This window comes from Chamaea fasciata, unplaced genomic scaffold (genome assembly GCF_029207755.1).
Source record: "Chamaea fasciata isolate MVZ Bird 193981 ecotype frontalis unplaced genomic scaffold, bChaFas1.0.hap1 SCAF_12, whole genome shotgun sequence".
NCBI lineage: Eukaryota > Metazoa > Chordata > Aves > Passeriformes > Sylviidae > Chamaea > Chamaea fasciata.
Window position 1 is genome coordinate 5410869 of NW_027094097.1, and position 72089 is coordinate 5482957.

The following is a 72089-nucleotide window of genomic DNA, read 5'->3' on the forward strand; positions in this document are numbered from 1 at the left end:
GCACTTAGCACTGCACTGCAAACAACTTGCTGCGCAGCATATTCAATATGAATTAAAATGTTTGTGTTTCTGGATTTTCACATTTAGAAATTTTCCTTCAAATTGGGATTTATTGGTATTCCAGTTCCAAACCAACAAACAATATCAACATTCTCACAGGATGTGTGAGTAAGAGTAATCACTAATAACACCGAGAGAATATCAGTAACTGTCATTCAGGAAAGTTCTTGCCCTTCCCCCTTGCATCCAGATTGAAATTCATCATCCTCCTTAAAGTGGGATTTAAAGCCCATCAATACATCTTTCATCTTAAGGACAGGCCTATGCTGCATGGTGGCATTGTATCTCCCACTGCTTAATATTGCTGCAGTGTCACAGCACCTGGTGATTGGCAAGAAGAAAGTTTAAGGATGCTCTCTCATTTCACTATGCAATAATTGAATTAACACATCATAATAAGCTCCTTGTGGAACCTCGTCTTTCTCAAATATTCACGATACTCAAACCCAAAATATTCACAAGGTCCTTGTCTGATGTTATACCCTCCCCTTCATTTTGAAATATCCTGCCTCATGCAAGGCTTAGGACCCTTTTACCTCCCAAATGGGGAAAATATGGTAGAGACAGTGAACAAGGCAGTTCTGCAAAAAGTAGCGTTTCATCTAAAAAATGAGCTGTACGAGAAACAGCCTACTGTATAGCAAATTCAGCCTTTACTGAGAAAATCTGGGTTTCGGATTTTAGACTCCATTACTATCCATCTGTTGCACTCAGTTATCATTAACTTAGCGTTTGTCAGGATCCATTAAGGCCAATTAGCATGTCAACAAGCATAGATAATGCAGTTAAATATCCATCTAAAGCCCCTTCATACTCGGTGTTCTTGAGCGTGTACTGAAGGCAGCAGCAGGGACGGGCATGAGTACCTCCACATAGGTACCTGCTTTATTAATGCTGACCTGGAAGTGACATTTATACAAGACACTATTTGAAATCTGGGTTATCAATCACTGGAGTAATTCTTAGCTTCTGTGGATACTTATGAAGACAAATGACATAATATAAAACCATGGATGGCAAGATAGAAGTGCTTCAGTGTTGTTTCAACCATTATATTGAGGGATGTAAGCCAGATGAAACTGGTGAATTAATTAATACCTTTTATTAGAGTGGCCAGTATAGATGGGAAGAAGCAAGGGAGGACCTCTGGAAACTGAAGTTATAAAAAAAGACCTCAAACCACCAACAAGCCAAAAATACTCCCAACTACCCAAACACCTCCCAAGCTCCCCAGTCTAAAAGACTGAGAGATTTCACATATGCAGAAAGCAGTAATTTCAGTAATATTTTGTGAATCCGGCTAAGTGAGCCACTAAGATCATCCACAAACATGCAACAATACAGTTTAAAGTATGTGAACAAACTTAACAGAGATGACAGCTGCTTCTTTTGGATGGCTTCCAGCTAAATGAATTAATACTTTGCTTAGTAGGAATGCATTCTCCTTAAATTTTCTTTAAACACCTCATATCAATCATGTACCTCCAGTTTTCTTATTTACAAGGAATAGAGCATATCAGCTAAATCCTGAGTATTTGAATGGATCAGCACAACTTCAGCTGTGATTTTTTTCATTTGTAAAGAAAACATGTTTCTGCAATTTCAAAAATTGTATTTTAATACATTCCTGCACTTCCTTGGATCCATTTGAAAAGTATCCCTTTATTCTTTCTAAGATAAAGATAGCATGATGGAAGGCCCTATAGATCAATCAAACCTCTGAATGATTTGAATTTTGTTTCAGTTTTGGTTTTCTCTCCATGTTAGCTGTACAATTCCCAGCTTGGAGGACAGTTACAAGTGGAAAAAAGAGAAAAGATAACAAAGTCCCCATAGCTGCTCTTCTTGAACATGCTGGACCTCAAATGCTTAATACTTTATAAAGCACATTTTTACAGTAACAGACCTTGTGGGGGAATGTAAAAATTCCAGTATACATACCACAACAGTTGCAAATCTCAAAACCATTCCATAATGCTGAACAATTTTTATATTTACTCTTTTTTTTTTTAAGAGTGATTTTTACCTGAATCCAATGACCCATCCATGCAGACTTTATTTCCAAGTAGGAAAAAATATGCCAAGAACAGGAAGAAAACCTTCAAGAAGGCACTTGAGTACTTAGAAATGTAACTGTATGGGCTAAAATTTCATCAGAGTAATTCCTGAGATTTTGGTATTTATACCCTAAGCTAAATCAAATTTTACCTATGATATATCTTCAAATCCAAATATCTGATTTTTGCTAAAACTTAAATTTGTATTAAAACACTTTTAGACTGGGAACCTCTCTTCTATTTCTGTGCCATTAAATTGCTTAAAAAACCTTTTGTTAAAATGGTCTGCAACAGTATAAAAGCTTAAATTAATTATTTCATTAACCTAGCTGTAGTTTAATTTGCTTGTTACACAGAAAATCTAATGGAAAATTCGTTTTCTTCATTCAGTGTTTGCATGTTATCTGCTCTAGAAGGAGACTTTAAAACTAGTGGAAATGCAACCAAGATAGGAAACACACAGACTACAAATCTGCCATTTTCCAGAGCACGAATGACACTTGAGGAGTATTGTATGCAGTTATAACACTATGACTGAAAGTAGGAAAGCATATTTTAATTCAGCCTGGATTTAACTGAGAAAAAAGAAAATCAGTTATGACATGAAAGGACCAGCAAGAGTTACAGGAGGAAAATATATTTAGAGCCTCACAAAGTATCACCGCAAAAGCAATAACCCCAGGTCACACTTGTGGTAGAGAACCCTTTTTTTTTTTTTTTTTTTTTTTTTTCCTTTTTTTTTCCCCTTAAAAGCATTTGTCTCCTTTTTTATTTATTTTTTTAATGGGGACTTCAGAGGCAGTTGTTAAACTAAAAACATCCCTTTGGGTTTGGGATGAAACTATCAAAATCTTCCTCACTGTAGAGCAATGTTACATTTCCCCCCTTGCAGACTTATTTAATAAAAATGTCAGCTATTAAGTTAACATTATTTAAAGGGGTTTAGTTTGTAGTTACTGAATGCAACCTAAGCTATATCCATAAAGGTCTGACATTGATCCCTGGTTGTATAAAACATGATACAGAGAGGCACTAAATAAATAATCTGTATACTGCTTCCAAAGAATCTCTATTTATCACTGCATTAATGATAAGGATCTGATTTAAAGTGAACCCCAGCGAGGGTCAAATCCGAGCACAAGCTGTAATATGATCTGCAAGAGTGCTGATAACCTGAAACAATATGAAGAAACCCTGTCAGATAAATAAAACAAACCAGTTGTCCATTAAACAGCTCAGAAAGATGCCAACAAACCTAAAGATGGACTGAACTATTTCTTTTTTTTCTTTTAAAATTTATTTTATTTTAAAGAAGCACAGAAAAGCTACACCTGAAGATTGAGTCAGTTGAAGGCTAAAGAAACAACACTGGAGAGACTAGCAAAGACTGGTCTTTAAAAAAGCATGCAGTCACCCATGAGAAAGTTTAGATGTGCCCCTTGCATCTCTCAGAGACCTCAAGAATTACTATTAACCTCTAAAAAATCAAAGGCAATTGTTTCCAAGGCATCATCAAACGTCTGACATGAACAGTCCAGATTATGGAAGAAAACTGTATTTTTTAGGCTTAAGGACATGCATTCTTTAAAATCTTATAACGCAGATAAAATTTTCTCATGACTTACTAAAGAAAATTCTCATTAATCCTTTTTAACAATGCCAAAGGTCACAAACTCTTGTGGAAAAACAGAGAAAAATTGTATTTGACCAGTGTCCATTAGAAATACATGAAAAAAGCCTAAAGTGTAAAGAGGCAGGCAGCCCTTTGTTAATCTGCAGGCTCACATGGACCCTCTGCTCAGCATCCTCCTACCTGGGGGTTCATTCAGGCTGTTTTTTAATGTCATTTGGGCCATCAAAGATTTGACCAGCTCAGGCCTGAAATTGGGGCAATTCCTATTCCAGGCCATTCTGCTGTCCTCAAATTCCATTATGCTCAAGCATGTGAAACTAAACAGATCCATTCTGATCTTTCGATCGTTTATGTCATTTTTGTTGTTTGCATTTCAGTAAACAAGCAACATCCCACCACTTCAGGCACGGATTGAACAAACAAAATTCTCTTTGGCCTGAGGACCACACAGATGACACGTCAGGGAGGGAAACCAAAGCACTGATAATTTATCCAGACCTCATACCCATCTTTACCCTTAGAAAGGCTCCCAACTAACAGTTAATAGCTTTTACTGACATTAGAACTACTTTCTGTAGCTTATTAAAAGCAGTTAATTTAAACAGAAGAAATAGCAGAAAAAAACCTTGCATTAGTGGCACTGTGTGAGGTTTTGTTCTACCGGAGACAACATATTGTGCTTTGGTAGGTGCAGAAGACACTCCTCAAATTTCATTCACTTTCTGCACACCACAGTCTCACCTATTTTGCTTTGAGTAAGATTTCTTTCCCCTTCAATTCTATGAGGCTTTACACAAATAAATGGAATAAACATATTCCAATTTTTCTGAAAGATGGTGGAGGGAGGCTACAAATATAGAAGAGTATATATTTGCTAAGCAAAGGTGCAAAGTTCATCCCTGTGAATTTTTTTCCACTCTTCCTACCTCTCCTAATGATAATGAAAGCAATAATCAGTATAAAAAGAAAACAGGTACCTACATAAAAGAAAATAGGTGACTGTTAGAAGTTATAAAGTCAGTAGTGAAGAAAGAACTAGGGAAACAGGAAGGTCGTGGGCAATCAAAGCTATTTAGAAGTCAAAGCACAAGAGCGTGATACAGAAATCAGAAGGGATCAGAGCAAAGCCAAGATGCACGAAATTAATCCTTCGAGAAACAAATGTGTTTACATCTGTGCCTTCCTCTAAGTGTAGTGTACATGGTTTTGGTGGTTTTTAAAATACGTTTATTGCATTCTTGCCCAGATATTTAAGCACAGTGTGTTGGTCATGTATGAAGACATGTCCATAACTAAGGTATGAAAATGTTTCTGAAAAGTTGAATGAAGAAATCGGAATCTGGATTCCAAGATTCTCATTGCCCAGCTTCAGCTATAGCATAAAGAAAATTACATTTCATCAGCACAGTGGCACTGGTAGAAGCAGCATTTTTAAACTGTACTGCCATGACCCAGACAATCCCCACTGAGACAAACAAGCAGATGGATTATTTAATCAGGTGGGTTTGCTCTTAGGTTTCAAGTAGTTTCAGAATCTTAATAATAAATAAATAAATAAATAAATAAATAAATAAATAAATAAATAAATTCCTATAGGGCATATGTATGAGGGAACAGGATTAAAATATGCTAATAAATGAATTGCCAACTAAAACTCTCTAATGAGATCCTATACCAAAAAGGCTGGATGGGAGAAGCTGGATTCTTTTTTGCTACCCAAAATTCTTGGTAAATATAGGAACTCAGTCACAGAAAGGTGAAAAAGAAATTCAAAGCAATCTAAGAAGGAAAGATGCAAGCTAACCTCATAATTCTGATCTTTATCATAATTATTAAAAATATCACAGAAGCCAAGTTTTCATCAATATAACAATTTTGCTAAAACTATTGACAAAATTTTCAAGATTGAATCTCTGACACTATTTCAAATTACTTAAATTGAAATATTTGACCTTGAACTTTCCTGTAACTTTGCTTTACCCAGCTTATGCATTTGCTTAAAATATAAATGTAATATTTTTGTTAATGGTTCCAATTCACTTTGATCTCTAACTCTTTTTTGAAACAGTCCCTCCAGGTTTTGCCACCAAGACGTGTGGGCTGGGTATACTGCACATTTAAAGCAGTGATGAAGGAACAGCTACTATGGAACTGGAGGGAACTGGGCTTTCTCAAGTGTATGTGCCTAACAGAATACTCTCATTTTTATAACAATGTATGTTTTCAATATAAAAGGAAAGAGCAGTTCCTAAAACAATTTTTCTGACAGTCAAATGCAATATGACAGCTCCCTAGCAACAAATTTTCTGGTGAGAAAGGAGTTAAGTTTGGTCCTTCTGCTGCATTATTCAGGTACCAAACAATTCACTCCATTCAAAAGAGATAAAAAAAATGGGGGGTTGTATTATTGGAGCAGACAATTCTGTGTTTGCACCATAAAATGTACCAGGAAATTTTACATTCAGGTTCTGCCCAGATTTACGCTCTGAGAAATGTGATTTAGGGAAAAAAAAAACTCTGTGTGAATGTTTCAGGCACATAACTTTTATGAAACCAGTGTTCTGCTGCCTGGAGTTGTGGCCTGGCTGTGTGAGACAAGTGCAGTGGGGCAAAGACAAACGGAAGCTTTTCCTCCAAGGTCACTATTAATTACCCTTCTGTTCTGCCCACTCCCCATTTATCTTAAGTAAAACCATGTTAACAAGATGATTATACACCTATTTAAAGGAATAAAAATATTTATTGTCTGAAACTCCATTAGAATTGCCTGCCCAGGACTCTGGCATGCTCTGCAGACACATGCAGTCAGCTATGAGCAGCAGCTTCACAAACATCTGGTTTTCCAGGCTTTGCACTGAAGCGTCTGACTACTACACTCACAAATTGTATGTAGTTCATTGTATTTCTATGAAACAGGAATAATTTCATTGTTTACTCTTTTTAAAGCAAATTTAATGAAAAGACAGTCTCATTTTAAAAACCTGAGAAAGTATTAGAAATAGAGCATTTTTAAGGCAGCTAGCATAGAAATTAATATTTGTACATTATCCATGACCTTTTGGGTGTAGTGGTTTTTTGCATTTTAGAAGACTGCATCTCTAGGCAATTGCCTAGCTCTGATTTTGCAAATTGCTTTTAATATGTATTTAGGCAGAACACGCTGAAACTTCTTGATGTCTTGGGAAGCCAAAATGTTGCATATTACAGGCCAATTATGTGATCACTCCCATGCCTAATATTATTACAATATCTGAAACTATCAAGGCTCCACTTAATCCTCAGCAAATGGAGGATACCTTCAGTAATTTATAAGATTTATCTGCCACCTGAGAATTGGAAGCCTGTAGCAGGGTAATGTGAAATTAAGTGGTAATTGTACTGATCCAACATGAGGAGGTTCTCTCTGCCTCCGTGTGTGCTGCTCTGGCCCTGGGAATTGCAACCCTGTGTCCAATACCCCCCAAAGAACTGCCAGGGAGGGACAGGCAGAGCAAAGGCACAAGCCTTTTCCCTCTCTGACACTTTATTTTATTCAATATCTGCTCTCCTTGGAAACCATCTCTGTGGGAACCTAGAGGGCAATTTCCAAAACTTCAGCCAGTTGATGTAGATTAAGTCAGGCTCCTTTTCCTCCACTGGCCATCCATCCACACAAAGGATGCTAAAGAACACTGTGTCCTGTGTACTTTACTGCATTTACAGCCCTGGTTTTCCCCACCAATTATCACACTCCTATGATTTATGTTTATGATCTTTATGCTACTACATCTACAGCTTGCAGCAAAACCTCTGTCTGCAGCTGGATTTTAGGAGTGTGCTGCACCTCAGAGCACTCACCGATCTTGATGTCTACTGATAGAAGTGCCTGCATTTACTCATATCTTCACAAGAGTTTACGTAACCATTACTATGAAAATCAGGCCATAAAAAGCCTTGGGGGATCCGCTGAACTCACACAGAAATATTGGATCAAACATAATTTTTGCAATGATAAAAGATGATAATATTTGATATTAAATTCTATATTTAAGATTAAGAAATGCATTTCATTTTGAGATACTTCTAAGGAAAACAAGGGACAAGATAAAGTGCATCCACAAAAATGGCAAAAAAGAAAGTTCTCATCTTTCCTCTTTATTTTTTTTTTTTTCCTTCTTCCTTGGAGAACACATACCTGAATCCCCCAGTTCCTGGGAATGTCCTAATTATCTGCATGGTATAGCTCCACCTCTTGCAGATTTTAGTGCTTGCTCCAGTAAATGTTTATTTTAATTAAGTAGAAGAGGTTCCCATATCTCCAGCCCAAAATGACTCCTTGGAGGTAAAAGTGCACGCTCAACAAAAGTAACCTGAACTTTCAAATTTTTTAGGGTAATGCAACACACACAGACTGATAATAAGAATTATGGAATATTAATTTTGGATGACCAAACCTATATTTTTCAATTACTGTAACATTCAACAGCTCTGTCACTAAGCCAGCTGAACTCTGCATCTTTCAAAAATGCTGCATACCATTCTTTACTGTTGCAATACTTGTGGTAAAAGGGAATTTAAATCATTAACCACCTAAATTGAATGTTGAATAATTTTACCAAAGACAACGGAGACTTGTTTTCTACACAACCACAAATCTGACCGGCTGGAGTTTACCAAGGAGCTACTTTGTGTTTTCTGCCCTGACAAGAAATCCCGTGTGTTCATACTGTGCCGCGGCACAGAAGTAAGTCAGCCATGGATTAGCTTCCATATGTTCTTTTAATTGATTTAGCAAATATAGATGAGATAAAGATACTTATGTGGCATTGTAAAGAACACAGACTAAGTCCTGGTCACCTCCTGTGTCTTCCTAGCACAGACCGTTGTGGGCATTTCTTGTGAAAGGAGTTGAATTTACAACACATTTACGGGAACTTAAGAAGGATGACACACAGGAGAGAGGGGGTTCAGTTTTAGCTCCTTGATAAAATTAGTATCACAAACTTAGAACTCTCAAAATACTTCCATAATTGCTTTCTTTACAGTTTAAAATAATACTAATGGTATGTTTCCAAGCCTAATTGCTACGATTTCACTTCTATGGGGATTTATAATCCATTTTAATCTCTCAGAGAACACACCCTTTAAAGCAGAAATCAGGTTTCTAGACACCCCAGAGAACTAGAAGCCTTTAAAAGAATATTTTACTGTCCCTTTGCAGACATGATTCCTCCCAGTCTGCCTAGTTTTCAGATCGAGGCTCAGAATGGATGCAGAGGCTTGTTTCTTTTTGGTCATACCACATAACATGCTGAGACAGTGACGATCTGTGGGAATTCACTAACCCGCTCGGAATTCTACATTTTATAAGAGAGAAAATGTCAGATGTGGTCAGCCTCCTACCCTTTTATGGCTGACTTTTATTATTCACTCCTGCCTCTTACTGCCTACACCTCCTGAGCAAATGTTCAAAATTCTATTCAAATTGCAGAAGCCTACTTCCTCTGCAGAGAATAATACAGATTCAAAGGAGGACAAGTGTTGTTTATTAGCAATTATCATGAAAGTCCTTCCTGTAATTAACCTCAGCTTCATGGACACTACTATTTGCACTTCAGCTATCTCATAAACAGGGCCTACATTTCCATTATTGTTAGGGAAGATGAGTCATTGCAGAAGAATGTTTATCTCAAGTCAGTTTTAACGAGTTTTTGTCTGCATGAGATATTAGTCACTGGTACCTACAAGATTACGAGAAAGGCTGGATTTCAGCTTCCTTTTTAAAAACCTCTTTCCTCTTCCCCTTCGTAGATTCAGAATTCATCAGTAACAGCATAAAGGCTGAGAAGTATATAAAATGCTCTTTTCAATTAAACCTACACTTCGTCTGTATGATCACTGAATCATAACCAAGAAGAATTCCAGATTCTGCCCAGCTAATGGGAGGTCTAAGACACTGAAAACCCCAACATTTGCTCTGTAGGCCATAAAGAGACAATGGTGCAGGATTTGTTTTAACATTTTTCAAGCTCTCAAAGAGAGCTGAGCCACAAATCAGTGCAGTGATGTATGCCTTCTGCTTGGTGAAAAAACTCCCAAACAATCCCCACTTTATTCACAAGACACAGTCAAAAATGAAAATACAATGACAATGCAGAATCCTGGATTTTTGCTTTGCATTACTCTTTTTATTTATAGTTGAACAGTCTCGGCATTAGGACATGTTAATAAAAACACTTATCACATAGAACCTGAATGTATATCTCAGTTCTTTAAAGTAAAAAAGCTAAAATTTCCAATAGGCTAAAAATCTCATGACCTAAAAATACATGCAGGCAGAATTTCTGTCACAGAACTACCTGCAAGTATTCACAAGACCTGGGCCCTTCTGAAGGGTATTCAAGAACATCCTTACATGTTTTACATAAACAGAAGTAGAAAGCAAAGTTAAAGCCTTACTAGTTATACGGTATTAAACGGCATAGTTGTGACTCTTGCAATCTGACTGCATCCTAAATTAAACCTGATTCAAAGGGGCATAGCTAAATAACTAAAGTAGTTCAATGCATACAAGCTGGCAAGCAGAACTCCCAGAAAAATAAAAACATTAAGACTAACTGGACTTGAAATTCTTCCCATACTCGCTGCTTTGAGTAATTTAATTTCCCATTCCCAAGTGCTAATTCAGAGAGCTACATCAAAACTTGCAGAAATTTATGTAAACTGTGAGGTCAGAGATGAGAATATTTCTTTACTTCAGATGCAAGTTTACTGGGCATTTGTCATTTTACTGTTATTTTCCTCTTGTGGGAAATGCCAGGTAACAGCAAGTGTGAAGAGCAGACTTGGGTTGCTGCATGCAATAGCATCCATATTTCCACATCCATTTTTCTGCAATGATAAGTTTCAGAAAAAAAAAAAGTTTTTTTCTATTTTTTAGGGGGTTTTGAATGCTGTTGATACACATTAGGTTTGACCCTAATAAGGCTGAATGCCATTCTCTTGACGAGGTTTTTTTCAATGTATACAGTGAAACAACTGCAGACATAAATTGTGTACAAGCTTGTTTTTTTTTCTTTCCCAGTGGGAGTGGCAACTGAAACCTGGACCTTTGCCACATTGGTTGTGCAATTCAGATCACAGTACTTATAGAGACGGGATGGTCAGTGCACCAGCATACTAATGCAGCTGACTGCCAGACTGGCCTTTGTTAGTATTTTATAAATTAAAGTAAAACCACAGTTTAATGTCAGACCATTCCACGTAATTCTAGACATGGAATATAACTTCTAGTCTCACCGCCTATTTCTAATGACCGTTTTCTAAACTCAGTGCAAAAGTTTTCAGCAGTGGCGTTGGAGTTTTCTAATATATTACAGAGAAAACAAATATTATCTATCTTTTTTTTTCTTTCCTTTTTTTCCTCTGAAGCTCACGAATATACAATATGCATGGCTTTCTGTTGTGCATAAGAATTATCTAACAGTTTGCTGCAATCAGTTTCTGGTTAAGACAAGCAAAATTAGCTTTGTAATAACATAACAACAAGCCTAAATAAATAATCACTGGGCTTATATTGTTCATCCAAATATTAAATGTGATTTTTAGTCAGTTCTCTTTCAGGAGTAATACACTGACATATTAAACAATTTTAATGATAATAGCAAATAAATCAAAAACAACTGGACTACAGGATATTATATTCCAATATCACACTGAAAGTTAACAAACCTACTGTATTAAAAAAACCTGTATTCCATTTTCATTTGAAGTATTCTTATATTCATAAATCTTTTAGAATAAAATCATTTTTCATGAAGAAAAGAGAAAAAAAATCACATTAAAAGATACCGACATTTGGAAAAGCTGCTATGATGACCTCTACGTTTTCAGAGAAAAGGGAAATACTTTTAAAAGATGCAGTAATAGTTTTGAAATAGTTTATCCTTTTGCATGTACATTTGCAGTAGGAATAACTTTTTCAGCTTGAAGGTATTGACAGAGATTATACTGAATAAACTCTGTTAGCTTTCCCTTCTGCCCAGCCTTTAAAGCATACTTAATTATAACGAAATGGTACTTTGCTCTGTCAACAAGTTGTGAAGTCACTTGCTCAACCTTTTTCCTTTCATTCCCTCTGCTATTCCTCTTCTCTGGACCTGTTTAATTTTTGCATTTCCTGATTTTTATCTTGGGAAAACAAAAGGCAGCTGCCCTAAGTTACACGAAACAGCAAAGTGACTCTGCTAGTTAGTGATTTGCAGGTTCTAAACAGTGAGTTGTGTGAAATGAAAAGGGGAGTGTCATGTTGCAAAAACTCTTTTCTCTCCCCTTTCTACAGCTGTATTTCTAATCAGCAGAAGATACATCTTGCTTGGAGTCAACCCCCTTTCTCTGCACATTCTTAACCTTCTATCTTATGCATGGATCACTGGTTAGCTTAGAAATGCACAGACACAAAAGGGGGAGCTGACATGTGAGGTTTGATGGCAATAATGGCTGTTTATAAGCCTAATCCATCACATTTAGTGGACACCTCCATTTTTGTCCCTCTGAAAAGGTATAAATAATAAAATGGTATAGCTTCGGCTCAGAGGTGCCTTGGTAAATATTTTAACTATTTACAAGATCACATCAATAACAAAAGAAGCATCTGTACCATCCATACAGAGGCCTCTGAATCATTAGAATAGTACCCAGATGGTTCTTACAATTCATCAACAATAAAATGTCTTCATGACAGAGCTTTTGTGACATCATTGATATTTTTATATGCCTCTGTTCAATACTCCAAACTCTCATTCTTTCGCCTAAGAACATCTCAGTGAATATTCTTTCTTTCTCATGGCAGAGGAGGAAAAAAACAAAACAAAACAAAACAAAACAAAAACAAAACAAAAAAAGAAACCCAACTTAATATAAGGATCCACAAGGTGGATCCTGCTGCAACTTTCTCTCTAAATAATTCTCTCCTTCTCTCCAAATAATCAGGGAACCAGATTCCTAATATCTGGTATACATCAAGGTTACAACTGTGTCAAATCCCTTGATAAACTCAAGCTGCTACCAGCTACTTGGGCAGTAGCAGTTGACAGTTTTTCTTTGGTTTTTCTTTATCCATATCACATCCAAACAGCAGCATGTCAGGAACAGTTACAGAACAGAGGAAAGGAAATACAACAGTTACAAAATTAGTCTGATGCACTTCCTATTTGAGATCTAACAAGTCAGCTCTGGGGATAAAGTGAAGTTTATTCTGTTCCTTCATAAAACAAAGTACTTGGCAGTGGCAACACAGAGGTATAGAGACAGTATTACACATCCTGGTTTATCTAGGCAGAGGTTTTGGGTACCTGGGGTTTAGATGCCAATTCAAAACCAGGAATACACCAGGTGATTTTAGAAAAGTGCTGAACACTCACTTGTTAACCATAAGCTTAAAATGTTTCATACTAAGTCTACTTTCATTGAGTGATTATAGCTGAAATTAATTTAAAAAATTAACAGGATCAGTTTCCAGTTTTTCGTAGTTTTAGTCTTATTCATTCACATTATAAATTGGTCTTAAAAAGTCTTGCATAAAGAATTTACTCAATTCCGTAATATTCCATATAACATTGAAGTCGCTAAGTTAAAAATGTCTCTTAAATGTTACTTCAAACTTCGACTGTTGTTTTACAAGGTCTGTGCTCTGGTACTAAACCTATTGTCATTAACTGATCAGAACCCTGAGAAAATGATTGAATTACACCAACCTAAAATGTACATGAGGACAAACCTACATAAGAAAATGAAGACCAAGTCTAAAGAATATTATTTTATCAAGTTTTTGAGTATCTCTGCACACACAGAGACTTTCTCAGAGAGATGGGAAAATGTGTAAAAGAAGAATTCTAACAAAAAATACCAAAACTACATTTTTTCATATTAGAAATACTTTTCAACAAAGTATGAACCCTTTCTCCTTCCCAAAGATAAGAAAAATGGCATACAAGTAAAGCAATTCAGAAGCATTCCTGAATATCAATGACACCCCAATTCCAAAACTTGGTCAATAAAATTAACAGCCATCCTTTGAATGCAATATCACACCTCTAAATGAGTTCAAGCTGGTGCTGTTATTGTCCAGTGGAATGTGAGATTTACATTTCACAGCTCCTCACCAAAGTAATGAATTAATCTGATCTCATAAACAAACAAGTCCAGTTTCATGTTATTTCAATGGCCCTCCAACAATGTGTGCCTCCACAAAGAAAAATATTTATCGTTTGTGCTCAGCTCCAATTGTAAATGGGGCTGTAATAAAATGACACCATAAAAACCATTTTCACAGCTGAGTTTGCAATTTAATAAACAGATGCAAACAACAGTCTTTGGAGATCAACAGTTAAAAAAAAATTAAGTAGAAGACTCCCCACATCACAATGGGAACAACTGAAATAGCCTCCAGCAACATGCAGGAGAGTCACAAGGTGTGTGTCCTTGGACTTTCCATAGGCACCAGCCTTTGAAGAATATTATCATGACATCAATGTAAATCAGTCAGATGATTTCAAAGAAAGGCCAAAAGCACTTTGCTTTTTTTAGCATGATCCTAAATATTAAATAATTACTCTGCAAGAACCAAATATTTTCAGACCTACTCTATTTTCACTGTGCTCGCCTATATAACATATATTAATCCATTCTCTTCCTTACTCTTCATTACTCTCAAAAAACCCCAAACCACCAGCATGTTTTTGCACTGGAAATATTATAGTTCATTTGAAGAACTTCACATCTCAAAAATAACATTTGAACAATGTGTTGGATTTCATGCAGAGTTCTCAAAAGTGCACAGTTTGTGGAGTTTTCTTGTTTCCAATGGGAACTTCCCCCTGAACATATGTGAGAGTAGTTAATCTGGGTTCTTGGGAGTCGGACCTTTCAAACAATACACTGTCCTAAAGGTGACTGTGCGCAGTACTTGACTGAAAATGTATTTTAATGTGAGTGGTTGAAGACATGCATTAGGATTATTATGAGTGGCCAGAGACTTTACAAGAGCTCAGTGATTCACCAACTAAACCTTCTCTTCTCAGTAAAGGTGAATCTTGGTATTCCCTAGAGCACAATGGCACCACGTTAGATCAAGAGCAATATAGTGGAAGGTATGCAGACAAGGGTCTAAATTTCCAAGGAAATCTTGACAAGCTTCTTGCTCTTTCTGGATTGCAATCTGGCTTCATGATTGCCAGTTTCTCCCTTGAATATGGATATAAGGCATTAATTGCCGCTCAAGGTAATAGACTAACACAACTGCATCTCTACAGTAAAACATTTGCATGGGTAAAGCTGTCAGAAATACACACTGTAACCTGAAGTCCCCAAAGTAAAACATTGGGAAGGGCAGAATTTTTATATATATATATATATATATATGTATAATCTGTCTTCACTTATTTATTCTGTTACTGGCACTGTCTTCCTCATTGCTAATAGCTCCAAATGAGATGATCATGTAGATTTTCATATTCCTTGGGTTAAAGAGTACTTAGAAACCTTCTCACTTCGTAACATCCAGTATGTGATAAAGTTCAGCCTAATATCTAGTTCAGTATTTGGTATCTAATTTATTAATAAGAAATCAAAGTGGTAATATGCTTCCTCTCCCCCACCCCCCCTCAAATAAGCCTCCCAATAAAGTAAGTTTTAATGAAAAACTGTACTTCCAAACTCTGACCTGGCCAATGGCCCACACAAGGGCCCTGCCTAACAACAGACTCTAAATATAGTATTGGGAAAGAAGAAATAGTCAGTGCTAAAATATATTGTTTGTCCTTGGCAGATTCTTTGAATTAATTAAGAACTAATTTGATCTTTTCAGTTGTTATGAGAACCCTCTGATGTATGTACAATTATATTTTGGTAGAAGTAGTGCAATAGCTCAATTGAACACTGATAAGAGGTTTAAGGGAAACATCACCTGCAAAAGTTCTAAAGGTTTGAAGGGGCTCCTGCTCTTCGGGGTAAAACATGAGCATCCCACCAAATTTGTCACAGTAACCTTTGCTGAAAGACAAGGACAGAAAAAGCACATAAAGCATTTTCAAATTACCTGGGTCACAAGCTTTGTACTCTTTTGATTGGGATAAATGAGATGAATTTTCAAAGTCAAGTGCTGAATCCCTCTCCCACTGATCAAGGGGAATCTACTCTGGTAATCAAACCAATGATATGATGCTGAAACCAAATCTTGATTTGAGGATTCTGCACATGCATTTTAGGTCCACATTTAAGCTATGCTTTAGAGAGATCTTAAAACTATAAATATCTTGGAATATAGTAACATTTTGCACACAGTCTTGCTATGCTAACATACCCATTCATTTGAGGGAAGTATTTCTGAAATATGGGCTACTCAAAAAGAGCATGAGTTAAAGGTTATGTAAAGGTGTCACAGAAAATGAGCTAATTGATGCTCCCCCAAAGTGCCAGTTAGAGCAATTTTATCAGGATACTCTAACAATTTATAAACTGCAATTTAAAAAGTGATTTAACAACGTGAACTTCAATGCCTTTGTAATCGAGAATCATCTCAGAAATTAATGGTCACTTTTATGGTAGTGCACATCCTAGAGCTCTAATCCCACCAGATGGCATTTTGAACACTCAAAGTAGTGTCTACACCTCCCAAAACAAAGTTAGTTCACATTCCTTTAAAATTAAGACATAGCTGAAAGAAATGGGTCCTGAACACAAATCTGCAATGCTTGTAAGGATCCCTTCAGTGCACTCAGGCAGTCAGCTGAGCACAGCACACGCTGCATTCTCAACAGTCCTTCCAGGGTACAGAAATAAACAGGTAGCAAATTGCTTCTCAGGTGATTGTGCAGGCTCTGATCCAAAGCTCACTTACATAAACAGGAACATTCCCATTTACTTTAACAGGCTTTGGCTCATGCTCCAAGAAATGCACATTTTGTTTACTTTCCAGGTTAGCACAGCTCCACTTAATTATTAAACATCTGAGAAATGGCTAAACATTTCTGTATAATAAAATTTCCAGTCACTGACAAGAAAATACTGATGTATTTTTTTCTCATATGAAATTAATGCTCATGGCAGATGTGATATTGAAACTCTACATTTTGATGCTGGAGATCTGTACTCCACCTTGCCGGAATTTACGGCTGAATTTCTCTTTAAGACAATGGCAGCATAGAAGGGGACTTGACTTCACACAACTGAGCCCTTCAGAGTTTTCTTTTGTTTGAATTTGCACTGTGCAAGTGCATTATTGTCAAAAAGGGAGATTTTATCAGACAAGTTCAGCCTAGGCTGATGTGTGTTGTATGCCAAATCTACAAAGTATGTGATCTGATACAAGCTCAGTGTCTACTGAAAGATATGGAACATTTACAGATCTGGAAGGTCCTACTTCAATCGTCATCATAGCAATGCATATCTAGGTCAGACAAACAGCAAATGCAAATTGGCACACAAACGTTTAACACCTGATACTATTTTTTATCTTCCATTCACTTTAACAATCACACATTTTAGTATTTCCAACACCTGTTTGCAAAATATCCCACATATGAAGATACAACCTGATTTGGATGCAAAATTATTTTTACTCTAAATTAAATTTGGCCTTCACCAGCTCTTGCAGACTTTCCAAACATTAAAACCGAGATGGAAAGCAAAACAGAAGAAAGATGTCATCAACTACCCCACCACTTCCTTAGTTTAAAAGTCTCTCTCTCTGTAGGACTGATATGAAGCAGTAAAAGAATTTAAACAGGCTGTGGAATACTAGTTGATAATCGTCCTGAAAGTCTGACACCCTGTCCCCTTCCCTTCCTCTCCCCTGTGTGTGCAATCTGTTTTGATGACAAATTGAAGACACCTTTTCACTTCCACTGCATTATCTTCACACTGTGGTGTTTCTGTTTGTCTCATGTTTGTTATATCAGCTCTCCGCTAAGGGTTTGCCAGAAAGCTAACACAAAACACCAGTATCATGTCAAAAGAACTTGTTCTACATGTTTAACAGTTTCTAGGTATTGTTACACTAACTAAAGTCTTTTGCTTGCTGTAGATTGCTGTTGGACACAGACTGACAGCCTACGGCAGTATCAGCACATCCCTTCCAGGGTCAGCAAAATAGGACTCATCAAACTGCAAAATGGACAGACCTTGTTGTGTTCCAAGACATCAGCAATTACTCCCAAAACATTTCCAAAACACAAAATGAACAGATGAGTGATTTATGGCTTTTAACATATGTACAAGACCTGGTTCTCATCTCAGTTGGTATGAAATGTCTAAAGCTTTTAATGACAGAGGATTTGATCACAAGAGAGCTTCAGCCTTCATTCTGCTGTGCAAACCCAGTGCTAATTTTGGGAATGGTGGGGCTGATCCAATAAAAGTTCACTGTATCGACATCACGATAAAACTGAGGTCATAATTTGACCCCTTCCCTGTAATAAGGGTGGTAAACCCCTTACCAAAAAGCCCCATTAAAATAACGTTAGAATGGAGAAATATTCATAGCAACAGACTGAAATAATGCAACTGTTTTAATAAGGATTTTACCACAAGGTGTTCAATTAACAATGTAATAACATCACTGGCTATAATTTTCTTTGAATGATGGACATAAGGCTAAAGGCAGAAGGAAAAAGATCAAATTTCTTAGGGTTCATGGTCTTTTATAACTGCTGGATTCTTCAAATGATGGTCAGGCATATTTCATGCTGCAGTTTATGCCTCAGTTTCCCTATGTGTAATCTGAGAAGAATAACAAATTCTTTCTTAGAAATAGTTCTAAGCCTTCCGTCATCTACATAAATTAAATTTGTATTGTTATTAGTTATCTACAACAAATTATTCTTTTGTCTATTGCCAGCACAGTTCAAATTACACAGCACATGTATCCATGTATGTTTTGTAACTTTAATTTACTGATTTTAGTAAAAAGCATTTTTAAAATTAAATGCTGCTATCCACTTTATTGCTCAGATTTTACTTTGCTTATTGCTGTGTGTCTGCCAAATTCATCTAATCAACCCCACAATCTAACTACAATCAAAGACAGTGGGAGTATTTATAAATCCAATCTGTTGTCACAAAGAGGAAAGAATACAGACATTGGAGTATTCAGTAATAACAACCCAGCGGGAAATAGAATATCTACTGGTTTTTAAAACTTCTTCTACTATTCCTTCCATAATTTAATTTATACTTTTCTTATGAGTGAACAGCCATCTTACCTTTAAAGGTATTTGCGTATAAAAATTCAAGCTAAAATATCAGAATACAAGAAATTGGCAAGTCCATCATTCCAATACATTATGCCTCACACTAGGGGAGACATGTGCCTTCTGCCCATGGCAAGGAAAGACCATGTACTGTGGCTTTTCTCCTGTCCAGGTACATTGCACACCTCATCTGCACTTGCCAGGAGCTCACATCGTGCTAAAGCAGATTTCTTGCAGGGGTGGAGCTGATGGGTCGGAGATGGGGCAGCAACCTGGCTCCTGCCCAGCTGTTGGGATGCCCTGGCAGTGTGGCAGGCAGGGGCCATGCCAACTGGCAAAACAGTTTTCACAGCTTTTCTTTTTGTCTCAACTTTTCGCACAAAGGGGCAGGGGCTGACTGTGGACTCAGCTGCTCATCTCCCCCAGGCTTGGGAGGCTCCCAGGAATGTTCTGTTTGATCCTAGGGAACATGGAAATGAGGGGAAGGTGCTGCCACCAGAAATGGCTCTGGGGAATCGATGCACAGGGTAGATGAACTGTCCATATCTACAGCCTTAACTCTCTCCAGTGCTTTTCCTCATCCCCCAACACAACAGTTAAGGACAATCACAAAATGAGACATTAACCTTTACTCCTTTTTACCCCCCCTTTCGACATATGAGTTAATCCTTTATTTAACAGGTACTCTGCAATTCCTGCTTGACGAATGAGCTGTTAATTTCTCATCAGTTTTTCTATGACCATCCCCACTGCATTTCAAGCCCTTCCTAAGCATTCATGCATTAACTTTTAGGGAGGGTTCCAATACACAGGTATTACTATACCTCTTATAGGACAGGAAAATACGGCAGAGACATGTAAGGTAAAATGTTTTCAATAAGTCCAAGTGCCCACTTTGGAAAGTCTAAGTCTCTCTAAATTCCTACACATAGCTAGGCAGTGCCCAGCACTGTGTGGCCACAGGCTCTGAGCCACCACAACATTCAGCATTCCATCACATTGTCACATACCATGGCATGATGCTTACACTAAAAATTAAGTGATCATAAATTGATTTTTCTAACACTGCAGTACAATTCTGCAGCACTGATGGCCATATTTATAGTATTAGTTATGCCAAAAAAGGACTTGGATGCATCACACCATCTAGTTGGAATGAAATGACTTCAAACTGGCTGTACAAGCGGATATTTAAACTTAAATCAGTCCCCAAACCCACATCCAATTTACTTCAAGTGGCAAGTCACTGGGTTCACACGAGAGAAAGCAAACGTGTAAAGCTCAGGGAACAATCCATTTGGTTTGTTTAGGATATGATCTTGGATGGGATCTGACAGGATTATGTGTCCATGGCCATGTAGTCTGTATGGCAGATGCAGAAATATTTCCTGATCCTCCAGGGCAACTTAAAACCATTTTCTTCCTACAGATGATGCATCCACTTTCCAGCCTTCTCAACCAGTCTGCTCCAGCCTGCTGCTTTGCATTCCCACTTTGCCGTTGACCCATTTGTGGTCCGTTTCTGGTCTCAGTCTCATCTGCATTAAGTGAAGTGACTTCTGTGGCTACACGTGTCAGATCAGAAACCACCTCAAAGTGAAGTAAAAATGAGCTTTAAGATCAATGGTAGCTACAATTTCCACTGCATAAGCAGATATGTTTAGGAAGATTTTACATTTCTAAAGTGCTGTAGATTCAATATGTTGGGCCAGCTTCAGTCAGTGAAAATTAAGCAGATTTTGACTTTTAAGGATGCTAATGGATAATTCTGGCTCATAGAACACAGAAATGGGGACTTAATTATTTTTTTTTATCTCAGTAACACTTCCCAGCTAGTATGTTTTGGTACTTTCCCAACAAATTATTAGACTGCCACTATAGTATTGAGAAAGGTCTGATCTCTTCTGGCTCCATTTCACTTAAATGTTGTGGGGCTGCCCATTAATTTACACAGAGCAACTCATGTTTCTCAACAAGCTTGAGTTGCTCTCAAATGGACATGTCAGAGGGCATAGTTTTGCCAAAGCAACTGAAATTTTAAGAGAAAAAGCTATTTGTTGATTTGTTTGTTTCAGACCAGTTGAATGTTTTAGATTGAAAAACACTTCCAGGTTTCATGGGTTCATGGAAAGAATTAACCCAAGCATACTTTAGAGTCAATTGTCAAGAATTACCACACTGCAAAAACCCAACTGTCCAGAATTTCTCAACCAGCAGAACACAGCCTAAAAGTCATCTGTGTTAAACAATACTTGAGTGAACCACTATTTTTCAGCCAATTTTCTGTCATTTTAAGGTTTGTGGTGGTAAGATTTGCAGTACTTTAACTTTGCAAGAAACTAATGAAACTATATGACTTTTTAATGTGAAAGCAGAAAGTACCAATCTTTGAAACAGAAAAGGTTATAAGAGGATAGGAAATTTAATTCAGAAAATGAACTTTTTAGACGCAACTGAATCTTCATTCACGGCAAAGATCTGATAAATATTGAGTAAAGAAGTTCAAGTTTATCACACCTGAAGAACAGTTCAATTTCAACAATATCACGGTCAGGAAAAACAAATACAAATTTGCCCCAAAGCTAAACAACTATAGAGAAATCAGGAAGAGGAGAGATAGACAGACAGTAAGTTATGAGCATAAAACTCTTTGTACCAAAACCAATTAACCCTAACCTAAGGCAAGCCTTTTTCTTCTAGCCCTTCATTTAAAGGTTTTACAATTTATAGCCTGTGTTTCTCAGGGGAGGTCTTGCTCTGCTCTGATTTCACATTTCACAGCAGCACATGTGTAATCCTGCTGCAGCACAGAGCACATGACCCAGCTGATATCAGGAAATCCACTTTTCACTAGTTGGAAACACACTGGAAGTGAGATGCAACCAGAATTCACTTCGGTTGCAACAGGCCAAGGGGGAATGTTTGCAGAAGTGATAGACTGGGGTAACAATCATCAGAAATCTGGCAGTCCCATCCTGCATCTGACATCCTCGGGGGGGAAAAAAGGCCAACATAATCAGCCCACTACACTATAGTTTGAAAGACAGCTCAATTTTTGAAGTGGATCTATAATTGCCATTACATCAGGACTGCAAAATGCAATATGAAAACCAAATCATTTACTTACTGCCTTCAAGCAGTAAGAAATTCATGCTTTAAAGTCTCCACGTGGCAGGAGTAACTCACCATCTTCATAAAGAAACCCCCCCCAGTTTGCATAAAATTGCATGTTTAATGACCTTTTAAATTTGGTATGATCTCAAAGAAAAAGTGAAATACACACATAGCTAATCTGCCTTCAAGACAGAGCTGCTCCAACAAAACAGTTTGGAAGAGAATAAAGTTTGCTATGCATCTGTAAATGCAGGCAGAGAAGAAAATAAATCTGTTCTGCAGTAATTATTTGTAAACACACAAAACCTAATTCATGCCGTGGAGTTCATTAAGTCAGTCTAATAAGTCCACAGATATGCTTACTAAATGCTACAGTACTTAGAGCAAAAAATCTTTTCTTTCTTTTGGCTTTTCTTTAGTCATACAAAAGATTTATGTACATATTTAGCATTATGTATTTCTAAAGCTTTACAATGTACATATAGATGTAGATAATATGCATATTTAAAGGTACTCTCACTTTATATTTGTATTCTTAAAAACAGCTGCATTGTATTATATTGTAAAAATACAATTTTCTTATGAAAATTTAAATAAGAAATAAACTTTTAAACATATTACAGTTTATAAACAAACTGCACAATTTAAAAATATGTCTTTCTCATCCACAATCATCTTATGGAGTTGTGTCTTTGCTGAGCATAATCTTGGGTGACAGCTTTTCTAAAGTTTCCACCAGCTTTCTATTAATTATATAGTTAATTTTACAAAAAAGGGTTTGGGTAAGGAATCCAGAAACATATAGATATACACACATGAACAAAGGAGCACCAATAATATCGGAGGGAAAAAAAAAACACCAACCACCAAAAACAACAACAAACAAAACAAACAAAGCAAGAGAAACCTCATCATTTTAAAACAGTTTGATCCAGGCAACTTTACCATTTTATATTGTATCTCAAAGCCACATTGTAAGCAGGTGGAAGTACAATTTTCAAGCCTATATTTTCTTCTCTTACATCAAATCCATAGAAACACCTGTGCTAAACAACTTTTGATTTCCCATTGTGAAAATAGTTTCCGAAATTATCCATTTTCTTGGAAAGAAGTACTGATCCCATGATAGGCTGGGTAAAACAAACAGGGACACTGCTTTGAAGATACTTAAAGATTTTATTTCATGGTTTTATGCCTACAAAGTGCAGCTGTGCTTCTTATACATTGATACATGTTTATTTCTGAGTATACACCAGACATCTTAAGAGTGACTAAAAACTCAGAAAAGAAACAATGTGTTTTCTAGTGATTATCTAATTATCTGTAGAGTTAGAAACCCAGCTCATTCAAGGCAATAAAATGAAAAGCCAGTTTATAAGCTGTTTCATGGTATAAATGAGCAGCCCACCAGCAAGCCATATCCATAAAACACAGAGATGAAACCACACAAAATGCAGCTTGATAGTCTCTCTCAAAAGCATATGTACAATACCCGTCTCAAATCAGATATTTTATTTCAGTTTCTTATTCATACTTACACTTTCACTTTAGGTAAAATTAGATCCTATGTCTTTTGACACCCTAAGACTTGACAGAGAAAATTATTCACAGCAGGAGTATGTCTAGTTAAGTTGAAAGAATTTGTCTGCTTACATAGTAGCTAACTTTTTTACCTGGAGAAAGAAAGGCTACCCAAAATGTATGCTGCTGCCCCAGTGACTTTTCTTCAACCGACCCCCAATACCTCTGCATATGAAGATCTGAAGTATATGAAGACTCTATAAAATGAATGAACTCAAAGCAGTAGTATGATCTGAAATTCCATTATTTCCTTTTGGAAGAGTTCAGATATGGAATGGAAATCTGGCTTCTAACCATCCAAAGATCACACCATATTAAAGAAATTAAGGCAATATTCAATCCAGCCTTATTTAGCTAAAGTAATCTTACTCTGGCTGTGACCTCATGGTGAATATCACCTCTAGTGTGCAACATGTTGTGCTTCTACTTTCACAGAAAGTTACTTTTCACTTTATATAAACAGGGAGATGGATTGAATTTGAGTACCTGTTTTCTGATCTGTCCCTTCCCTGCCCCTGCTGCTTCCAGTTAAAATCCAGTTTTCACTGTTTTCCTTTCTGCAGCACTAATCCTGGCCAATCCTCCCACAGGTCTGTTTGTCTGGGCAAGTGGCAGCACCTTGTACCTCATCATGAGCTGTGCCTGTCCCGAGGAGCTGGGCACTAAACGCACAATGAATGACCGAAATTCTCAGAGCCTCAGAAATTATGAGATGCTGGGTCTACCAGCCCTTTCCTGGGTGGGGCTGCTAATTCACCAACCTACCAATTCTCACAAAAGCAGAATCTTTGTCATCTTTAATCCTGTCAAATTTAGGAGCAAGACAGAGACACACTGAACTAAAATTGTTTATCACCAGTGAATTCATACAAGCCTTCCTACCACAATGTAAATCTAAGTATGTTTCCAAACTTTCATTTTCTATGGCATAATACGTGCATGAGTAAAATCCGCAAGGATGCCACACTTGACAAAAAAAATTCAGCATAAGTAAACAGAAACAATTTATCCCTCTCTGACACACAACAACATGGATGGCAAATGATGATATTTTTCCTGCTACACTGGTGGTATTGGAAGCAAACATCCATGCCACCAAAAAGCAAGGAAACTTTTGTCCAAATCAAAGGTCTCAATGCTAAGTATGTACAAACTTGAAACGTGTAGGATTTTAAATTTGTAACAAGAAATTTCACAGATGTTGGTTGTTAGAGCTGCTTGAGAGAAAAAGCAAAACAGTAATAAAATAAAAAAAGAAAAAAAATAAATTGAAAGCAGAAGCAGCAACCATTAATCCAGAACACTTCAATGTGATTAAAAGAAAAAAAAACTTCTCCTAGCATGATTATGTCTTCTGCTTTAAGGTAAGATTTCTTGAGCAAGAAGATGACTTTTCTTCTCCCTGATTCTTCAGTGGGGGATATGTCACTTGAGTATCGCTCTTTACATTTTCCCTTTTAAGCATTAGTGGTTTTGGTGTATATTCAGATGAAAAAACCAAAATCTCTTTAGGTCTTCTTACTCAGTTCATTATGGCTGATTCACAAATGTTCCTGTTAACACTTCACTGAGAAAGGTGTCAGGTTAATAATTAGATCACAATTGTTTTTAGTGGCATTTGTGAACAACAAACATGTATCTAGAAATCTCAGGATCCCAAAGACCTCAGCCTGTTAAGGAATGCTTACACACCAATTTTTAACTGAAATTTCAACACAGGAGTAGCACAATGCAAATTATTCCCTTCTGGGAAGCAGTGATCTGTGCAAATGGATACTGCCGAACAGAAAATGGGCAGCGAGCAACTGTGTTTATTTAATCTTGTGTCTTAAAGAGCGTTTAAAAATTTATTTTCATAAATTTATTTTTAAAAATAATTGAGCACTTTTTAGTAATCTGTTTCCCAATGTAAATTACTGGAACACCAGCAGATCAAACATCACTAGATTAAAGAAGTGCTCATCATATAAAGAATCCATAGCAGTAGTAATTTTTTCTGGAAAGAGTAGACAGTATTAGGATCATATTTAATGTGTTTGAGGGTACTGTTTGTCATCTAGAGCCTATAAAGACATTTCCCTTTATATGGTAATATCACCATCATACCCTTTTTAACATATAACAGAAACCATCAGTTTCTCCCTTTCCATGCTCAAATACTTTTATTACTCCCTCTCTGTGATGTGTGATCATACTGTGTTCATGTGTCGATGTTCCTACAATGTGCTCACAGCCCAAATAACCCTTCTATTCACTTCTGCAGGAAACAGCAATTTGGAACCTGTCCTTCTGCCTAAATAAGGGTCACCCCTGTTCTGAGCCACTGATTTAAAAACCTCCAGTGACAATGGAACAGCAGAAGATTTTTTGGAAGCATGTTCATTCTAATATTCATGCCTCGATAAGCCTGCTTCATAAGTTGTTTTTAAATATATGAGTTAAAAGTCTTAATTTCAGAGGTGAATGTCTGGAAGCGTTTTCATTTAATGGACTCATCTTGAATCTGTTTGGTGATTTACACGAGTAAAAGATTTTTGGAAAATAAAGGGAGCAAAACATGCTGGGCATAAACTGAAAAATAAGGTTACTCTTCCCTTCTCCAGCCTCTTAGGAGGAACTGGGTAAGATAAGTGCCACTTAAGGTAAACATACTGATCAACTCTTCATGTCTTTCAGGTAGGATTCTCAGTATTTGTGCTCTGTGCAAGGGAATTCAAAGTGTGACAGATGGTTTGCTTGCCTATCTACAAACACCGCTAGAATTGTCTAAACATCCTACACAAATCCAGATTCTAGTCCCAAACTAAAATTATGCATGATCATGTTACATCCTAGGGATTCTGGGACTTCCCAAACCGTTATTACATCAGAAGAGACAGAAAATTAATCTCTCCCAAAACCTCATGGAGGGTGAGCTCAGAAGGGTTTATTCAGGTCATTTCACAATGAAGAAAAGAGAGCAAGAACTTTATTTGACACAAGCCTGCAGACTTGACACTCCACAGCTCCTCTAGCTGCACCATTCTGCTGCTGAACTGGATTTGTTCAATACCTGTCTCTGCACAGATTGTTGCTGTTGCACGATGCTGAAATCAAGCACAAATCAGGACTGAGCTCAGCTTTGCCATTTTGTATTTCTGATTTAAAACTCCTATTTATGTACTTCACCCATTAACAGCAAGCTATGCCTATAGCTGGAACTATAAATAACCAGTATACTAGAAATGTGAAGAAATCTAGTTGTAAAAGGGCAGAGAGGAAGTGCTGAAATAAAGTAACTTGGCAGAAAATAATATAGCAAATCTCATTAACACATTGTGGAACAACCTTGTAAGTTAACAAAGACAGATATTTAAAGCATGTTTAATTGACATGCAATTTTTCAGCATATACCAAAGAAAAGTTTATAGTATAAAAGTACTGACAACTGGAAGTTATCTACAGAATTTTATAAGAAAGTACTTGCAGATGGAAATGTAAATTACATTTCAGACAAAACAGCCAGTGCAATAAAAGTGGCTTTTAATAAAACATGAGTGCAGTTGGGTTTTGCCAGTTAGTTTCAGAAAAAACATAATTATTCTTTTTCTGGCTAATATGTATCACTGAACAACTGCACTTTGCTATTATACATTGTAATTATTTTGATTAGTTATATATTTTTTAAAAAATGTTTTATTAATTAGATTCTTTGAAATCAAGATCTATGTTTCTTTCAGCTACACATTATGACCTAAAAGTATAAAGACTGTTTTTGCAGAATTGCTCTAACATATCCTTGCAGGGAAGATTAAAACAAATTACTGAGCTCATTTCTTAAAACATCCAAAATATCACTAATCAGCTCACAACAGCCAAAGCATCCGTTTTCAAATAATATTTAATCAAGATTATTTTGGTAAATGAGACTAACTTGAATCTTGACAGACAGAGATGTCAGAGGGAGTACCCATTTTAGGATAAAACAAACCATTCCAACTTTTCCAGATAAAACCTAAGCAAATACCATGTTTTCATCCTATCTGTGTGCCTGGAAATGTGAACAAAGTACAATAAAAAACTATGGAGAGCATACAACAAACTGATACTTTTATATTGCAGAGAAACACATTCACATGACTGAAGTCAGCAAATAACAAAGTCACTGGAATTATTTGAGCACTTAACAGAGATGCATTCTTAGTAGTAAGATTAAAAAGGTCACTTGCTCTCCATCATGATTAGCAATATAATACCAACCCTCAGAGGAAAGAGTTTCTCAGCCTACAAGAATTCAGCTTGAAGAAACAAATGTGATACTGAATTTGAGAAAGACTAAAAGCCTGGCAAATAAATTGCTAATGGATAAGATGTGTCTGATATTTGACTGTTTTGGTTCAAAGGCAGTTTAGGATGGCATATGAAAAGCAATCTAGGCCACAAATATTACTTTTGTGCAACAAAACAAGCAAGCTCATCACCATTCTAAGTATTGCAATGAAACGCAACACTTTGAAAAAACATTCCATCTGTATTGGATCAATTGATCAATTGAGGAATTCTGGACAGTGGGGTTTTTGATGCACTGACCAGTGAATTCAAAGTGAAGTGCATTGTTCCTAGATACAGCAGCCAAGCAGATCAAAGGTTTTTCTTAAGTATTTTTAAGGATACAAGTTGATAACAAAAACCCCTCTCAATCTCTGTGTCTGACTGCCTGTGTTCAAGCAAAAATTGGATTGCACCAAAACTTGCTTTGCCTTGATTGAAAGTGATGCTGGAAATAACAAGTAAAGGTAAGGTACGATCAAGGTGAAAAGGAAAACACACCTATGGAAAAAGCCTTTTCCAAATTGTCTGCTATAGCAAGAAATAAAGATCATGCCCTGAGTTCTTCTTGAGTGATGACAATATCAAGGCAAATAACAAAACAGCTGTAAGAAGTGATGTCACCAAACTTTCAAGGCAATAATATATATTTTCATCCAACATAAAAAATACAATCTCTTTTTTGTCTATCATCTTGAAAGCATTCCTTGCCCAACGTGTTTTTCTCATTGCGAGGTAGAACCTCAACCTAAAGAGCAATTTTGAAATTATACATATATTTACTATAAGCGCCATCAGTTTTTATTTCTTCTAGACTTTAAATTTGAATCATGAGACATCATTTCTGTTGTGCTGGGGAAGTCTTGCTCTCTGCTCAATCATCTTGCACTTTTACAACCACTAAAAAGCCACTGTAAGATAAGGATTAAAAATGATTCTTTTGAAAGCCACAGAACATGGGGAAGAGAAAAGGCAATAAATAGTTTTAATTTTGTAACTCTTGGCAGGAGGATATGACAGGAAGTTTGGCCCTTCAAAAAAACTGCATTAATAAGATTACTTTTATTTCCTCTGTTGTTACTTTTCCCCCCAAACTTTCATTACCCTCAAATAGAAGGAAAACTTCAAAAACCTAAAACTGTACTCATATTTAAACTATCTGTAGTACAAAGTTTCAAATGGCAAAGTGGTTAGCATAATATTTAGTATATTAGCAAAATAAAAGTAAACTAACAGTTTAAAGCAGAGGATATTTTTTATATCAACTCATCCTCTACGTGCTATGGCACTGGTATTAAAAATATACTGTAATATTTTGGATACTCCCTTCAGGAAAAACTTTGATGGCTGGATGAAAATCTATTACTACATATGCTGCTTCACACTTCAGTTTACTTTATATCAAAAAAATTAAATGACACTTGTTTATCGGAAAAATATTCCCAACTCCTACTATTAATAATCATACTGCAATGACAGAAACTTCCCCAAGTCCAGACTCATAAGATCTCAGAGTCTTTAGGTTAATGATGTTCACTGCAGAGAATTAAACAATGAAAACCACGAAACAAACAGGAAGGTTACAACCAGAGCACTACATTATGAAATAATATTCTGATGCAATTCTGTAGATTTTGTTTTATAGATGTGAATAAACAAAGGAAAAAATGGTCGAGGGAACAGCTTATTCATGGTCCTTTATCATGCAGTTTGCTGAATGACAATTGTTCAGGATTGTCAGAGGGCAATCTAAAGACAGGCTAAATTCTTGCACAATGTTACAGCAGTGTTACTGCTGAGAAAAATCCCGGCAAAGCACCAACAATAAAGTCAGGAGTATGCTTTGTCTTCCTCCCCTCCCCAGCTCCAAAAGATGTGGAGTTGATTTTTTACTTTATACAAAGAAAGATGATTCTGTGTAAAATTAAAGATTTTGTATCTCTAAATCTGTCCAGCAGTTCCCAGACTCACTCACTACACAAGGAAAATTAAAACACAGCTCAGCAAGAAAGGAAATAAAAGGCACAAAGATGCCCCATTGGTCACTACTTTGCCCAAAAATTTGGGATAGTTCCCAGTGTGTAGCAGCAAAGCCATGAATCACAGCACCATTTCAGAGCTACTCTGGTTGGGATGCAGGGATCACCCCCTCTCCTCAGAATTTGCCCTGTCTGGGGCATCCCCGTGTGTATTAAGCACAGCACACTCTCCACTGGTTGTAGTGGGAGGTAAATTGTTTTCATCATTCAGTTACAGCAACAGTAGGAACTAAAGCTCCGCAAAGCAGCTTTGACTTAGAGGAGAATTAAGACATTAGTGTAAATCTGTTCCTATGACTTCACTAAATGTATGTTTTTCTTTAAGTTATGTAAAGACTTGTTCATGCACATGACAAAATCCCTGTAGCCTGCTCTGTGAAAATCTCTGTTGTTTTTTTTTAATGCCAAGACTACTTTTATATGTGCACACACAGGGATTGGATATGCACACATCATAGACTAGAGCCAGCAGAGAGCATTTTGAGAAACAGAAAACTTGCAAGTTAATTAGCAATCAATTTATAATCAATTTATAATCTCTCTGAATATTTGTTTGTTTGTTTGTTTGTTTTAATGAAAACTGATGTTTAAGTATAGTACTTATTAAAAACCCAGTTTCTACCAATAATATACTGATGTCTTTGCTTATGTGACAATCAGGTCCTTGGCCGTAAAATAGAAATGGAAGCACTAAGATAAATGTTATAAATTAATCCAGGTTGCTTGTGATTAAGCCTAAATCAGATTTATACACTAAAAATACCTGAAAAATTATTTTACAACACTATAATTTTGCAATTACAAACAAAACCCAAGAAAAACAAACCCTAAGCATCTGCTAAAACAGGATCTGGTCTATTATATAGGAATGTTTGATTAGCCTTTTCACCTGACTGAATTTTTAATCCTAATACTTTTGGAGGTTTAAGGCATTAATAGAACAACTTGTTATTGTTATTTCTGTTTTGATCCTTTAACACAGCATAATATCTGTATTAATATAAATTCAAGCAACATGGGATGCATGGAATATTTTCACCAATGAAGTAATTTTCATCAATAGACCATGCTGACATAACACTATAAGAATGAAAGAGAAATAGAAGTTAGTAACTAATATTGGGTTTGTACACAAACTTTAAACTAGGCTGAATTAAGAAAGCAATATTTACTTAATAGCATTTTAAATTTGTTTTTTCTGTCGATAGATCACATTTTTTGATTTTTACAATATATTTATGGAAACAAGTAGCCATTTTCTTACCACTGGTATCCCTGATTCATGCCATATATTCAAGAATCCATCGTTTTCCAATGAAGGAAAAAATGGTAATTCATTAACACTGTTTCATGAAAATACAGGCTGCATTTTTAAGGGAACAAAATTGTTAACACAATAAATGACTATTCAAGCTCATTGTGAATAAACCCACAGCTAGCTACTTGAATATCTTGCTCCAAGACGTTATTTAAAGGCCTGTGCTAATTTCCAGCTGACTGTGATTCTGTATGGAAATAGCTCCTACAAGTGAAGTTGAAAGAAAGTTCTACAAGTATGACCTCTAAGATACGAGGCATTCTGTGTCTTATTTGCTTTAGAAAATTATGTTCAGAATACAGTTTGCTTGTAAGTGAAAATCTCATAACAAAAATCTCATTTTTTCTGCATGATAAGCAATTTTTTTTTGACCTGCAATGTAAACTGGTTTGGGTTAGGATATGCTTGTAGTCACTTAGAAAAACATCATGCAATTCCCACTCCTCTTTTCTTTCCTATATGACCGGTCCATCTCACTTTGTATATATCTTCTCCAGTGACCTTAATCAGCTTTTAAAAATAATGGGAAATGCACTATAACAAAAGTAAATAGATTTCAAAATTTGAAATTAATTCAAATTATATTTGTAGAAGGTTAACCTTAAGTGGCTTTAAAAAGAGAGAGATAATTAAAGAAGGAAAACTGGAAATCACTTGTTCAGATTTCTGTTTACCAGCAAGACTCCAATTTTTTTAATTTTCCCATCTTCCTCATCAACAGATCCTGTTGTTAACCTTCCCCCTGGAAAAAGAGGGAATTATTGTGAAACCCGTATTCTCCCACTTCCTTTCCTCCCTGGCGGGTTATCGTCTAGCACTGGTAAAGGCAATATCAATTCTACATGTTTCTGTACGCTGTCTCAAATCCTGTTTATTCTCCTGAAAGCACAAAAGTGAAAGTCCAAGCTGAGAGCCTCCCCTTTGCAGTTTTAACCCCAACCCAACACTCCAGCTCTTCAGCATGGCCGTGTCCCAGCCTCCCTGCAAACCGCACCACTGGGACATTTGGCTGCATCGCCTTTAGCTTCGCCAATTCAGCCACCAGGTTCTGCCATCACAAAATGGAAGAACAGATCTCTTTGCACTCACAAGATATCAAGGACTCAATAAATTCTGCCCGAGGCAGTTTTTGGGTTTAGTTTATGCAACCACCTTTCTGTCCCAAACTCTAATTACAATGGTCAGGGCAGCATGCTAAATTAGCTTTGAGGACCAACCTGCTTTAAGGCCTTAAAACGGTTTCCCACATTGAAGAACTAGAAAGGCAGGTGCAGTGTAAAACTTTGCTATAAATCCATTTGAATGCACATTAGATTTTATATGGGCCAATATGCCCACCAAATTTGTGCCTGAGAAATTCTACCACCTTTCCTGCCAGGTCAAAGAACTTTTCCAAAGGCCTTATTTTGCCAACATCTCATTTACCTGAACTTACATCTGCAGGAAAAAAGGCAGAGTGTAACAACTTCTCTCTCTCTCTCTGAGGTTTGTTCCATAGCTCTTGCATGATTCAAAAAGCTTCCCCTGTAATACAAAGCTTTAGGTCACCTGATCAGTTTTCAGGTGATTTAGAATACTGCGTTAAAAACCAGGTGAGTCCAAGTATGGATTCCAATTTGAGAGGTGAACATACAGACAAATTTTCATCAAGAAGGAAGGTGTTCTTCAATTAGTCAAATGAAATCCTTAATTTTTCAAGAAAAAATAAAATCCATCTTAGAATTAAGAAAAAGTAGAGGTGTGTGGGAAGTAGGAAAGCACCTGGATTTCTGCTTTGTTGGATGTTTGCTGTGGAAACAATCTGCTCAGTTTTAACGAGAGTTGACATCACTGAGAAATTCCCTGCCATCATTTCACAAATAGCTTTTTCTTTATTGCTGTTGTTGTGGTGTTTGCTTGTTTGTTTATAAAAACAGAGTTAAAATTTTTATGCTCCTAAATAATTATAAAGCAAGAAGAAAAATCCTCCAAGTGGGAATACCGAGGAGCTATAATTGGGCCATGGAGATACCCTATTATCTATGCTGCCTTTTTCTTTTTTTTTTTTTTTTTTTTTTTTTCTTTTTTTTTTTTTTTTTTTTACTTTAATTTCTGAGTGGCAAGTTTCAGTGCTATTGAAAGCCAGCCAAAAATTCAAGGTGGTATGAAACATTTAAAAACATTACTTTTTAACAATGCCGAGAAACAGAATGGCACCATTTTAATAGCCATATGTCATAAAGACTATTTTTATTTAGGAAAATCTATTTTAATTAAAATATCATAAGCCCATGAGCTATAACAAACAATATTTTTTTTCCATATGCTTGGAGTTATTGCGAAGAAATCTCACTTCTCCTCCCCCTCCTTTAGAAGTCTGAATATCCATGTGTGTTTATGAGCGTGTGTCTGTTTACGGTGATGGAAGGAAACCACTAAACTCCATTAGTTAATGCAATGGCAAAATACCAAAAAGGAGGTCTTCCCTTGGGGTTGCTTTTTATCCCATATCTTTCACTAGTCCATTTTCCATATAATCCCCTTGCAACTGCTCTCCACAGCAAGCTGCTAGTGGTAACTGCATCAACCCAGACGAAGTGGAAAGTTGCTATAATTTCTTTCATCTGCGCTTTTCCTGAATTCATGTGCTGTATGGTTTGAAGGAAAGTTCCCTTTACCAGGTGCTAAGAAATGGAAATATGTGTGTGTGTTTGTAAGCACTGACCTGGGCTGTGTGCTGGAGGGGGAATTATAGGCTCCCTTCTAAGTCCTTGAGCAGGATCACTGACAATGAGATTTGAAGAGCAGATTTCTCTTGCACCTTTTCCAGTGTAGAACACCAAGGAAACAAGTGTGTGTGTAGGGTTCTGTTAGGTTCTTGAAATTTTCGTTTAATTATTCATTAAAGCCTGAAAACAGTATCTATAGTGAAGTTGCCATTTAATTTCCTAGAATGTTTTAAAATTTCTCTTAAAACAGAATTTAGAAATGTGAGGGCAAATTTATATTTACTTCAGATACTCATAACTATGATTATACACATCTGATACTTTACAAGACTTCAATGTTAAGTTGCAGATGGCAAACATTGCTTACGTTGGACTGTGCTGTGAGATACTAAAGATCACACTGAAAGAAAGAGGATTTTTTTAAAAATAAGGCTTTTCCATAACCATTAAACATAAAGCAAATTGATTATATGTTCACAAATACTTTACTTGAAGCAAACAGAAAGCCACCCTATATGCTTAAGATGGAATTTCCTTTCCTTAAGAGGTTTTACAAATAAATTAGTCTGGCCCTTGAACTAGCAGGAATAATATATGCAACTAAACTCATCATGCAATTTAGAAAGGTCTGAGAGGAAACTGTGTAATTTACATTAAAGAAACTAAATGTTTAATAAACCAGCAACAAAACCCAATATAATCAGTCATCTGCTGTTTTATAGAATTGTACTAAAATTCACATATATTTCTATTTTCAGAGTTGGGATATAGTGCAAACCAAGAGCTTTATACGACCCATTTACCTTTTCAGTGAAAAACAGAACAAAAAACCTCACAATAACCCGTCCGACCTTTATATTCATAATTCACTTTGCTTCACAGCAGTAAACTGACAATAATGAGCAACAAAGAACAAAGGTTCTTCCTTAGGTAAGAACCTGTTTTTTATGTCCTTAAAATTTCCTTAGAATCCTACTTAAAGTAGGCAGCTTTTAGGAAAGATGGTATCTGAAAACATGAAGGCCTCTTCACCCTGATCACCAACTCAGTCTGGGGCTTGGAACACTTCATGAAATTCTTTTTTTCTACAAAGTGTAGATACACACAAGGCTCGGTGGTGGCTCCTCTGAGCTGGAGACCGGCACCTGCAAAGATCTCCTCTGCAAAAGAGCTGCTGGCACAATGTCCTAGGCAGAGACAAGCCCATGGCTGCCACAGCCCTGGGGTGTGTCAGATGTTTGCTGTCTGGCTGTGGGAGCAGAGGAATCCCAAATTCCCAGCAGCACCTGAGGCTAGCAGCCCTTTCCCACACAGGCACTGAAAGTCCCCAAGGAGACAATGATCATTTATACACCAAACAGCACAACTTGGGACAAGCCTTGTCTGGTAAAAGGATATCTTCCTAATCTCTCTGTATCCAGACTGGTGCTGTTTACATGGAACACTTCAGAATTATTATTAAACATAAACTAAAGTTGCTCTTCTAAACCAAACATCTTTGAACTTCAGTCAGGCCCCCTCAAACAAATAAGCTGTTTTGAAAATTATTTCCAGGGCGATGCCTGTTGCCATAGAGATGACATTAAGTGAAAAGGACAAAAAATATAGAGGGTGATAAACTGCATGGTTGGATGACACACTTGACTTCCAAGCCTGTGTTCAAATAAGGCATACATGCCAAGAATTCTTATGAAAGACAAAATTAAAATGTATCACTATCAAGCTGTAACTGACAAGGTATTGTGTGGTGGCTGTTAACATAATGCTCCATATATTTATTGTTTGTCATTTTTCTGGCCCTGATAAAGGTCTTTTAGAGCTGTAAATCATACCATTAAATCTGCCACTAGAAACAGAGGCTGTTTGGAGAATGAAAAGAAAAGACGAAACTGAATCACTACTTACAGGTTTCTGCTTCATGACAGACCTTAACTATCACATCAGAGATGACATTTATTCTCCGAATTTGGCACTTTTTCAAACACCACACTGTTGCCTTATGACCTAACATAAGAAAATATTCTCTTGAAGAGTAGGCTCTTTACCATGGTGATGTATTGTACAGACACAATATTCAGTTGTGTACATATGGCTTAAGACAATATGAAGTTATTCATAGGTTTAAAAATATTGGTTTACTCACAACAAACATTTCCACTTAGAAATTAGCCTTCTATACATATTCTATTTATGACGGGCCTACAATATTTTTGTGTGAAGGGTCTACAATATTATTGTGATGATTTCAGTTGGTATTAGTTGCAAAAAGCAAACCAATAAACCATCTGCTTTTGTTCCTCCTACCTGAATACTTTGATCACCACCTTCTAAACACAGACTTAGAGACACCTAAACCTGACAACAGACATGAATAGAACAAAATGATGCAAATATTGATAGAGATCAGATGGGAAAAATATAGTGCATTTCACACAGTGGAAAATACCTTCTTAATAGTCTCAGTATAGAACTGCTTTACTAATCTAGACCATAATAAGGACCGTAATCTGTATCACCCAGTCACAACCCCCTGTCTGAATGCTGCTCTGTGCCAAATGAGAGAAGTAAAAAAACCAACCAGTCAAAAAAGCCCCAAACATTCACAACAACAACAACAAACTTTATAAAACTTGGCCCAGATTCTTAGAATCTGTCAGGTACAAGCAAGGGCATTGAAATATATGGCTACACTTATATCCAGCTCACCAGTGGAGACAATTCTGCAGATAGAAGACAGGTAAGAGTCCTCTTACACATCAGGGAAGTGTTGCAAATCTTGTACCCACCCAAAACAGCATCTTTTACAAGCACATATATCTTCATAATTCTTGCTAAGCTTTCAGTTGTTTTCACTGTAGCCCTTTAAAGATTTACTCTGCATTCTGGAAAAAAAAAAGTACATTATATCAATGCAACAGATCGAGCTGGACCACAGAGAAAATCCAAGTTAAAGATGAAGTAGTGTCTGGGTATAACACAGATAATGATTAGAAACAAAACATATAATCAGTTAAAGTAATTCTGCCTGTAATTTATTCTGAGAGCACCACAGAAAGTTATTACTAAAATCCCAGTTTTAATCTTGCTGAAAACAAAATTTGTAATCAACTCAATGTCAGTTATTGAAAATTAAACTATGAGGATGCCTTTGATATTGAACATGCTGCCAAAATGCTGCATGGGTGATAAGAACTGCTGCAGGCACAGCAGGACAGGCAGCTGTGTGCTTAGAAATCAGCATCTTTTTGAACATCTGACTATAACAAGGTACCCTTTATGGCCTACTTCTATTAATGAAACTTTATAAATTTTTTATTGGATTTGACAGTTAAAATTAAACAAATAAACAGCCTGTTGCAGCATGAAACCACCTGATTTTATCCCCCTTGTGAATCAATGACCTTCTGTAAATAAGCAGAAGGGTAAGAAGGTGGATTACATAACAAAGTATCTCAGGTTCATTTGTTTGCACACAAAATTGAATGTTCATATTTCATTCAAAATTCTCTTTGGAGAAAACAATTTTCTTCGTAGTACAATATTCAATAGTTTTCAATGAATTGCTGAAATCTGATCAGTCGATCACCTGCGCTTCCTTTACTTTCCCAGGCTATTAGAAAAGATCTTTATTTCTGTTAGTCCTTTAAATTCTTCTGGAATAAAATCCTAGAGTCAGCTTAAGTGTAATTAAAAACTAAGGTTTTATTTTAACACAAGCGACAGGGGGAAAACATGGCTATTAAACAATTTCTGCTGGTGTTTGTATGTACGAGATATTTTTCCCAGACCTTTTTTCCTGTTTTAGCAAAGAAAGGGCCTTTTATTGCAAAACTAAAATATACCTGAGAGCTGTGCATAGCAAAGTTTAGAGGGAAATAGATTACTAAAAATATACGTCAACTCTCTGAGAAAATCTAATTTATTTTTGGACAATTAGACAATTTAATGATTAATGTACCTAAAGAAAGGTATATGATAACACCTGAATCTCAGCACTGTGATGGTTTTGCCCTGCCCCTTACCTGGACATTCATTTTAAACAGTGTTATATTTCCTGTCCCAGGAAACAGCCCCGTGCCACTAAAATGGAAGAAAGGGACCAAACTAATCGAAGGCAAAATCTCTTACAAACTCAAAGCCTGGAAAGAAGAAACTGCAACTTTTAGGGAATGAAGCTTCCTCACTCACTCGTTGGGGTGACATTGGTACTGCATTCTGCTAACTACTTAAAAATATGATCTAGCTTAAAGACAAAGATTTTTACCTAAGTGGTACGCATTTATTTCAAGAAGTTGATAATCAGTAACCAATGTTATGAAGGAAAAAGCCTAAAATTGTCACTGGAATTAAATAATCCTGGCCTAGACGTGTCATCCTGATCCTTTCATGAACAAAGTACCTTCCTAGATAGAAGATATTAATGAGAGAATCTACATATTTTTTTAGTGTCTTAAAGCAAATGCTAGTTCGAAAGAAATTCAATTTTCAGAAAGTCTTGGCAAAGCATCTGCATGAATCCTGAGTTCCACTTAAATTCTCAACTTGAAATAAATTACTTCAAATGAAATTTATTTTAACTAAACTTTTAAACAACATATAAAAGTAATAATAATTAAAATTGTCAATAAGCTTCCTTTGCTGTAGATCTGAAAGGGGCCAGTAATTATGAAACAGCTTCTGAAATCCCACCTCTTTTGTAGTCTAATTGGTTACATCAGTAAACTGCTGGGTGAGTGCTTTAAAAGGATGCAGAGCAGGAATAGAAATACAGCTTTATGGGAAGTGAGGTGTGAGGCCATTAAATGCATTCACTACATCAGAATGTTTTTAATCCTGCTGACCAATTAAGTAAAAGGCATCTTAGAGCACATAAATATAATGTTAGAACAAGTAAATATAACAGCCCTGTTGCTGACTGTAATAACAGACATGGTCAATGTGATAAAATATGGGCGTTAATTGTTAATTAACTTGATGAAATATTTCTCAGTGAAAAATTCTTGCATGCTTCTCCAAGTCACATTAGAGGAAAGAAAAAGAATGAACTGGCCAAAACAATCTGAATATTAATTTTATAAATCCCGGTCAAACCAAATGAGTGGATATATTTCAAGGAAAACTACATTGTTAACTTCACTGCTTATTTCTGAACAAGATGATTCTTCAAATACTACGTGACCCTATTTCCTACTAAAACTATAAATTACACTAACTTAGGCTCTTTATTTAAATGTCAGAAATTCCAGAGCTTACCTACAATTGATGCCATGCACTGGGTCTATAGAAAGCATTTTAAGAACGTTTAACTTGGTTGAAATTTCTACCTTGTTTATGTCTATTTTAAAGAGCATTGCTTCCCACTAATTAAACTTCCTACAGTATTTCTAACTTCCTAATTTAACTATGTGAATTAATTAGATCTCAGCTCTACTCCCACATTCCTTTAACACCACTTCCTCTCCCTTCAATTGCTCCACATGGAAATAGGAAGAATATGCACTTTGCTTTGTAGAGCAGTCTGAGATCTTTTAAAAGAAAATAATACAGAGGAGCTGTTTCTATTCAGAAATAAAATTCAGCTTTAGTGACTAAATAAAATACTTGATGAGTAAGGTTAAGCCATTTGTGGTAGCTTTAAAAATCAGAAACAGCAAAACAGCACATTTGGGATATGTAAACATCAGATTCAGGGTATAAATGAAGCATAACAAGCTTCCAAAGATGCTTATGGAATAGAGACTAGGCCCAGTTTACATAATAGCAACTGCCTAGCTAGTTTGTTTTTAAGATGAGACTTAACTCAGGAATTTGGCTAAACAAACAGCAAGGGATTCCCTTCAGAGATGAAGTATGAAATAATTTGCTTTCTGTGGTTCAATTACCTAAATACAGTTACTGTGTAATTGATCAGCATGAGACGTGTTTGCATAAACCTGAGATGGATCAATGTCAAACACCAACTCCGATAACTCCAAACTTCGGCACGTGACACAGTCAAAAATTTAACTTTCAACTTTTAACCTCACCACCCCAGTAGTCAGTGTTCTAGCTCTGCTATTTAACAGCTATTTGTATAAGGGAATAAATATTTATTGTCCTATGTATATGTGGAACATATACTCGTGACTTGCAGCCTTAAATTAGAAATTTACATGCACATCTGCTTTTCACCAAGCTTGCAGTTATTAATACAGGCCATCTTTATAATGAAAAACATTAATTTGAATTCATACCTGAACAGCAAGTATATGACTTTTAGGGTTTGGGCACTTAAACAAAATATTTCTCCAAAATTGATTGAGTGAAAAGTCCCTGATTAACTCATGTAGAACATTAATGGTTCCCTAGTTATAAAGAACATCTTCTTAAAGTCCTTCTCTGAGAGACATGGAGGAGTAGAGAGATGTAGGAAAATAGAAGAGAAAACAAGACAAAAAGAAATCTGATCAATTTGTTTCCATTATCGTATTTGGGGGTTTCTGACAGTTTACATTTTAGTTTATTAAAGGTTTGCTGCTTTTAATCCAGGTCAATAAAAGAGATTCCCCCACACACTTCCTCACAGAAAGTCTACCAAACTACAACCTTGTGGTTTGGGGGCAATCTGACAATTAGTCCAAGCCAGCCCAAAGGTACAGCCTAAAGCAGCAGACAACAGGCTGGTTACAGCAGCCTTCCTCTTTTTAAGATTTTAAACCCCGATGGCTGTAGAATGTTGAACAAATACCACCTCTGCTCTTAGTGTAAACCCAGCTTGAAATACGATATACAATACGTCAAAACTAGTAAATTATTTTACAATTTAAGTTGTCCTAATTCTCATACAAGTGAAGTTTAACAACAAAATCATCACTTTATCTGATGATCAGGACTGACAAGTATAATGAAGTACATCATCTTTATTTTATACATTACTTCATGAAAGATCTGGTATGCATTAATAAATATGAAAAATCTTATGCGAATGTTCCGATGAACATTTAATAAAACTATTTACTTTGTAAAAATCTTTCAGAATTTGCCGTATAGATGGAACTGTAGACAGGCTACCTGAGAAAAGTGTTAATACAAGAGAAAATATTATGGTCACATCTAAAGACAGCACAAATTTAGCAACCTCTAAGACTAATAAAAGAACTATTGTAATTCTGCTTTTTAGGACTTGTATTACTCAGTAATATTTTGCAGGACTAAATAAGAAACCATGTAATAAATATTACAGAAAAGTTTTTAAAGTGAAATCATGAACAGCACTCCCTGCCTGCTTAGTTATGATTAGATTTGTGTCTCCTGCCATCATTAGGAACAGTACACATGCGGTTTTCCTCAGAAGAGAGGAAAAAATTACATATTTGAAGGAAATGTGCTGGATCACCACTACCTTTTGAACTGGTCTTTGGCCATCAAGACCATTAAATAGTAATGTTAAAGCCTGCTGGAGACTGGAACTTCCAGGACCACGCTCTGTCTCATATCAAACACAGATAAGTGGTCCCCTGTAATTTTTATGACTACGGTGTCAAAAGTCTTCCATTCAAATCACAATAAATATTGCAATGAAGTCTGGAAGCAGGGCCATTTGTACTTGCTTGGGGCAGAGAATTAAGATAGCCTGTTTCCAGTTAGACAGTCATTAGAAAGATCTAACGTCCATGCTAAATGGCTTCCTGTTCTGAGTACTTAAAACCAGTTTTAGTAAAATTGACTTCCTGAACATTTTCTTATATCTTCACCAATACATGAATTTGTGTTTTACACTTTTCTTTAATCATGGGCTCTTCACAGAATGTCCCCATAGTAAGTATCTTACTTCAATTCAATTAAGAGTTCCATCCTGCAGGGAGCTCTCTATATTCATATGTTTTTAGGTTGATCCAAAGCCCCTTATATCAATATACAGCACAATGCAGAAATGTGCTACTAAAGCCTTTGGGGAACAAAAATGTGATACATCCATCTTTCACTAAAATACAACTACTGGAGTTTCATTTCCCCACCCCTTCCCCTTTCAATTTCGATTATTTCAATATGAAGAGACAAATTAACACTCTGTTGCTAACAAAAAAACCAAAAACTGAACAAAGAAAAAAATTGTCTCGAAGGGAGGCTCCGTCTTCCTGTTTGAGGTCCTGTTAATATACAATGCAATAATAATGCTTTCTCTCACCTATTTATTTGCCTATAAAAAAACCTCCAAACAAGTTAAATCTCAGTAAACTAGATACACATATAGGGCACCTACAGAGATATGTTTTTTCGGAGGTTTCCAATAACTCCTTTGACTGTCCCTAAATCCCTAAAATAATCTGTCACAGCTTTCTGAAAAACAAATCTTAACATAATATTTTGTGCTTGTTAAGTCAGAAAATCTGAACACGAACTTTTCATCCATATTCTCACCTCTAGAGTTTGCATTCACATGTGTAGCACTCATCCAGTGTAATAGAAAGGAAAAAAATGGTAGCAAACAGACCTCAGCACTTACACTTCTATACTTGTTCAAGTAAAGGTGGAGCATCTAAATCTGTATTTGAAAGAATAAATATCCCTTTTTGCTTTCCTTGATAAAAAGAAATTGTGAATTATTTTCTGCATTGTATTCATAATACAATAAATGCCTAAAATAATGAAAAAGTTGAGAAAAAGGGATTTTTTAAAAATAACAAGTAATGAAAATTTTCCACTAAGCTTTTTAATATACCAACTAAATATCTCACAATTCTTTGTGAAGCTGCATCTTCAGCTTCAAATCTCAATAATTATAAGATTGCAGACTTAACTATGGAAGGTTTTCTTTGGTTTCTGTCTTCCAAATTTTTTGTCCCTGTAGAACAGGTGAAGTATTTGAAGAGCTGATCTGCTCTATCAAGGCATCATTGTAAAATGCAGTAACATATTACTTTGAATAAAACTGATATATTAGTCTGGAAGTTTTTATTGTATGTATACATTATTAGATTTACAGCATGCGAAGAATTATTGCATCCCTTAATTTCTATCATTAGGGGTGCCTTTTCAAATATTTCTTGAATTATGTTACTCCCCACCCTGTGTATATCCTTAAAATAAGAGGTGTCTATTATCCAGTACAGAACTACAGAAGTTTCTCCTTCAGAACCTTCTAAAAAACCCTTCTTGTCTTTGCTTGAGGCTGCCATATACAAAGTGGAAAAATACATCAACAGTGGTAATGCTGCTCTCCCATTCTGTAATATCATCTGCACAGCAAAATTATAAAGAAGTAAAAGCTACGAACACGCTGCACAACATAATTGCTAAATTCTTCAGAGGTGTGAGTATTAAAACACCATTCTGCACATGTTTATTTTGAGAAAAACCGGTATCTTATAAAAATATACCTATCTGTATTAATATAGACTTATTTTGTGTACTTACATACTATAATAAAAATAATAAATTAATAATGGTGATAGAAAGAAGCTTGAATATTTGTCTGCTTGAAGATACATAAATTTCTCAGGCAATCATCTTCCAGAACTAGGAAAAATAGAATCCCCTATCCAAATTACTTGAAGAAGAAATTGATTTAATCTGAAGAAAGATAACATTGATATTTTTCTGTCAACAAATTAATAGAATTCAAGAGTTCTTATTTCAAGAAATTTCTCTGCTGTGGGATAGTCCCAGACTCGTGGGTCATCTGTGATGAAGATCAGAGGTAATGGTACTGCAAAGATTGTGCCATGACAACCAATGAATATGCCAATTTTTATTTAGAAAAATATTAGTCAGAGATGAAAAAACAGAATTGGAAACAGTGCTCTCCCTTTAGTTTGTGATTGTGTGGTTTGTATTTCAGCATCTTTTCCATTTCTGCTTTTTGCAATCACATCAGCTCCCATTACCAAACAGGGAAATGCATTCCCAAACTTGCAAAGAAATATTTTCAGGATGGATAAATGATGAAATCGCTTAGAGACATGATAGCTGTAAAAGAATAAATAGGGAAATTTACCAAAAGTCCCGTGTCTAAACCAAATTTAATCCATCCCATAATAAATGACTTTATTCAAGAGCACTTAGCCACTACACTTAAAGTTATCATAAATCCTTCTAAAATGCACATCCTACATTTGTTGGCAGTTGAATCATGAGAAAGACATTGCACATTAAATTACTACCAATAAAAATTATGCTTTTTGCCAAGTGTTTAATAAAAAGACAACTTTCCAATGTTTTCTAGGCTACTATTTTGCTTCAGAACACTCTAATTAAAATGAGGAATATATAACACAGTTTCTGTATTAGTAAGCAGCAATGTGTAGTTTTTCACATTAACACAGTTGTACATAGCTTCAACTGCCTCTAGATCTGAACTTATATTTTAGACCACTACATATATAGAATCATAGCATTAGTTAGGCTGGAAAAGGCCTTAAAGATTATTGAATCAAACAATAAATATGAAGCGGAGAAGTGGTGCATGAAGATTGATTACGCCAAAAAAGAGGAGACATGAATTGCATCATCTAAAGAAATGTATTTCTATAGATTTTCAAGGCATTGTATGTTCTTCTTAGTTGTAGGAGGGATGATTCCTGCTCCTGAATGGGTGAGATGTTGACTGGCTGTGTTGGAATTCCAGCTAAGCAGAGATTTAAAACTGTGGCGACAGCCAAATTTATCTGCAGAAGGCTATTTTACATAGAAAGGAAACTGATATCACCATATTCCCTCATGCCTGTCTCTCTCTTAGAGAACATACACCACTTTTCAAGAAGAGCATGTAGGGCAATAAGGCATCCCACTGGATATTATAGTGACTGATCTGAATAGCTATGGAGTTTATGGGCATGACACACCGCACAGAAAATTATCCCTTTCAAGACAGATACTGGATAGCTTTGGCCGCAGGGAGACTTTTCTCCTTGTTTTGAAACAAAAATGTACCAACTACCACAACTTACTAGGAAATACCTTCCCAGTTCTGAGAATTTCCAGTCTTAACACACAAATTTGTCAACACCAGCTCTTCTGTTTGATTTGCAAATGCTTGACAAGTAGCATATGTCAAGTCTATCTGCAAACAAAAGCTATAAGGAATCCTGGATTTTAAAAGATTTTAGCAAGACAGATGAGTTTGTTTCAGTCTATGGAAAAACAAAAGCTGAATGGATCTGATCATGAAAGTAGAATTTAACTATATTTGGACCAGATTTAAGTAAATGGGCACCAATACACAAGAGTATTAGTATTTACCTCCTTTGAAATATTTTTTCTATTCTGAAGGTCTATCATGAAAGTTTCTTTAAGGATCCATTGTAAAACCCAAGCACCTGATACATTCTGTATGGAAAAAAGAACTTCATTTAAAAACAACTGTCAACTGACGGGAATATCTGGTTTAAAATGCCAATTTCTTTTATGATACTTCTTGTATGAATACCAATTCTTAAATAAAATAATCAAGTTGAAAGTTTATATTCTGTTAGATGTCAGCAACAGGCACCATTGCTTACTATCATAAATCAGGGACAATCAATGCTATAGTATTGTCATTAACAAAATATCAGTCAATAGGCACAAACTTTTAATATAAGCCTAATTATGAGTGTCTCTTTGCATGAAACTAAAAATATTGAAAATGTTGACATTGGAGATGTGCCCTTGAACCAAAAGCCAAGTGTAAGTCAATAATCTATTATGATTTTCATTTTGCAGAAGTAGTGTCATTATTTCAAAAGGTCTCAAAAATCAATTTAGCATTTAGTATATCTGTGTAATAATGACATCCTAATTAAAAATTCCAATCTGAATAGCACAAAGGATAATGTTTAATCTCTAATCAATGAGCACCGAGAGAAGAAGCTATAGGTGCAATAACCTTCCTTAATGAGGTTTGCTGTTTTTTTACAGATTACATATTCTTTCATATTTCTGATAGCCATTCTTACACTCTGAAAATGTATGCAGACATTCTACAGCTAAAACCATAAATATGACTACAAGTTATTTAGAGAAAAATAGCAAAGTAAGAAAATAATCTTTTGCTCTTTATGGATTAAGCTGCCATATTACACAGGGACCTTGACTGGTATTTTTTTAATACACAAGAACTCCACATTGATAATCCACTTCAGAATTAAGGTGGTTGCTTATACAACCCTATAAGAGCTATTTCTAGGATGAAATGCTTGAGATTATTTTTCCATTTATCAGTATCGTGACATGACATTTGAGAATTATTTTTCAATTAAAAATTAATTATTATTTTTTCCAATTATCCTTATTAATTTGAGACTGCAGATTCTGAATAGCCATCAAAAGAAGAGAAATTCTACAAAAAAAATTTCTCACAGAGCAATAAATATATTTCCTTACAAGTGTTCATCACTCCACTGGATAGCTGCTCAATTACCTGTGTGTCAAATGATTATCTGAGAGCACAATTTCATTCCCATTACCCTTCCCCCATCACATATTTCAGCTGTATTTGCTATGGAATTGTTAATGCATCTTTGAACCTGCGATTTACTTGGTTAATTTCCCACTAAGAGGTGCTGGAGTATCAGATGTCATAATTATTCAATTATTATCCTCATTTTACATTCATTCTTTCAAGGTATTGTATAAGATGGGCCCACTGGATATTAATTTAAGGAGCAGTGCAATAATATACCACTACAGCCTCTTACAGTTCTCCTCGTGGGTGGGTAAACAGTCTAATACGTGAAACTGTGGCAGAAGTCTGTCAATTTTTTGTCCTATAAATGCTCAGTTGGTTCAAACACCATTTAAAATACATGGCAACATTTTCTATTCTATGGCTTTCTGTTACTCTGCAATGCAAGAGCGCATTAATCAAGCACTATAATTAAAAAAAACCCCAATAATTAAAAATGCAAGAATAAGCTCCCCCAAAGCTGCAATGCAGCCGATTTTGAATGTTATTAACAAACTGTTACTGGGTTTCTGTGGGGCTCATCATCCATACAAGGTGGAAGATCATTCACGCACAAAAACATTTCCGTGCAATTGAAATGGCAAGAAATGATTCCTAATCTACTTTAAAAACTGATCTGTGCTACTGAACACGTCAGTGAAATGGTGACACAGCAATAGGGCTCCCAGAGCCCCACGGCTGAGAATAAAGGCTCCCATTCTAGATCCCCATAAGCACTACAGCAAAACTTTACATTCAGATCGTCCAGAGATACATATGGAGACAGAAGGAGAAAAGTAATAAAATGAGGTAACCACTTGACCCGAGAATATTTATGTATCAAACACTAAGATGAAATGTTTATTAGACCTCTGTGAACTTTGGGAGAAAAATAAAATCACGCTTAATGCAACACACAAAATAGATCTATAGAGTAGTCCTTTCAATCTAAACAAACAACTCGCTCGGTAACAATGCATGCTTTAAATTCACATTGTACTGTTCTACACATTTAATTTTCTGCCTCAAATGTATACCAGATCCCTGAACTTATCCTCAGGGCCACTGAAAAGCTTAGACCTTTTAGGATTTTCCTTAGCATGGAAGTCATGTGTAGTACGCAATAGGAATCAGGGATTTGTTATAGAGAAGGAAAGCAGTGTCAGTGCCCAGACTGCAAACGCAGAAGGACGCCAAATAGACCAAAAGCTACTAGCTGAGGTTTGGAATAGATCTTCTTCCTTCTTTCTTCCCTCTACCACTCTGGGACACTAAAACTTCTCAATACGTGCATACAAATGCATTGTGTCTTGTACTTGTTTTCTAAAATAATGTTTAACTTCTATATTCAAGAAGCTTTTATGCTTGGGAAATTACTATTTTTATATGCTATACCCTCAGGCTGTAGTACAGTATAATCTATACTTACGTGCTTTTTCATGTAATGCGGCTGTAGCCAAAATGTGAGAGCTGCTATGAGAAAATTAAATAGAATAAGAGCTGCCATGTGCTCCACAATTAAAGGAAACACTAAGTAGCAGCAATGGGAATTAAACAGGACACTGTGTTATGCCAAATACCAAATGTGAAAACCAAAATATCTGCCAAGTCTCCCCTATTTGTTACAATTTTTCCATATTTAGGTAAATTTATGTAATTATGTACCCTGCAGTGGTAATGGGACTGTGCTTTAGTCCTTTTGCAGCATATGCTCTTGGCACAAATAATCTTTTTGATGGGGAAAAAACCCAACTTGGCCAAGATTACATATGTTGATTTTATATTGGCATCCTAACTGTGCCTAACAGCTGGTCTTTAATGTAATGAAACTGTGCTGGATTTATTCAGTTAAACAACTCTGCAGACTATTTAAGCATATGTATTTCTTGTAGCTCCCTATGTTTTTGAATCTGCTTTGATCAGAGCACCAACAGTTGCATTGTTTTTCTTAACATTTGAGATGTACCTGTGAGCCAAATAATAATACTAAAGACTTAGTTTCTCCTTATACTCTGTGACCCCACTTTTAAACAGCAGTGATCACATTCACAAATCTCTCATGACTTTTCCATATATCTGCTTAAAGAAGGTGTGAAATGAGCCTGTTCCTTCCTGGTATTTTTTCCACAATCACTAAAGTGTTCAACAGTTTTATAGTCACAAAGATGTTCAAAACTTTTTTTTTTTTTTTTGGGGGGTGTGTGTGTGTGTGTGTGCAGGAAAGACATTGTGGGAAAGGCACCACTTGTTTTGTGGGGGTTTTATAGCTGAACTCTGGGTGATTAATATGGAACCACGTATATGAAATATTTTCCAAGCAGAGGGAATACACATGCAGTACACCAGCCATATTTCAAAGATAAGTCAGCCAATAAAACTATTATTTCATCATGTCTCCCAATCCAAGACAATTGTTGACATGCAAAATGCTGAAATAAGCTCAATACTTCTGGGAATTCTCAGAAGACCCTTGAAGGCAGTAGCCGCTATTGAAACTGAAAACAGATTTTAAACTGCTGTCCCATAATCCCAATAACTACATCCTGCAGACACATGTAGAAATCTAGAAACAAGAACAATCGTGATAATTTAAATATACTAAAGTCCTTTAAAAGAGTGGGATGGACTGAGACTTATCAGTCCCCCAATAAAACAGGCTGAGAAGTTCAGTCACACCTCTCAAAGGAGCTGTCACTACAACTACTACAAAGTCTCACATTTCTAAGAAAGAAAATTTCTTCATAAGCTTTGATTTCCAGCAGACCACCTAACCTCATTGTTCAGGGTTTCTAGTAGGAGACTCTTCCTTTTATTATTTGAAGAACTCATCTTCCTGATAGGGCCTGACAAAAGTTCATTATACCTTATTTGCTTCCTCTAATGCATTCAGACATTTTTATCTCACATTCTAGACTCCTGAATAAATCATGGGAAGAAACCAGTTTAACAATATCATACAAGTACCTGTTCTCCTCAAAACAGTGAGATTAAAGTGCATTAAACATCTTCCGCCTTCAAGACTCCTAAAAAAAAAGGAAGGAAAATGAGCTGGCGTGAAGAAAAAAATCATGTAGATTCACCTCCACACTGCACAGATCTTCACATGGTTTGGAGTGTTCAGACAGAGTTCAGCCTTTATTTCATTTGAGGCAGCATCCACTTGCACATGTCTGATGTTCTGCCTTCACTTACATTCTTCAAAGGACTGTGACATTCATAGAAATTCTATCTTCTAAAGTGATGTGTGTTGCAGGTTTCTCTTTATAAGCACTGCAGCTGCCACATCTAGCTGAGCAGTTTTGGAGCAGTCTACAAGTTCCAATAGCAGTGGGTGATCACTGGTAGGGAACAGATCATTCACCAGCAGTCTCCTACTAAACTTCCAGTTTAATAGATGAATAAAGCCTTCAACACCCTCCTTTGAATTTAGAACTCTCCAAATTAGAAATTACAAGTGTGGAAAATGACAGTTTCAGTGACGTGAGATACTGATCTAAGCAACACCAGCTCATTTACACTATTTACACTCTACTTAAATATCTCTATTAGTAAAACTTAAAAAAAAAAAAAAAAAAGAAAAAAGAAAATTCATGAATCTCTCAAGGATTTAACCTTAACCAATGCGGCATTTTTTTTTATTTATTTATTTGAAGAGTAAGGAAAAGAGTAAGTACTTTGTAAGGAGTACTTTGTAAGGAGTACTTTGGCTTGTTTCAAAGTAGAATAAACTTGTTTAGAAGTCTTTCATCAGTGCTTTTACACACAAATTTAGTGTGAACCTTATTTAAGACTACCAGAATAAAAAAATAAGACTTTGATGAAATCAAGCAACGAAAGTTTTGAAAAATTTACCAGAACTACAGGAGGCCTTTAATTACCTCTTGCACTAGCACATGACACACAGCGTTTATTTTAGGGGAAATAGGAAATGGGATCTAAAGGTATATTAGCTTATATTAGATACAAGTGTTGTATATCTTTGTATGAAGATTGATAATTTTACCTTATTTTGTAGATTGCTTGGCTTTGAACTCCCCCCCCCCTCTTTTTATTTATTTTCTTCTATTATTAATTTTCATTGGAAATATTTTTAACCTGAGTTCTGGTAGAAGCAAGTATTCAAAGTATTCATTTTAGTAGTTTAGCGTATCTACCTATGCACTGCATTCAAAGAATTTTCCTGACAGAGTGTTTTAATTGTAGCTGAAATCTGGGGAATGGGTGGGGAAGGTTGTGAAGAAAACAGGTGAAGGAATTTTCACAAAACATTTTAGGAAAGCTAGGAATCTTTTAGTAAAAGGATTGACTTTGTGACTTGTAACACAATCCTATAGTACTTCAGCACAATAAAGCACTAATGCTTTTTGCATAAGAAATTAAAATGGGACTATTTCAATGCTACTTTATCTTTTCTGCAGAAACATAAATATTGGATTGCTGTTCTTAATTTAGTTTCAGCATTCTAAGCATGGCCAGAAAAAAAAATCCAGATATTACCACTGGCCTTAAAATTTGATCCAACTTTTTAGTAGCAATTACTATTCCCATGACACCTAACCAAGTTTAACAATTCATAGTAGCAAGCAACCTACAGATGCTTCTCATCATGAGAATATTAAAAACAGAAGAAAAGATCATGGAATTTATTCATTAAGAAAATAGGTTGGCAATGAATTGAAGTGATTCAAAACTGCTTTTGGAGCTTTGATTTAAACATGAAGAACACATGGCAATTATGCACCTATTCAAATAACTTTCTCTTCTGTATCCATTCAGAATACCAATGCTGGAGACAGAGCGCTAAAACACTTCACTCGTGTCCTTAACCTGGGTAACAAAACCCTCACATGTTTTCGTTGGTGAAGGGTTGGTTGTCTGAAAAAGGACTACTCAAGGTGAAAGGTAACAGCACATCACAGCCCAGACATATCCAGTAAACTAGATATCTACAACCACATTTACACAATTTTTGAAAAAGTATAAAAATATCAAGCATTGCAGAAGATTTTAAAAATAATGCAGGAAAAATGAAATTTGGAAGCACTGTGTGGCTTAAGCAGTCATTTGCAAAGTCTTCATTGGTTCCTAATTCACTGAAAAAACTGAAAGTTAGCAGAAGTTTAGATTAACTATGTAGCTTTTCTCCCCTGCAATTTAGGAATTCCAAGATATTAGTATTGTAGAATTTCTGTTAAATGTAATCAGTATATTTGAAGATTTTGTTCTCCCAGCCAACTTGTGAACACTGATACCCTAATTTTTCCATTACAGAAAAAGCAACAATTTTGGGGTGTGTCCTGACCAGTAGACATAGTTTCAAATTTTAAAAAAAAAATTAAATTAAAACCCTAGACCTCAACTTTCAGTTAAGTCCTTTAACTTAGCAAATTTTAGTGACTTTTTGAAGAGACTTTAACTGCATTCTGATAATTTTTCCAAAATTCGGGCCAATGTAACTCTGTTTGCAAATACAAATACAAGCAAAGTGACTGGCAAGTTTTGAAGACCTTAACTGTGCCATTTCACCAGACTTACAGGTGTTTTTTTCAGTTTTCAACTGCATCTATATTTAAATTCTCTTACTCTTTGACAACTTGTCTTTATACATTCTCAAGCATACACAAAACTTACGCTAGAATGTTTAAACCAAAAAATTTATAGTTCTGTGTATTAAGAGTTGTGTAGCAGTCAGGAAACATTTTAAAGTGATTTTAAAGGTACATTTTAAAGTGACTGTGATATCCTTAACATCATATTTTCTTATTTTATTGTGAGTAGTGACAAATGAGCTCAATAGAGCCCTGCTGTCTCTCCCAGCACTGCTTGGAGAGCACCAGGAGCACAACACAGTCAGATCTCGTGAGTCTGTTAAATACCCAGGCTTGAATAACAAGGCAGAGCCCTATTCCACCACTCTTACTAATGAGGTAAATTCTTTTGTGTATTGATTTTAATTAGTTCACTTGTGGAAAAAAGTCCAGCATAGCATGATTAAGGGCAGCAATATAGCCCTGGGTAAGGACCAGACCTACTTTAAAGTCTAACATAATACACAAATTGTCAGTATCATAAAATCTAATTTTACATACATATATGAATGCATTGTTTACTAGGAGAATTTTTGTTTTGTTTTGTTTTAATTTCAGTGGTTGAAAGTTTAAAAGCCTGAATGCATTACACTGAATCCCGATGTACAAAAATATTATGCTAAATCTGAACATAGGACAGACCCCTGAAATACTAATTGGAAACTGGAACATGGTGACAAAGAAATTCATAAAGGTATTTATAACTGAGTTTATGTGATTGCCTGTGGCTGGGAGGAATGCAGTGATACATACAATAGCAATTATATGCAGTCTTATAAAATTAGACCATTTCACTGATGCACTTAAATGAATGCCTGATATTGCCATTCTTCTGGTTGATAGCCATTACATATATATAAATATATATTACCCAAGCTGCATTTAATAGGGTATGACAGCTCTATCCACGTAAATTACTGAAAGAATATGTCACCAGACATTAGTTCTGTATATTAGTGATTAAGCATTTCCATAGCACATATCACCTAAAATAGATTTACTCTTATTAAGTAACAGTTATTTGTTTGATAAATAAGTACTTTTTATGACTAAAGTAATTCTGATGTTCTAGTTCTCGAATTATTTCTTCATTCTGCTCTACAAGGATGTCATCATTCAGTCTTGTAGGTGCACTTCAAAAGCTTTAAGAATCCTACATTTGATTTCTGGGAAGTATTTTCTCGTTAACATCTAACATATGTACCCCGTAGGCATGATTCACACAAACCTCTGGAATTCTAAGGAAATGATGATCAGTCACAGAAATGTGTAAAGAATCAAGAACTCTGGCAATTTTCACTTCAAATGTTGTCAGTGAGTGACTATTTCAAAAGTACTTTTCTCACCACATCACTGAAAAATGCTGTGTACTGAGCAGGTATGAGAAAAGTTACACTTTTAATGAACTGCAGCATCTGAAGGTTGATTTCCTCAAAGCTGGAAACTGAATCTGTTCCACCCAGAGAAATGCTAATTACAGGTAAGAGATGCTCAGTTTGGCCTGAATAAAGTTTGTACCTTGCAGGGTGGGGAAGGGGGCAACCAAACAAGCAGAGACAAAAAATGTTCTGGGTCCTCATTAATCACAGAAACCACGCTCCAACCAATCCTCCAAATGGCAACAATATCTTTTTGCTTAATACCATCCTCGGAAAGGCCAGCTCACACATCTAATAATGCGTATATTTAAGTAATTGATTGGTTGCTTTTCAAAAATGGAAAACTATTCCCTGAATTACTAAAGAGCTGGTAAAAATTAAAACTAATGAGCTCATTTCAATAAAAATTTATGAGACTTGTTTCATGCTGACAAAGTGGGTCCTGCAGGCAGTACCCCTCCACCTGCTTGCCAGAGAAAGAAAAATCTTCAATTTCAAAATATTTTAAAATCTTTTAATGAGGTATTAAAATATAGCTACAAATCTACAGGTAATTTGAAAGGATTGTGTGTAACTCTGAGATCACCAATAAGCCTTTTGTGGTACTAAAGGACTTTCAGAACAAAACAAAAATAATATTTGTCAGCAGTAATTACTAGAGATGGAAAATCCTCTTTAGGATCTATCAACTATATGCAAAATGAGTGATGTCACCATATCAACCAAACCTTCTCAAATAGTTTTTATTAAGTTATTGTGCAGGTACATTTTAAGATCCAAAAAATACTGCACTAAAACCCAAAGAATCCAGCTCACAGGGTCTAAAGTCAGAATACTTGCTCTTTTTGACTGTGACTGGAAAAAGTCTTCAAGAAGAGAACAGCAGCAGCCTGAGTCTGATAAAGGAGTATCATATTCATTAATATTATGCACTGTTACATGTAAAATAATTGATTTATAAAAAAATCTTGTAAACAAACATTTATATAAATAAGAATGTAAGAAAATAAATAATGCAATAAACCAAACAAAAGCAAAGAGAAAACTCTAAATATGTGCTCCTGGATGTATCCACCAGTACAAATCCAATTATTGATCCTAATTATTTTACAAAAAGTGCAAATATTTGTTTACATATGGTAACATTGTACCAGAATTACTTTAGACGTGAATATAAAATAAAAACATGTTAATGTTTAGAAAAATTATGAATATCAAATGCCCTTTAAAACCTGGACTGCAAACCTCAGAAGGACATGGAAAAATACCTGCTATTTAAAAAGGTACCAAAAAAAATATTCAGAAGTATAATGTAAAACTAGAGCAGGGTAGATATAATTTAAATTAATGTCCTTATAATAATGTGTATATATATATATATATATATACACATTATTATAAGGACATTAATTTGTCCTTTATATATACATTAATATATGTGTATATATATACACATATATTAAAATGTATATATAAAAATATAATAATGTATGTATTAAAAATGTGTCTGATGTAAAAATTTAGAGTTTTAGAGAACTTCACATAACAGTCATGCTACCAATAAAACCAGAAGCTACTCTCAAACTAACTTAAGAATGTTACAGTCTTCATCACTTGCCCTGCATTATTTTTTTCCTAGTTTTGATTTTTTTTAAATACAGAAACAAGCTTTCAAAGTTCAGAATATTGCAAACTGATTAATAGAACTCATGTTTGCTTATATGTTCACAATAGGAAATGCTATAAAAATAGATTAAATGAACTGAGAAATAATATGGAGTTGAGATTATTTTGTCTCTGAAACCTGGCTAAAAGTTAAGCTTCTTTTTCTTCTGTGAGAGAAAATAGGTATTTTAAAAAAATTAAGCACAATGTATATCGAAATATGTAATCACATACACGAGATATTCAGAACAAGTAGAGAAATATTGTCATCCCAGTTAAAATAAAATTTGATGTACGCCACAACCAAATCCATTTTTTTAGTCAAGTGGGACTTTGAGTATTACACTGTTTTTCTTCTTTGTACTGTTGTTGACACTCTCAGAACCATCTTCAAAGCACCGTACTCTTTTGTGTGGTGTAAAACCAGTATGCTTCCAATTTTGCCATCAATCATCTTTAATAGCATATGCTATTAATGTAATTTTGTTATTGAAGATTCCTAAATCTATTCAGTGGTTTGCACAAGACAATTACGTTTTTTGTTATATGCATGTAGGCAATCAGATAGCGTCTTTTTAAATAAGAGCAATTAAACATGGTCATTATAAATGGTAGATTATTAAAAAAAATCATGAAGTGTCAATATGACATCCTTTGATTTAAAATAAAATGGTAAGAGAATGGAGAGATTCATTTTAATTATTTAATTTTAAAAGTGTGCTCGAAAAATCTTCTTTATGAAAGCTTGCTAATGTTGGGAAATGCTTTCCATAGCTCTTACAGAGCCATGGATGGTTTTACAGATATTTTCTAACGGTGAAAAACATTCTCCAACACAGAAAGCCTCTATACATTATCTAGAAAAATAATTATGATATAAGGTCACTTTCCTACTTTCACAAAAATTAAAAAAAAAAACCAATAAAAAGGAATTTTAAAAAAATTCTGCATTAGTACAGTAACATTTGTGCAGTCAACATTGAAGGAATGTCTCATCCTTGTATACCAAGAGAAATTCAACACATTATGCACACTTTTGCCACAAGAAGTTAAACAGATACATTATTTTGATGGACCACTTCTTTTCCTTTCTTCTTGCTGTAACAGGTTACTTCCTCTCTACCTTGGCAGTATCAAAACCACTTGTTCGGTGAGGATCTTAGGCATGCGTGTAATGCACACACAGCCCTGCTGGTCCCAACGTTTATCTGCACTCAAAGCTGACAGGTTGCTGTGCACTGGTGGATAGCGTGCCCTGCTTTCAGTCTGACTGAGTGTCAGAAAAATCTCCTGAGTGTTCCTGCCTCCATGGCATGCCTGGCAGAAGTATGAGGAACCTGAATAGGCATATCTGGATAATCTCCATGTCTGATAAATTTGAAATATGAACATGAAATGTAAACCATGAAGTTTGATAGCTTTTTGCACCTAGATGTTAAAGAATTACGATAAAACTACTACAGATTTTGACATTGTATAAATATCCTCCCATGGTTCCAAAGACCTATTAGAATTGCTTAGACACGCTCCAAACCAAAGCATATGAAATGTAAGACTTGCATCCTCTCGTGAAAGAGTTAAGCATGTCTTTTAACTCAGATCAGCATAATTATTTTGAACCAGTTTTTGGAGTAAAGCAGGTACGGAGTGGAAGAGAAGTTCAGTGAAAGGACTGAGAAAGAAACCTTCTCTGGGAAAATGTTGAACTTCAAAACTGCTTTCAGCTGTTAAAGTGGGAGTATTTGAAGATTGTCGACCATGTGGAGCACACAAAGTAATTTTAGCAGGCATGAATTGTATAGATAAGTGACAGTAAAAAAAAATCTATGTGAAATATCAAAAAAGGTGAGAAAAATTATTCCCTTCCATCCAAGCACCTCTGTGCCCTATGGGGTCATTAATTCTTTAGATGTAGTTGTGAATATATTCCGGTGCATTTTGGTAAGTAATGTTTAATCCATTTTATAGATAGATGATGTCAGCTATACTCCACCTTTTTAGCAGCAAGCCTAATTCAGACTTGCATCTACCTGTCATCATAGATCTCCAGTCCTATTTTCAGAACAAAATTAATCCGAGAAAAATATTCAGTACAATTAGCTATTTCTGCATTGCTTAATTTGAGGTATCAAGGAAGTGAAACAAAAAAAAAAGGAATCTATCACCTATATTAATGGATGTTTCAGATCAATTTAACCTGAACTAATATATTTTCTTAATGACAAATCAATGTCAAAAATAATGAAAGAACTTAAGATTCTGTGTGCTTTCCTAAAGTCTTTGCTGTTAAACAGGGTTGTACAGCCTGCCAGTCTTGCATTATTTATTAGCTGTGAATATTATTAGACCTTGTTGTGGTTTACAGTACTGAAAAGATAGAAGCCAATTATTTCTTCTGCATTCTTTCAAGAGTTACACGGTTGAAAAGTAAAAAAGAGTCTTTATATCAACTAAATAAAATTAAGAACTTCAAACAAATCTAGAAATAAACCACAATAAACATACCACAGGTTTAATTTTCTGTTATTGGATCAATTTTATATGAATGCCTACAATTTCTCCAGGTGATTTTTCCCCTGAGACCAAGACCAGGTGCTGAGGTCAAGAATCCATGCAAATTCACATTTATTGTAGCTTATTATACAGCCATTTTAGAACAAAGAGAACTTTAATAAAAACTTTATAACAAATATTACAGTAGAATCTATGGGCAAGAACTCACACACACTTAGCACTGTGCAAACAAGCAAAGAGAATTCCCCTCCTGATGAAAAAAAAAAAATTAAGTTTTAGGGTGACAAGTGGATCCTGTGCATAAGAGTACCAAAAGTACAGGATGATCCTTAATATTTATCTCCAAAAAACATTTTCAGAAGCTGTTCTATTGCTTTATTTAGTGGACCAAGAACAGAAACATTTACTTGCTTCCCAGTGCAGCTGGCTGATTTGAGTCTTCCCTAATGTCTGTATCTGCCATTTACCCAACTGAGAATTGTAATTTCAACTGTTCCTCAATATCATAAGAGGTGAAAAACCTTCAAGTCATCATTTTTTTCCTACAGATAAGAAGGAAGTGAGACAACTTCCCAACTAATATCTGGATATTTTTGTGAGAAAAACAAAGTATAAAATGAGAAAGAACAAAAGAGTTTATTGGCATCAAGTTTGCATTGAGGCTGACATCACAACTCCCAAATAAAGTCTGGGACCACAACTCTCTCAGAAACCAGTGGCAGAACTGAAAAACTAAAAGGATGCTTCACTGGAAAAACAAGTAACTTCTGTTACACACAACAGTTATTGGTATGTGAGCACTGAATAGGCTTGTGGTCCACTATAAAGACAGAATTCTATCTGAATAAGTAAGGTTATGAGTAGAGCATGGATAACTATTTACAGCAATTTCCAAAACTTTCAAGTGTGTTTACACTTAAAAAACAGCCTGTGTAAAGCCTGGATCCTTAAGACAGAACATACAATTGCAGAATTATGTTTAATGCCAAAACATGCCTGTAACTTGCGAACCCAAAGTCTTTTTACAAGCTCGGTAGAGATGAAAACACTATTTTTTTGAGGGGGGTTGGGGGAAGAACAACAGAGATCAGTTTGTCCATCCACCAGGGGCTGTGCTTGGGTTACCCAGCTAATTTACCTTGTGACCTGAGCTAGATCTTTGAACCCATTCCTTCAGAGGTGAAGAACCAGGGTATTAAGCTTGATTCATTTAAAAGTGCCCGACCAACATAACAAATGATTTTAATAAGATCTACAACTCTACCGGGAAAACTGTACAAGAAAGACCCAAGTGCTTCTTTAATGTTTAAAACTTGATTAAATATTTACAGTAGCATAAGACTGAAAAAATCAAAAAGCTCCTCCTTGTCTTGACTGCATCAAATCATGTTTATGGTAGCTCATGAAGAGCAAAAAATTTTGCCGTTATTAGAAACAAATATAAAAGCTAAATTCAGATACACAAAATTTTGTAAACTCTATCATGTGTATTCATGATTACACTTACTTATAAAAGACAAGTGGGACTAAATATATTTATGCTGTTTATTTTAAAGACTGAGACTTTTGAGAGATAACATATATATACAAATATTTCCCCCATTCCCTTATATATCTTCTGGATTATGAAGGCTTATTTTGGATATCTACCTATCAACCAGGAATTTTCAATTTTCTTTTGGATTTTCACATTTCTTTTATTGTCCTTCAGGGTAACAAATGCAAATCCTTAATACAATAAACTTGCTTTTCTCAGCTGCCTCTTTATGAATAGTTCATACAGCACATTCATAGCTTTCAAATTACTTCAGGTGGTAAAGGAACATTCAGGTGCTCACTCCTTAATTAACACAGTCTCTTTGCATAGAAGTCCACAGACCTGCGAACAGATTTTTGGCTCTAGATGAGTTCCTATAATAAACAATTACAAGTTCCAGTCAAGAGCTGAGTTTGAATGAGTTCAATATGTTGGAAGGAGTCTAGAATCTCACTATGGAAGACAGTGAGGAGAGAGATAGACAGGAAGTTATCCAATCCAAGCCATACCAGAATCCACTGTAATTCTCTGCAAATGAGGCATCTATTCAAACACCTCAACAAGTTTTAGTTACCTAGCAAAACTGCTGAAGCTACAAAAGCCTTAAAAACCCAATTCTCACAGGAACGGATTAGTGTACTGAAATAAATACCACAGTCAGCTCTTTGCAAATGAAGTCACAGCACATATAATGGAAGAATTTGGAGTGAAATCATTGTCATTATAAAAAGCCATTTGATCCTGTTTCTGACAACAGAATCTGTATCCTTGGGCAATTAGGTCTTAAAAATGGTTGCCTATAGGTGTTTATAAGAGGCTAATTGTTACCTTGAAGCCAGTTTGAAACCTGCACATTCACAAGTAGCTATACAGCTAGATGAGCCCAAAAGCCCATCTCACTACTGACCCACTAAAGCAAGAACACAAGAAATCCTGGGAAAACAGAAATCCCGCATCATCCAAGGCACTCCCTGAGGATAAGGCAGAAAAACTGGTGTTTCTTTCATCCCCCAAATCAAGGTATTGGAAAACCATGAAGGTTTTCCTGTAGCCAACCAAAAGTATGTGGAAGCCAATGGGCTTCCATAAACACAACTCAGCCAGTCAAACTAGTTGTACCAGCCAGTGGTACCCATTAATAAGGATGTGAGATGAAAAAATATAATTGGTTTCTCAATTGCATGCTTTACAAAGTCAGAAGCAAGAAATGTGATGGACTAACAAGACTAACCACTAGACTATAAAATCAAGACTCCTAATTTGAGGCAAGCTGTCATTTTGTGCATGTTGCTAACTTTCTTGTGACTCAAGCTTCCCAGACGTACAGTTCAGGAAAAATGCATCTTCAATGAAAAACAGATGCTCTTTCAAAAATGTGAATTCTCAAGGATAAATAAATACTTTACATTTTACTATGCAAACGATTCCTGCATCTCCTCTGAAGAAATAATTACGTTATTTTGGTTTAGCTTCAGAATTTGGGTATGAGTGGGAATGCCTATAAAGAATCACGTCACTGTTAGACACCTTTTACTCATTCATTCATATAAACACCATCCAGGGTAGTGCAAAGCAGGCAAACTGCTTTTCATGGCCTGCACCCCTGTGCTGCAGTTCTCAGCTTTATGCACTTGGTTACAAACTGCCATCTGTAGCATGTGTGTTAATAGCTGGGTGACACTATTCATACACAGAGGCAGCCACGTTCCATCTGCTGTGCAGTCAGGCCACACATAACTCAGTCCCACCTTTAGACAAAACAACTGCTGCTTTCTCAGCCTGACAATGAAATGAAGTGATTGATGTCACGGGCAGCTCCCATCCAACATTCAACCAAATGCGCTCTCAGCGTTTAGGCGTCACCTGTTCCAGGCATAAAACAAAACGGGCTTTTGTTCCCAGTAATTCTTTGTGGGAAGGAAGTCTGACATTTCACCCAAAGCTCAGCACAGAAGTGACTTCAGGTAATCACTAGAGAAAAGTTCCCCTTCAACCCTCACCCCCATGCTTGACGCTACTTTTAGCCATGCGTTTAGTAGACATATTACTTTTACAGAAAAAAATCTACCTGTGGTGCATTAACAATGTTAAAATATGTAGAGCACTACCTAAAAGACTTAAGTTTTTCACAGTATGATATACTCAACTTGCAAGCTATTCATAATCCAATATTAAAATAAAAGCATATTTTTTAATAATTATGAGAGATCTAATATTGATATACACAAACCAGCACTCAACTCCTGGAACCAAATAAAGTCCCTCTAAGATTTCAATGCATTCTTGGAAAGCAATCAAAGGACTCTTTTTCCATAAGTTTGTTATTTATAGAAAAGCATTTGATTGTTGCATTGAAGTGTGCACTCTATGTGTAAAAAGGTGTTTATGGGTTTTAGTACAGTATAGTTAATACCCAAGCAATACCTAGCCCTTTTATAATAAAGAACCCTTACTGAGAGGATATATATTGTACTTTTCATCAAGTGTACAGCATACAATTACATTTGCTGGTGGTCTATAATGCAAACCCCAGTTGAGTCAGCTTATAGCTTATGCATTTTTAGTTCTGAATGCAGCAATTAAGAACAGTTACATTTTTGAACTCAGCTGAAAGCAAAGAGTAAGATTTGAGAAAAAATATTCATACTTTCTTTCAAAGCAAACTATAAAAGCTTCCAGAATATTTTAAAATCAGAACTACACTGCTTAGGATTTAATATATTCTCTCTGCTATGTATGGATTGATAATTGCATACTTTCCCACAGACAAAGAAAATAAAAGGTGCAAAGAGTACACAAAGCAGACCTTCCTGCACACAAAAGGTACAGTTACATTCAATATAAATGTGGTAAAACACAGACCTAGCAAAACTCCTACCACAGCATAACTTTTATCATCCATTGGGCTACACAAAGCCACATAAGAAAATTAAAACCTTTCCTATAACAATGAAAGGAAGCATTACCTGTTTCTAAATATCCAGAATCTAAAAATTAACATAAATTCAGCTTCCCACACATGAATTCAAATAGGTATCGAGCCATGTAACATTTAAAGATGTATGTTACTTTTAAGGTTAGAAGGAAATGTAAAATTCAAGCTTTCAGACCTTGACATGTTTTAATCCCAATGTATGATTTAAATACGTGCATATTTATTGGGTTTAACTGCTCTTATATTTCTTTGCTGGTTGTGTTTTTCTTTTCAGAATATAGCAGAAGAGAAAAAAAAGGTTATTTAAGATCACAAAATCGGCAGTCCTAAGAATCTTCTTTCTGATATTGACTGGAGATTTGTATGGTTACAGCCTGAGGGGCAAGTTCTTAGAAGCGACAAATCTTAAAACACACATAAGCATAACTAGATAACTGAGCTAGGCACCAATGTCACCAGTAAAATTAAATTCCAATATGAACTACATCTTGAATAAGTTGTTATGGCAAAGTTTACTTTCAAAAATTAGGCACCTTTCACTTCACAGATTTGGGTTCTGTCCATTTGCTGCAGGCACAATTGAGCAAGATACTTAAGCACTTCAATGTGTGGGATGGAAAGTCCTACTTCAACCAACCAGGGCAGGAAGTTCAGTGGCAGAGATTGTGCCAGTGCTGATCCCAAATGGTCAAACAGCCCTGACTGGCATGGTAAACTACACCAAAGAATAAAAAAGAAATGTAAAAGAGAGTCAAAGAGAAATGCGGATTTACTTTATAATTTCAAGACAGAACTCTGAAGTATGTTATAAAGTCAAATGTTTGCACAGAAATATATTTTGCCAGAAAGCAAAATGGTAGCTCATTTGCATATTTCTTTTTGTTAGCACACAAAAGAGTCAAACTGCTAAAATTAAGATAGCAAGTTGTTTGAAAACCCCATTTTTAAGGGAAATAAATAAGGCTGAAAACAGCTATTTTATATATAGTCTCAATTTTTTCAAAGTTCATCCAGAACACATCATTCTGAAGGAGCAGATTAGATTGGTATTTTAGACTACACGTGATTTCAATAGATGCTGACTGCACTCATCCCAAACTCGTTCAGTGCTTCATTAACACTACACAGAGAAGCAGTTTATCGGGTGCTTTCAGTGTCTTTCTGGATCAGAGCCAGTATTTTCTGTACCACTCAACCCTAAGCAGAAAAATTTCTCTCGTATTTAGAGTATTCTACGTTCCACCTTCTGGAATGTACCAGTCATTTAAAATGTTCTACCATGGTAAAACTAAACAATGGCATAAAGTCAAGGTTTAGTGACTTTAACTTTTTTCCTCAAGCAAAAATAAAGTAAGCTACAGTGCGTATCTACACACTGATATTTTCATATTAGGAAGGCATCTACTCCATGTTTTAACATGAATTTCAGTAGTGTGGCATAGACACCTTCGTTTATATTCCACTTCTGACTTTAAAGTCTGTTTAGAATCATTAAATATTTCAATAGCTATCCAACATTATGAATAACAGTGTTATATGGGTGGAACTTGCCTTAAAAATACAGGTGAATTCTGTAATATTAATAGCTGAAGAGATGATTTGTTTGAATCTGATTTCATAACATCTATTTTTTTCCCCTTTATGTGTGACATCAGCCTCAGAGCAGTAAATTTCAACTCTGTGAGCTGTTGGGAAAACTATGAATTCAATGAGTCAAAGTGGAAAAAAAATGATAAGGTGAAAATGTATGGAGCCTGCATCAAATTGGGATTGCCAACCAGACACCTCTTTTAACATATTCCTGCTCATCAGGGAGGGATATGGGATTTCCTGCTGATAAACTATCATTTATTTCAAGACAAATTTCAGGTAAGCATTTAATAGATCAGACAATGCTGGGTTTAAGGAGAAGTTTCCACGATTCAGTTAATACAAAATACGACCAAATAAATATTTGTAACTTGACCAAAGTTATCTTCTTGCATTCATTCAATCATAAAACAAAGTGTTTACACAGATGATTGCTGATTGTGCTATACTGCGTTTTTTGTTTACTACAGTGCATACTGGATTTTGTTTATGAGGGTTAACAGATTACCAAAAAATGCTTCCTAGTAGTTAAACATTGTTCCTGAAGAATAAATGGATGAAGTGAAATCTGATAGTGTATGCTTAATCCAACACATTGATATTGTACACAGCTTCAGCCATGTGTTTGTACAGGAGAATATATTAAACCCCATCTGTTTTAACAGTCTTTAATGTTATAAATTAGGAAAACATCAAAAATGTCAGGAGACGGCAAACACTTATTTGTTGTCTTTCAGCTCTATATTTATTAGACAAGTTTGTTATCAAACTATTCCTCTAAACATGAAAAGAACAGCAGGCCTTCTGGAAAACCAGATGGCTGCTGTGGTTTTGAAACATGTTCTGGAAGGGTTATGTAGTTTACATTTTTTCTTTTTCATAAAGGATTGTGTGGGATGTGGCATGACTCTCAGACACAGAACTCCCTCAAAAAACCCAAGGGGTATGTGGGTGGGAGAGTAAGGGGCTACTTGAGGATGCAAAAAAAAAAAGGCAAAAAGAAAGCAAAATTATCCTTGTCACTGAATCTAGGAGACCTTCTTGTTAGAAAAAAATTTCTACTACAACAGAAATAAGTTACCACTATAAAGGAAAAAAAATGCTTTCAGACTGCAGTCTTAGGCATTTCACTGCCTTTCTCTGAAACAGAAGGGGGCCCTAGAGCTGAAATTAAATGGGGGACCAAATAAGAAAAAGCAAAACATCAGAAGAAATATGTTTGAAGGGATGAATTACATGCATGTCAAGAGGAAAAAAGAAAAAGGTCAGTCTATCAAACCGAGAACATAATCATATTCCAAAAGCAAAAACGCTTAATAACATTTAGTTAGTTGTTAAATCAATACACAGTAGGAGTAAACCCCAAATATAAAGAGCATTCAAAGCCCCATTTCAGGAAGGATTAGAAAATTCAAGAAAAAGAATCCATGGCTACCTCCAGTATTTTGGATTTGGAATGATATTTTCTGTCATGATCTTTTGTTTTGGAGCAGAAAAAAACTCAAAAGGTACTTCAATTCAAGGACACAGCTTTGCCAGAGAAAAAAGGAGGCATTTGAGAATTTGGATAGCCCCTGGGTTTGGAATGACAGATCTTCCTGACCCAGCAAGGGGGCCAAACCAGCCAGGTGCCAGCATTCTTCAGTAACCCTGGCAAAGTAGCTTCCCCAGCTCACCCTCGCCTGAGGATTCTGGTTATCCACGTCTGTCTCCCTCCTAAAAAATCCCCCACCTGTTTCCAGCCCTTTGCTACACCTCTGATTACAGAGTCTGCTTCTAAACTGCAGATAACCCACCTGACACTGACAGGAATTTGTGCCAAGTCAGACACTGGAGCTTGCTGAGATTCCACAACCTTTGCCAGCAGATGTGGTGGAAGGACACAAGACAGAGAACATGTACTGAAAACGACACAGTTCTGCCTGGATAGAAGGAAAACACTGTTCCCACGAGGACACTGCCTAGAGGGTTTGTGTAGTCTCCATCCCTGGAAGTTTAAGGCTCACAGGGCAAAGCCTGGACTAAACTGGCCTCATCCTTCCTTCAAGCAGGAAGGAATAGAATAGAGATCCTGGAGGTCACTTCCAAGTTCATTAATCCTATGATTACTCAGAAACTATGAGAGCTCCCAAGAACACCCTTTTCTTAATTCAGTCTTTTTTTTTTGTGACTGATCATCTCAAGTCAGCAATGGCGTACTGGACAGCTAACAAAGATGTGGATGAAACAATTTAATGAAAATAAACTAAAACATCTTGTTCTAGTTTTTTGGTTTTTTTTTTTTTCTTTTTTAAATCAAGGCATAAGTATTTGGCAGATATTTTGGCAATGTGTTTATCCAAAGAGGCTCATGTCAGATCTTTTTTTATTTTATTTATTCTTCCTGATTTGTAAAGATGGGGTTTTTTAAATATTTTTTTTTCTCCAAGCCATTATTAAGCAACTCTTGAATTACAATGTTGTATTTCAATTTTCATCACTCGTCACACTCAACCACAAATACTAGTACATTTTCTTCACTCAAAACATATCTTTTATTAATACTGTGTCTGCAATAATGATGCAGGTGAATTTTATCATTCCTTTCACCCTACGAGTAATGAACAAATTCACTGCTTATTACTTTGGACTTGATCTCTAGCAAAACACTACTGGAACAAACAATTTGATTTGTCAACACCTTTACAAGGACTCTTCAATCAATGTCACAAATCCAAATTTAAGCAGCAAAATACATTTGACTGCAAGACCCCAGACTGATTAGAGCTTCGAGTTCAGTGAATTGCACCAGACAGGACAGCAATCAGATTATTAACTCCACTTGAAAATACTCTCTGCTGCCTGGGATTAGCATGCATATTTTGATATAGATCGATAAGCAATCTCCTTTCTATAAGAAATGCCTGCAACATTCATTTGGCTGATCAAAGGTATATATCAGCTTGTTGTGACAGCTAGCTATTGTTTTCCTCTTTCTTTACAGGAGAGTCTCTACTAAAAAAAAAAACCCTGCCTCCCTTTCACCTAATAGTGGAAGTCAACAGAGAGTCACAAAATTCCATCTCCTCAATACCGAAACACAATTAGTACTGAAAAGACTTTTGCCTTTTTTTGTGGTAACTTCACTTTCACTTCTTCATTCTCTCTGTTCTCCCTCCCTCCCCCAATCTGAAACTATGAACATTCTCTTTAAGCCCTCCAAACATTTTCACGATATTCTTCTCTACTTCAGTCACAATCTAATTAGAAAAAATAATTAAATTTGAGTAACAGTTTTCAAAAGAACAATATATTTTTTGGCGTTGGATAAAAAAAAAGAAGCAACTTTTTATGCAAAGGTTAACACAACAAAATCCATTTCCAGTTAACTCATCAGAGAAAGAAGGCAAGATATTTTCTGCATAAGGTAACATGAACTCTTAAATGAGCTCTGGACTTTATTGCATCTGCAGAACTGAAAAACCAAAATTTATCTGCCAAATTTTTTTCAAGATAAAAGCACAGGCATTTCATCCTTCCTCTAATTACATATGAAATAACTGCTATCTCATCTGAGCTTTTTATCTTTTTAATAAAAAAGACATACTTTAAAAAAGACAAACACAGCTTGCAGAGCATACAGTCAGAAATGAGTTTGCACAAACCAAATAGACACCAGGCCTCAAGGAGGCCATCAGAGAGTCAATGTGCATTTTGATCTTCTGAGGGAGGGATACTCTGAGATCAGCATGAGAAGAGAAACCTAAAGGTAAAGCTTTTTCTTCCAGCAGCACTGGTTCTTGAAAGAAAACAATCGAACCCAGGTTGAGTTGTAGGACTGAAGTCCTGAAACAGAGGAGAGAAGATTCTCCATGCACATCCATGCTTCAAGGACAAATACAAAAGCAAAGGAGCTTTCACTGCTGGTTTTATAACTTTTTACAGCTGTTTACAATTTTAATTTGTGATCTTCCTAACCAAATATTTCTAAAATATAGCTCAGTAACAGTGTACTGAATTCCCAGAGCCTTTCCCAGTGCCAATGGCTTTGCTCCTGTGCCTTGTCTGGAAAGAGCCTCCAGGTACTCCAGGTACCCCCTTTGCTCCAGGATTTCTGGAGAGAGTAAACACTCATTTTTTAACCTGTGTTTACCTCCAGGCTGATGCAGCTCCTTCACACTTGGCAGCAACACATGAGAACTGGACTCACACTCTGAATCTGCCCTAGTACACATAATTTCCGGGCATTTATCAGCATAAATTTTAGTCACTTGAAATGTTCCAAATAGTTTTATCACAACATTGTTTTTTGGTTTTTTGTTTTTTTCCTACTTTAGGTCTTTTCCAGTGGAAGTTGGACATTATTTTCTCATGTCCTATAAATAAAATAGTTCCATCATCACTAAATCCCTATAGAAACTCCTCAGAAAATCATGTTAACTCAAAATAAGCCTAGGTTTCCCAATTTCACAGAGACATGAATTCATACAAAGCAATTTAATCTATGTATGTGTACCTAATATATACTATATTAACTAAGACAAGAGAATTTATCATATTCTAATCCTTGTTAGATTTTTTTCCCCCAGCAATTTTCAAACATTTATAATTTCTGGTGTCATAGAACTGCAACAGAAACTGCTATGAATAATATGTCATCTCTCATTATTATTTCTTATTAATGAATTTATTCAAACTGGGCAATCTGTAGGCTAGAAGATACAGGAAGCAAATTCCAGGTAGTTCTTTCAGCTAAAGATACAAACAAAGAATATTTTAGTTGGAAGTAATTTTATCCATTGAACTTCAATATTTAAAAAAAAAAATCCTATTTGCACATTTAAAAGGCAGCATTTAGGAAAAGATAATTTGTTCTTCATTTCAGCTCTGTAACTAAAACTGCATGTGCTAGTGTATAGCAGAGCATGGGTTTAGTTTTTGTTGACTGTTTTCCTTGTATTTTAAGTTGCAAAGGCTTTTCTGAATGATACGTGGAGGGGTAAAGGAAAAGAATCCTACAAATACCCAGAAGGAAGTCCTACTGACTTTCCAAGGTGAATTTTTTTTCTTTCAAATAATCCTTTGGTCAACATCAACATCAGTCTCCCTTTTCAGTTTATCAAGGAAAAGCTTGTATACTAGGAAAGCCTAGACATCTCTTTATGACACGAAAGATTAAATTTAAAATGATTATCCAGATTATTGATTCACCAAAGAGGATCAATGGATTTAATAATATTCTTAAAGCAGAGAATTAAGATATATAAGGATACACATAAGGATAATTGCTTGTACTTCCTGAAACTATTGTGAAGAACAGGTACTGCTTTATCAGCTTTTGCAAACCCGGGATATTTAAATTGATACCCGAGTTGTTTTTCTCTACTGGCTCTTCAGCAGAGACAATCTAAATCTAATTAACTGGAGACAGCAGCTTCATATTTGATTGAGAAATCTTACATGGAAAACCAAAGATTTCAAGATACAGGTTCTAAATCTTAAAGCTTCTTAACATGTTTATGATGCCTTTAATGAGGCATATCAACCTCGGCAACACATTGACTGATTTTTGTCATGAAATTCTACAGAGTACTGCTGTGCAAGGATAGGAAGTGGGTCACATTATCAGACATAAGCTTTCTTTTGCATATATTATGAATAATAAAAGATAATTTAAAAAGCATCCCTTAAGTACCAAATTGGGTAGAGTGACTGTCTCTTCCAAAAAAAAAATCTCAAAATGTTTACAAAAGGGATTATAAACATATGCAATAAATGTTTAATATTTTCTACCTAATCTAATAATCCTTTGGGTTTTCTCAACTAATGGTTAATACTATTGACTGAAAAACTTTATAAGGCACTCACAGAAGGCATCTTATCATATAATTATATGAGAAATTAGAAGGATAAGTTAAAAATGAAAGTGTTTACTAAATTCCTTTTATAAATATTTGCTACTTTTTACTTGACACAAATATATTTCATAGGAAAATTTGCTCAAACACCTTCATAGAACAATACACTGGTGCAAATAACCTAATTCCGTTTCCAATATTTTGTGTTACACACAGAACATTGTTCCGTCTCCTCACTCCTTCTTCAGCACCTCGGCCTAACTGTAAATACACTTTGAAATCACTCCATATTGGTAGAATAGCTCGTTTTGCTAAAGAAACTCACTGTTGGCTGCCTTCCCAAAGGCAAGCAGAGTTTTCTGACACGGAGCATACATTTGTGTTCACAAACAGGGAGGGATGAAGCCAACATCCCTCCCTTTCATCAGGCATTTCCCTCCATTGCAATGGCATCATTTGAGTAGTAGCTGGATTCTCTCTTGCATGCCTAGAACCAGCAGGCCATGCAGGGCTTTTAAAGCTACAACCTAAGCCAAGCAAAAAAATACAAATAAAATGTAGCAATTTGCACTTTTAAGTACTTAGACTGTATATTAGTCTACTAAATCTGAATTCATTGATATTTTTCATCTTGACAAAAGAGGAGGCTGTGGCATAGAACATTCATTCTGAAGGAAATTAATCTTCATTAATCACAATGGCAGCATTATTGACACAATGCCCATATTAATTCAATTAGACACCTTATTTTTCTATTCCACATTAGTAATGCACTTGCTTCAGAAATTATTTGTGCTAGCTATTGTTTTGGATGAAATCTGTTGTCTGAGCATAGATTGGCAAACTGTTAGGAAACACAAAATCTTATTTAGGGGCAGAAAAAATAATCTGAAAATACTACTAGATGCATCAGAACTGTTGTGGTCTTGTTTTTAAGATAGGTCCTGTCTATAGTCCTGCTTCTAAACATACAAATACATTGCTTCTAGCTTGGACTGAGCTCTCTTTTGATGATCTAGGTTCCATACTATTAAACCTGAAGAAAAACAATCTCATGCATCCAGTGGAGATCTTCAACAGGGTCCATTTTTGATCTTTTACCTGTAGCAGCTCTAATAATGTAATTCCATCTTTAAGAAAATCAGTGGCTTGAACTGTGATATTTTATCCAACTTCTCAGTAAGAGAAACTCCTCATAGTGTCAGAGCACTCAATTGTTTTGGGGATGTGCTGCAGTACTGCCTTTTATTTGCTTTATTTGCTTTAGGACACTGAATACAACTTGCATCCCATGCACAGAAATGATACACCTTCACTGCAAACAGCTGTGTACCTACATACCTTATAGGTACGGCTCCATCTAACCCACCCTCAGGGTAAATGAGAGTCACAAATTGGTTGGGAAGGGACCTCTGGAGTCCCATGGTCCAACTTCCCTGGCTCAGGCAGGAGCAGGCAGAGCTGGCTGTCCAGGACCATGTCCAGCCTGCTTTTGGATATCTCCAGCAAGGAAGACTCCACCGCCTCCAGAAGCTGGTTTCATTCTCACAAAGCCACAGAAACAACAAGCTAGAATTACAATTTTGACATAAACCCCCTGAACACACGTGGAAGAGGAATTTAATTAGTTGTATTAGGTATGGCCATTTGCAATATATTAATCACCATCATACACTCAAGGTCTGGAAGAAGTGTGACCTTGAATGTACAAAGTAAAGTGTTGTGTTACTTGTATCACGTAACTCTTTTAACATTTACTCATCTGCAGAAATAACAAGAGCCTGAAAACTTTATGAACCAGGTTCTGCACCTTCATAATAAGCCTCTCACACACATTTTGTAACAGTACCTCTCTGTCCTTCCCCCCCCCCACTTTAGACTCTATTTCACCTGGTACCCACCTTGAAAAGGAGTAATTTAAGCAGGTGCAACAGGGAGGATGTGTTACACCACCGAAAAGGGAAGTCAGACCTCCATTTACAGCTCTTCATTAAACTTACATTTCATCTTGCAGGTTAAGTGGAGGTTGTTCCTAAAACATTGTCATTTCCCATTTATTTGCAAAGACTGAGAAAAGAACACATTTATGAATACTTAAACACCAGCAATCATTTCACAAACCTTTAAAATAGGAATGTCATTTTAACTCTTGACTATTTCACCATACAGATGTCTGTGATTATGTTAAAAATCATACTTCTTTTAGCATTACAGAACTGCTGCCTTTCAATATTCCTTCACCTGCCTCATGCAGGCTGCAGAAGCAAGGAACACCAAGTCAAACAAATGCAAATGTGTGATCAGTTCCAGAGTTTCACACTTAAGCACCTCTTAAAAATGGAAGCAACTTTTTCAGGAAGAGAAGCTGCCACTACAGAGAAGTAGGAAAAAAAAAAAAAAAAAAAAAAGAAACCACCCCGAAAACAACAACTAAAAAAACCACCACAGCCCCATAGCTCCCTCCCCTTCCCACACCGTCAACACAACAAGAATTTTCCAGAGGCTGCTTGGCTCAGCTGAAAGTCTGTCCTGTAATAAATGCATGAACACAGACAGACACAACACATCAGAGCTGCGCTGACACTGATCTGGGCTC